Source organism: Eulemur rufifrons, chromosome 1, assembly GCF_041146395.1.
Source record: "Eulemur rufifrons isolate Redbay chromosome 1, OSU_ERuf_1, whole genome shotgun sequence".
Classification (NCBI taxonomy): Eukaryota; Metazoa; Chordata; class Mammalia; order Primates; family Lemuridae; genus Eulemur; species Eulemur rufifrons.
The window spans coordinates 66,987,684-67,059,772 of NC_090983.1; the positions used below are offsets into that span (position 1 = coordinate 66,987,684).

Below are 72,089 nucleotides of genomic sequence, written 5' to 3' on the forward strand. Positions count from 1 at the left end.
TTTTAATATATTCAAGATATCCTTCTCATGATACACACATACACATACACCCCTATCTGTATATCTATTTATAAATATTTTATTTTCTTGCCTAAGGTCCTGCTCTTTGACTCAAAGGAAATGAACTCATTTCAATAAATTATTCCCACATTCAAATGGAAACAGCTCACTTTACTAAAGTCATTTTTTATTAAGTGTGGCTGACAGTAATTCATTTATTCCATGGCTGTTATGGCAGAGTGTGTCTGTCTGTATATGTATGTATATGTAATCTCGATCTTTATGCTTATACTTGATTGGAAATATTCCTAAATATTTTATTAATCACATAACTTTAAAAGAAAAATAGCTACTTTTTTTGGGTAAGATAATTGTCCTCAAGCAAGAAAAATATAAGTGGCCAACCAATCATATCTCTCATAGAGCCTTAATCTTTCTCAGAAAGGCATCTCCCTATTATAGGACAATTCTCTTAGGACACAAATGTTATTGTTCAGTTCAGTTAAACCCTCTCTACCTTTGTCTTAATAAATTCCTGAAAAAATATTATTTCAACAGAGTTTTAGACAAATCCAGGATTAGGGATCCTATACTCATTATACTAGCTACTTTGTGTTTATTTTTAAAGGGAATTTTTACTACTAGGGTTTTATCTCTCCAAAGGGAGCCATGTGTGTGGAAATCAGGGGAACTCATTAGGGGGCTGACACTTTTTTGTAGAGGGATTCAATAGGCTATTGTTCTTCACGTATTATATGTAGACGCTTTTCTCTCTTCTATTTTATTCAGTTTTTAATTTTTAACCTGAGTGAATCATGTGGTATGAATAGGAACCCAATATAAATCAATTAAAAGTCAAACTACCGTAGTTGAAGTCAGGCTGGAATTCTCAGAATCCTGCTCTCGTGCCTTCTTCTTTCTCCTCCCCTTTCCCTCTTTTCCCAGGTAGTACATTTTCACGTGTACCCTTTTAAAACTATTGCATAGACTTCCCCTTAATACTCAGACAATTCCAATGCATTCACAGAGCATTTTGTATATATGCATGGATATGTCCATAGGCACAGCTGCCTTTTAAAACCTGCACGTACCCTATTGTGTCCAAGTGGCCCATATACTACCTTGTACCTTCAACGTGGACCCTCTTAGAGATCTATCTCGGCCATATGCCCACCATGCTTAGTCCCATCCCCAAATCTGAAATAGATAAAGAAGAAAATGGAATTTTTACAAATGCAGTTAATGATGTTTCTATGTGGTAAGTACAAGTGAATGTGTAAAGACATCTACTGTTACATTTAAAAGAAAGCTTGAAATTATCATACTGAGTTGTTTGATGAAAAACTGATCTAGCTAATCCATTTAAAGCCCCAAATGAATTTAGTGGCTTCATCTCTTGGATGATATTGTAATCTACCCATAGCTTCATGATTTGATTGAATTAAACTTGAATATGTCAGAAAAATGGTTTTCTTGTACTTGCATTAAAAACATAATGGATATGATCTTTTGTTAAACTATCATCTGTATTAGGTTTAAAGTTTTTCTTTGTACTGTTTTAAATGCGTCTGTCACAATTCTAAGTGAATATTTGGTTTGTATTCACAATAGAATTTCTAATATAGGGCCTTTATGATCTTTGCTGCTGTTATTTCCTTCTCCTGAGCTGGCTGGTTTTGAGGGCCAGTCCTGATTGTAGAGTTTTAGTTTACCCTTTTCTGAGGAAGGCTATTCCTCTTTGGGGAATGTTGTTCCTAAGCTCAATGAGCCCCACACACTAAGGGTTTGGGGAAGATGGGAACATCTATCTGCCCAGCTCAGTCACTCAAATAAGGCAATAAATAGGACAAAACAGTTGTCACAGTTAGTGGGCACTCATATATGAGCATAGCCTTATTAAATTAAATTTACTTTATATAAAGTCAAACATACAATATTCAAATATAGTCTATGTGACCTTAACCCATCTCCTATTCAGCCCAGGAAGCCAAATAAAGGCTTCCTACCCACATAAAGTCAAAAGGCCAAAACAAAACAAATAAGCAACCCAAACCAACCCAAAACAAAACAAAATCCTATGATATTCCAGGAAGCCAAATAAAAAAGTCTTCTTATGCAAATAAAGGCGAACAGCAAAAATAAAACAAACAAAAAACTCAAAAATTATCTTTAAATCAGGAAATCTCATTTTTAAGCACCCACTTTCTTTTCTCCCATGTTTACCTTAATAAATAGGTGAGTTGGACTAATAGTAATCAAGAAACTTTAGACATCGGCTCTGATGATGCTTTGCAAACACATATTGCTACACTGCAGCCAAGGACTTCACATGTATTCTAGTCTTTAGACTTTCCCAGAGCGGATGAGGGCATTCTTGCTGCACATATGGGCATTTGGTAATTGATGGGGCAGTTCGTATAGAATTAAAGTCACTTCCTTTGAAACTTTTTCTTTTGAATTTTTATTACTTGAAACAAAATTCAATAGTAATAGCTTACTTTGCACCATGTGCTCTGCATGGGCTATTCTATCTATTCCTTCCTACACATTTTTGTTTTAGATATGTGAAAAACTGAGGTTTAGAGAGTGTGTTAATCAGCCCAGGCTGCCATAACAAATACCATAGCATAACAAATACCATAGACTGGGTGGCTTTAAACAACAGAAATTTATATTCTCACAGTTCTGGAGGCTGGGAAGTCCAAGATCAAGGTGCTGGCAGATTCAGTTCCTGGTAAGGGTTCTTTTCCTGGCTTGTAGATGGCTTGTCTTCTTGCTGTGTCCTCACATGGTAGAGAGAGAGAGCTCTTTGCCATCTCTTCCTAAAAAGGCACTCACTGATTCTATCACATTGGGTACCTACCCTTATGACCTCATTTAACCTTAATTACTTAATTAATTAACCTCCTTATAGGCCCTATCTCTAAATACAGTCATATTGGAGTTTAGGGCTTTAATGTAGGAATTCTGGGGAGGGGGGGGAGTACTCAATTCAGTCCATAGCCTCTAAAGCAGCAGAGCAAAGATTTGAATCTGAGATTCAACCCTAAGATTCTAACGGGTGATTGTAAGGCTGGCCCAGTTTGTCTTGTTGCCTTCCTTCCTTTCTTTCCATGTTCCACACTCTAGGCATATCCCTCTTACCCGCCTCTACCAAATCATCTCCATGTTCCAGCCCCTCAGGGTTCATCTCATTGGTACTAAAGATTAATTCCTTCCAAGAGTATTTACATATTTATGAACAAAATTCTCCAAATAAGAACAATGTTCCCCCTTCCAAATATGGAATATTAGTTTTTAGAGCACATGACAGATATATTTGTAAAGAGATTCTGTTCTTATCTCTCAGATCACTCCTAAGGGAAAATTGTAGCCCTTTGGAATATGAGCTCATAGTAAATATATTTCCTACCAGTTTTTTTTTTTTCCTGATGCTTCAGAACAATAGTATTGAATTCACTTTGTTTAACATGTACGACTTCTACCCTTTTCTTTTTATTAACATTCATTGAACAACTTTTATATGTAGGACAAAGTATAAATTTAAAGATAAGAGATGACTCTTGCTCTCAGGTAAACTAGGGGAAATTAGACATTAGCAGAGAAATATATTCGTACACAATTAACTATAATGTGTTAAATCTCAAAAGAAAGATCTGAAAAAGATATGAGATTTCAGAGAATGAAGTCAGATAAGAACGTGGGATTCTTTTTATTTTATTTTATTTTATTTTGTGGACAGTGAGACACTCTTGAAATCTTTGGAGTACATATGTATCTTGATCCGATTCAATTTCAGAATCACCTCTCTGAAATAAAGGGGAGGCTGAAGGGGAAGAGAGTCTAGTCGATTATAATTGTCTTAAGGTCAGTCCTAAAAAAGAGAAGTTGTGAACAGTAGAACATTTTTATAACTCAAGGGTTTGATATTTGGAAGTCATGTTCCCATTAAAAGATTAGTTTCCCTCTTTTTTTTTTATCAAAAAGGACACTTTTGATCAGGATGACATTAAAAATATTTAATAACTGGTATGAGATAGGCCCTGATAATCAGAACATAAAACAGACCAATACAAATAGGCCAAGTCATAAATACATAATTAACAGGTGTGATCACAATGATATGTGTTGGCTGAATGTCAGACCTGCCTTTGACTCTGGTTTTATACCCATGGATTGCATGATTTGAAAGATTCTACTTATTAAAAACATTTCATAAATTAAATAATAAATAATTTGCATCCTGATTTCTTAATTTAATGGTAGATTTCTATAATTTACATCAGCTTAAGATCAGTATAACAATGAATTAATACAATTTTAGTACTCATCTATAAAAGTAGGTGTGTTAGTTGGCCTGTGTGGCCTTATATTAGGCAAATGTATAATTTCCATTTAGTGTTTTAAAATATTAAAATTATTTACCTAACTTTATCAGATTTTTAGGGAACAGTGGATTGCTATCCTCCATTAATAGTGTTAGTTTAAGTTACATGTCTCATAGCCTGGAAATGTTTACAAAATCAATCTCTCTCTTTCTCGCTCTGTTTTTTTATATATATGTAAAATATATATGAACACATATGCATACATGTATCTTTGTATCTATCTATATATAAATATATTTTTCACATTCATGTCTTTATAATTGATGGACTCTTTAGTTACCAAAGTATTTATCACTCTCTTTTGCCTTACACGTTAATGTTACCCCCCTGGCCCCTGAAAACTTGTGTTTGTAATCCCTGATTTAGATAATTATATGTTTTTGGAGATATCATTATGCCCATGTCATAATCCAATCCCAGTATAGTGAATCATGCTGTGATAAGATTTTAAAAACTTCTAAATTGGATCCAACTTTTGAAGCACTGTTAATTCAATTTTATTATTTACATTTGGCAAGTTCTGCTTGAGTTGAATTCACCTTGACTTCCAATATACACACATTCCACTTTAGTTCCAATATTTTCTGACTCTTTTAAATTCTAGTTTTGACTCTCAAAGATTTAAAAAACACATTTGACTTTTTTGTGCCATATAAAACTTCTCTTTTTGACTTTTGTTTTGATTCTTCTTTTTACTTGCCTTCCCTACTCCTCCCCTGAAACCAGTTCTTTCGAAACTACCTGCCCCCATCTCTGCCCTTCTCCTCCCCAAAAGCACCTGTGACCTTGCGTACTTTGTCCTTGACCCACACGCACATGCAGGCACCAACTGGCAACATTCTTGTGCCACCTTGGTTTGTCTGTTATGTTCCTGCCCACTCCGTTCCTCCCAGGGACCTCTTTCTGATGGCTACAGCAGCATGCTGTCTATGGCCACCATCACGCCCTAAATGTGCTGGCTTTTCCTTCCCAGTGTAAAGATGAAGGGCAATTTTAGTAAGGACAAAGAAGTTTGAGGACAAGCAGAAGAATGCTGAATGGTTATAACTCAAGTGGCAGCTACAAAGTCTTTTTGATGAACACTAATGAGCTAGGGTATATTTGGGGAAAGTACATGATAAGGCCTTCGTGAGAAAATGTTATGACCGCACCTGTAATTCTTTCTTACATTCACAAAGAACTGAATGTCCTCATATCCTGACTTTTGCATTGCACCGCCAATGTTAAGTAAGAGAATGGATGGGAAACAAATGGCAGAACTTGGGGAAGTTTTTCTTTCTTCTTTTAAAAAAAACGGCAGATGGTGTTTTGAACACAACTTGCCATAGAATGTGAAAGCATAAAGTTTTGGCTGGGTGAGGGGGGAAAAGAAGTTGATTTTTTAAACTGTAAAAATTAGCTTGAGGTTCTCCCAGGAGTTTAAAGGAAAAAAAAAAAAAAAAACACCACATTGAGAAATGGGAGTGAACTGCAAGATAGGGTTTGTGTAACAAGTACCTCAAACCACAAAAGTCACATGGGCTCTTTCTGCTTTGCTACTTTTGATTACTTGTGAGAGGCTGTACTTTTAGCTTCCCCCATCCTGCAAGGCCACTCAGCCATGTGCTGACTGGAGTAATCTTTATTCACAATGTCTTTACAAAGGCTAGTGCAACAGAGCAGCAATGGCAATTTGTTGGACTACTGCGCTGGTCCGGCGTATAGCTCTTACCCTTCACTCACCGGCAGCATCACGATGGATGATAACAGAAGGCTTCAAATGCTGGCAGACACAGTGGCTACTTTGCCTCGGGGACGAAAGCAGGTATGATTGCTGTTTTGTAACTCTTTGAGTGTTCGTATTCTCCTGAGAGTGGAGTGACACGTTTGTCTGATTCATACGAAAAACATTATTTTAGAGGCTTTGGATTTAGGGACGAAGCATGGGTAAGGATGCAAGATGCCCAGAGAACTAGTGGACCAGTCCAAAGATTTGAGACCACAATCGAACATTTTTTTTCTCAAGGCAAAAATTAAGATTGTTTTTGTCCTTTGGAGAGGTGCTCAGATAAAATGAAAATCATTAATCATAACAAACTTGAAGATGGTTTGTATAGACACAACCAGGATGAGAATTATTTGTTTCCCCTTTATGTCTCCAATGAGTCTTATCCTCCCATCCTCCCTCCTGGTCCTTGATAGTTGGTTCATAATCAAATGAGAAATACTTTTTCTTGAGGACATCTTTTGTTAATGAAGTTAATTATCTTTAGCTCTAGGACACTGGCACATACCTCGTGCTATTAGAGAATAAGGCATTTTTGTATAGGCAAGTGCCAGATGGAACATCACCTCACCGCTTAGGAGCTGTGGGACCTTGAGCAAGTCACTTGCCTCCCTAAGCTTCAGTTTTCTTTTTACTAAATTGGAGATAATAATAGAACTACTCTTATGGGGCTCTGGTGCTGATTAAGTAAGGAAATGTGCAGTGCCTAACACAATGACTGCCTGTAGTATGTGTTCATTAAATGCTGGATTATGCTATGTAAAAATTTTTATTGCAAAGTATTTCTCTAGGGATAAAAACTCATTTGGAAAAATCCATGTCTAACTGAATTTATTTTGATCATTTTGGTTTTTCAATTTTTAATATGTAAAAAAAAAAAAAAAGTTTAACCATAATACCTTTTCAGGTTTTGCTTATATAACTTGCTATAAAACCCCAACTACATGTTTGAATTTACATATAGCACTTGTCCAGAAAATATTTAGAATTGCTTTAGTGTATGAATTTTTTTGCCCTTAAATTTTGCACGTACGTCATGTGCTCCTTTTAAGCCTTGTGTTTTCAGGATTAGAGAATTATCTCATAGTGGGAGAATAACAATCTTTTTTGCGTGATGCATGTAGCTGATTCCTTAGTATTTTTCACAATGAAGTTAAGGGTGTAATTTGCCATGATTTGGATTATTGATCTTTCTCAATCCTAAGCGCTTTTATGACACAAAGTTAAATGGAATAATGAACATTTCTATCAGTCTACACAACCTGTCTGAAAATAAAACAACATGAGAAATACCAACATCTTAATTCAGTTTTTAGATTTACAGCAGTCAGTTTTTCAGTTTTCCATGAAGCTATCACAGTAATTATGGTTCACTTGATTAGGCTATGCTTTCATTCTTTTGGTAGAATGCTTACTGCTTAAAGATAGTTGGTAATATTTGAATCAAGATAGGAACTTTTCATCCTTTATGCCCTCCACACCTGCAGCCTCAGCAATCTCTCTTATCTACTCTTATCTACTCTTCAGCCCAGGCATTTCAATGCAATGGATAGTTTCTGAGCACCTACAAGGGGACAGACATGCTAAGCATAGGAGGTACAAAGACTATAAGAGCATATTTCCTGCCTGTGTGGGGTCTACAATTCAGTAGGCAGAATGCATGGGTGTTACAAAAAGTAAAACAACAGGAATACTCTCATCCAAGTGAAATGTCTTTGAATATGACCTTGAAGGACAGAGGTATTCCAGATATTGAAGGGTGTTCCGGAGCAAGCGAATAATAAATGCTGAGGCACAGGTCTTGGTGCCTTGAGAGCATGTTTGTGTAATAGCACAGTATCAAGGGTGTCGGGAGGACACAGTGAGTGTGTAGGAGGTGAGAAGCGATCTCAGAGCTGGGCTGCTTTGTAGAACAACTTCCCCTGAAAAAGTAGTAATGTTACCAGCAAGGAGAGCCACTGAACATGTTTGAGCAGTAGAGGATTTTAGGAACCTTACTCTACAAATGTGGTGGGTTCATAGGTGAGTAGAAACTAGGGGTGAGTGAGAAACTTTTGCAGGAGTTGGAGAAAGAGGAAATGGGGGAACAGAGAGGAGTCTGAAATACTTTAATATGAAAGGCATTGAAGCTGGAGGAGTCTCATCTGGTTTTAAGCCAGAGTGAAGACAGCATGAACTGAAAGAAGGCAATCAGTAGGAGAGGTGATTATTGGAGGAAGATAATGAGAAGGATTTGGGCATATGAAATGCACATGTGTGTGCCTGCGTGTGTACATACACAGATACCTTCCCATACCAATTAATTTAGGCAGATATTCTATCTTTTCCAGATCTTATCTTCCCCCTTTTTTCATATTCTTTCTCATGGCAGACTCCCCCTATTCAAACAGCTTTTTCTTACTGTTTTGAGAATTGCTTTAAAAAAAAAAAAAAAAGCAAAACAAAACTTTTTGTACATGAGACTTCTGATTCTGTACAATTATCATCAATAAGACTTGATGCAAGTTTATCCCAACATTTCAGAATCTTCCAAATGGATGTTCATTTCCTTTAACTGGTTTTTAGAGAATCATCACCCACTTGGCACCGAATGAATTGCAGGCAACGAGATCCCAGTGAGGCAATCGCTTGAGCAGGTGTTTCTGTGCCTACTGTTATTTTCAACACTTTCAGGCCTGACGTCCACAATTCATACTTCTTGCCGTTGTTGGCTTAGGTTTCTGCAAAGCTGTATCTGGTTGCCTGCAGTTTCAAATTAATCTCAGAATCAATTGGGTGTTTACACTCACAATTATTTAAAAATAGATTTCTGTGTGTGCGTATTATCTCAATACCTGCATTTGTGGGAGGAAGTGTCAGACACCCCATTATGGCTTCTACTTTTGAAGATAGAAGATAGTTTTAGGGGGAAAACAATCCTTGTAATGGAAAACTCTGTAGGAAGGAGACCGGAGGAAATAAGAACAGTCTTTTAGATGCCAGAGGAGTAGTGCTTATGCCTTACCGCCCACTCCAACACGGGTACGACATTGTCTTTGGAAAGCAGTGTTTTAGAAGGCCGTAGTGGGAACCAGGCACCTGGCAACCAGCGAGAAGCTTAACTGCATATGAGTAATACCTCACGCTACCGTTGCCTAATTTTATTTTAGTTTTCAAATTATTACTTCATAGGCAACTTCTGGAAGGATGATTTCTTTTTTTTTTTTTTTTTTTTTTTTTTTTTTTTTTTTAATTTAATTTTACAGAATCAAAGAGTCTAACAGTATATCTTGTTAGATACAGTATGTCCTCATAATGTATACATTATTTCTTGTACAATGATATGAAATAATATGGGAAATATTCATGATAAATTATTAAGTGAACAGTGCAAGTTAAAAAACAATAGTTTCATATTTTTTTCCCCACCCCCCCCTTTCCCGAGTCAGCACCTTCAAGTGTTACCACTCCCCAAACGGTGCGCAATGCACTCATTGTGTAGGCATACCCCCATCCCCTCCCCCACCCCCCACCTCAGTCTGATATCCGATTGGTGTCATTCCCAGATGTGTATTTAGGTGATGATCAAGGAAACCAATTTTCTGGTGAGTACATGTGATGCTTGTGGAAGGATGATTTCACTTACAAGTTCGACAGGGAATTTGTGCTGAACTCTGAGCCCTGTACATTGCTGGGACAGGCTCCGTCCTCAAGGAGCTTCCCCGGGGTTTGTGGCAGCGCACCCATCAGGTGCCTTAACTCTCACTGAACTGTGTTAATATCGCTACAAAAGCACTTGAAGAGGATTCTTTAATCCATATTGTACCATGCTGGAAGTCAATATCCAAAAATTTTTCTTGAAAAAAAGGTCCATGAACCCACAATGAGAACTTCCTCAGAAACTGCTACATTCTGTTTAGGTTCCTTAGGGGCACTTACAAGTTAGGAAATAAGAGTTCAGCTCCATTATTTTGTTGTATCTTTGAATAATCTGTGGAGCCTTGCTATCCTAATCCTCTTGACTTGAAAAGCGGGGTCAGGGGTGGGAGGTGAGGGTGCATGCAGGAATTGAGGAGCCAGGCAGGGGACTGGAAGGGAGCAGAACAGATAATTTGGGGACTTTTGAAACAAACAACAAAAACAAACACCTTACTTGTGAATCAGTATCCTCCCTTTCTCCCCCTGGGCGCCCCCAGCACTTTCAGGAAATGAGTACTGAGAGTGGGGACCAGGAAATAACAGTCTGTCATTTAGCAGAAGTGGCTACAGTGTTGCGTTTTGAGCTTCTCTGAGGAAGGCTGGCTATCTGGCTAGCTGCAGATTATGCCTTTCCCACAAATGGACGGCTGAAGTATTTGGTCTTGGATTTTCCACTAAAGAGGGACATAGGTAATCACTGAATAGCAGAAGAAATTACATTTTGAATGTTAATGCTTGATCTTTGGAGTTGTCTGACTCAAAACAGAAGAAGAGCAATTGTAAATCTAACCCAGATAGTGTTATCTTACGGCTAGCAAGGAGTTAAGGAGCTTTGTCTGTTCAGCAGTCATAATTGAATGTGTAGTTTGCAAGCCTGCCAAATTGCTAAACCTAGATTTCTCATATTAGATAATGTGTAATAAAAGACAGCTGTTGCCAGCATATGCTGTGGATTGCACACCAGTTCCCCATTCATGATTTTTGGTGCCATCCCTACAACCCTGAGCAAAGGCTGTGGCTGAGAGGGCAGCCTGGGAAATGTGAAGCTCCACTGGTCAGATTCTCCAACAGGGCTATTTACCTTAGGGAACGGGGGGGGGGGGGGGGGGGGGGGGGGGGGGGGGGGGGGCAGGGAGAACTTGTTCCAAAATGTAACACCCTTGATAAGACCTAAGACATACTTCATTCCATTTAGGCAGATAGTTTGCTGTGCGAGCCAGACCCTGAGAACATTCCTTTCCACATCACCTCAGTCTGACAGCCCCTATCAAACCCAAGTAGGCTTTGTGTCAAAATGTGGTACGTGTCAGAGAATTTGATGGTGCCTAATGTACTGAAATTGTTTTTTTATTTAAATGTTAGGTGCCTAAAATAGCCTCTTTGCTAATCCAGAATGGAAACTAATTTATAATTTTACTTAATCTGACTTTGTTTGATGTGTCACTGATAACCCAAATCGGTCCACAGGAATCGAACGTCTGCTGTGGTTTGCATGTTGTGTTAGGCAAGTATTTTCATTTTTAACTAGTCAGTTAGCTAGACAGAAAGGTTAGAAGGAAAGAGGTGAGGATATGTCCCGGAGATCTCAAATCTGTCTTGTGGGCTTAAAATAGTTTAGATTTGAATCTATTCAGAATGATTTTTGATTTAGATGGCTCGTTGGACAAAATCTTGAGATTCCTATCGATGCTATGATTATTGGCCTCATGAAAGGGCATTTAAAATTGCCAAGGCTCAGAATTTTAATAATAATTAATTCTTGCCACCCTCCATTCATTTAGCATTAAGGTACACATATCTTTGTTTTCCAGTAGTCCTTTTTCTGTGTTTCTTACTGTTTTGGGATTGAGCTTTTTTCATTCTTGTCTGTTTTCTTTCATTTTTAAATCTTGCTATGTATTTAGGATTTTAAATTTTAAGTTATATTTTTAGTGATTATCCTTGAGCTTTTTCCTATGAATATTTAATTTAATGAGGGACAAAGTTGAAGAAGATCTTAATGTATTCCTCCTGAACTTGAGTACTCTAACTTCAATGTCCCACCACTCTGTTGCTTTTATTGTCATCCAGTAGTTTATTTCTGTTTGTCTATTTCTCTATTTTCAAGTTTCTATGCTATTCCAGGCCCTGTGCTAAGCATTGGGGTAGAAAGTAAAACAAATACATTCCCCAAGAGGCCCAAAGCACATAGATGATTGCATACAGAAGTGAGGTATTTGATCCATTATGCATGTCATATAAATATATACATACATAGCTCCATATATGTGAATATTTGAACAATATAATTACTACTGATAGCAAGAATAGTAATTTTAAAAAATAAGCCCTAGCTATGATTGTAGATGTCCTACCTAAGCCCTTACAATCTGAATTAAGGGCGGAAGACAAGAGATGAAGATTTAACATTGATTAAGAAAATGTGAGTACAATGTAAGAGAGAGATTGAGATGTTTGGAAATATCAAATGTATCACTCTCTTCTGCAAGAAGGCAGCCCACTAACATAGCTGAATGGTCCCCATCCTTGTTAATGGTACAGACGAGGTCCAAAATCAGTTTCTGTAACAAACCATACAGATTGTTGTAGGCATTCCACAGTTAGTCCTCGTAAATTAAAAAGAGATACTTTTTAGTAAGTCTAGGGAATCTTTGTAGGTCTGAGCCATCATATTTCAGTCTTCAGGGTAATATAAATGAATTGAGGTCCAGAACAGACAAAAACTAAAATGTAATTAATTTACATCAAATCAGTGGGAGGAGATTACCTCTCTATTACATTAACTTTACTGACTGGTGACTGAATTCTTAACACTGGACCAGTCCAGAAAATTTGTGAAAATGCTGGCACTTCATACCTGGTAATTCAAATTTCCTACAGAAGTGTAGGCTTCTCTCATAATGAAGCCTTAATGAGCATTTCATTTGTGTAACATGTCACATACACATTGTTTTCTTCTACATATTTTTCTCCTTGATTTTGTTTTCTACTTATTTTATTTTTATATGTCTGGACTGACTATGCATTGATCTGGTATTTTATGTATTCACTTATATATGATGACAATTTTGGGTTGACAGTTAAACACCACGGGTTACCTAGTAGCATAAACTTATGTTTTGGGCCCTTGGACCAACACTTGAGAATAGGGCTCATTAACTTTCCCTCAACAAACAAAACAAAAAACACGCAAAATCCTGCTGCAATCCCCTAAAAACTAAGGTGCCACCTTTTGTTGACTTTTCCTCTGTTTACAATGGTAGAATGTACCCTGAAAGCTTATGTTTATATGGTCTTTTCTAAAATGTACAGAGGAGTGAAAGTGATATTATTTATACCATTCTGAGGTTCCTTTCCTTTCTTGGCTGGAAATTTCATTGCACTCTTCCAAAACTATTGCAAAAATAAATCATAGGCAGAATTGAGGTTTTGAGTCCCTGATTTCACCTCAATTGTGTTTCTATATATGAGTTGGTTCTTTAGAGATTATTTTATCCTGCTAAAAACAGTAACATATTGATCTATATATCTATATCTATATATTTGGAGATGATATATATATATATATATTTGGAGATGTGTATACACAGTCATTTCATCAGCATCTCCAAAAACTACCTAGTATTTGGGTTTTATATGTCATTCTATAGGTGTTATTTTTCTGTGGATTTCAGTGTGATTACAAATTGTTATGGTTAGTCTTTCAGAGGCTGTTTTAAATACAGATCAGAGATGAAGTTCTCTTTGGAAGCTTTGGAGTTTTGCCACATAATATTAACTCTTTTGCCACAATGTGTTACTATCCCAGCCTCTTTTAATCTTTTAAAAAGAAATGCCTCAAAATCCGCTGTCCCAGCTCTCTTTGCTATCATTAGAGAATGGAAGTTACTGCCTTTCTGTAACAATTTCTCAGGAGCTGGGCCAAGGAAGGTGATAAAGAACAAAGTCCTTTCTGATGCAGAACATTTTACAGATGTGTCTTAAAGACCTTGAGATAACTGTGTGCTTTTTGTATTTTTCAGCTTGCTTTGAACAGATCAAGTTCTTTAGGTGACTTTTCCTGGTCTCAAAGGTAAAGAGATTGAATTCTTTTGGGGTCTCTCATGAACATATTTAGGAACACAGCTCTCTAGACTGTTGATAACACACACACACACACACACCCCCACACACACACAGAGTCATACATACTACAATTTACATGTATGTCAGTGATTTTTTATTGTGACAGTTATTTTTAATGGTAAATATGTGCCAAATGTGATGCTTTGATTTTCATAGAGTGCTTTTATGTTTTAATTTTTATTACAGAAAGCTTGTTACTGTGGAAAAGCAGGATAATGGAACATTTGGATTTGAAATTCAGGTGAGCAGTTTTCGAATTTTCTAGACTTCCAAGGAAGAAAGTGGCACTGGTAAATGTCATGATCTGTGCAAAGAAAATAGAATGAAGTTAAGATTACAGAATGATGGAGACTGTGACTTTCATTCCCTGTGTGGTGGTTTTGGGTATTTTTTCAGCATGTTAAGTGCGCGCAAGGAAAGGAAACATTGAAGCTGATAAAATAAAACCCCTGAGATATGCTCAGCAGTTTGTGCTTAGCTGCTTCAACCTTGCCTTAAGTCTGAGACTGATCAGAAATGCTTGATGTCAGCCAGGTCTTAGATAAGAGAGCAAAGTAATTTTTACAGATGTGCATTTTATGCATTTGCATTTTGGATGTGTTTTGCATAATCATGTTGTTATACTGTATATCAGATTTTAAATATTTACTTTGATATTCAAGAAACACTTGAAAGACTATACATCTGTGTATATGGAATGCATATATTCATGTATAGCTCCTGTTACATTTTGATACTAAATATTTCATATTGGATAAATGAGAAATTTGTAGCTTTTTTTTCATATGGGCAACACTTTATAATTATTATTTGAAACACTTAAGAACATTTGGCTCTACTTGCAGATTGCCTCATGCTGTAGGAAATTTTTAACAGTCTTTATAGGTTTTATTGTAATTGCCTGGGAATTTCATTGCTTATTTGCTGTCTGCTTTTTCATGACCCTGTTTGTAAAGAGGGTGAGTTAGGTCAAATGAAGTCTAGTACAATTAAGTGCAACAGTAGTAGCTTAAGTGTTCCTGTTTTTTTCCATAGTACTTTTGCATTTCTTTTGGATGTGTTTTACATAATCATATTCTTACACTATACATCAGATTTTAGATCTTAGCTTTAGTGCTACTTTCAGAAAACTTTGGTGTGATATCAGCCTCACAAATGGAAAGTCAGTGTGTATTTTAAGATTAGGAACAGGAAGCTGCTAAATAAAACATGTCTTATGAGTAAAGAAACAAAATGGAACTCTAGCTGCAATGAAGAGAGAAAAGGCTCTAGGAGAAAAGAAGATACTTCTACTTTCTGAACTCTTTTATTTTAAATTTGGTGAAATCTATAACTCACCACAATAATTGGTGGCATCCATCAAGTTTCAGAAGCACAGTATTCTCTCTTCTTCCCCATTTACATGCAGCACTTCCTAGCACTCCCTATTCTGTTGTAGAGTTACCGTTTTTTTGTGACTGGTTCTTTTTAAAGGAAAATTATCCTCCTCAAGGATGTGCAGCAGTTGCTACTGAAAACAGGATAAATGACTACTCATTTATCTTTATTTTTCTCACTCTACTACCATGTATGTTGCCGCTTCCTTACATTTCTCTCCTATACTGTAAACACTTATTCTACATGGATCAAGAGTTAAAATTATCATTAGTAGACTCTATATCCCAGCACCACTGAACCTTTGTAGATCAACATGAGCTAATGGCTAAAACTCTAAGTGGCAGCATGTTATGTGTTAGCTCAGTGATGCAGAGACCCACACCCCTGTAAATTCCCTCTGACATATGCTTCCCATTACCAGCTCATAATCTATTCCTTAGTACTCATAAGATTTGCAGCAATCAATAAATAGAGGAAATGCTTCTGGAAACTTTTTGAAGACCAGAAAGAACCTCCACGTACACGTATTGAACTCTCAGTGTGAATACGTATTTAGAGTCTGGAAGAATGGCACTTTGAAAGAGACCAGATCCATCCTCCTTTCTGGTTTTCCATGGGTGCAAGTTTTATGCTGTTCCTGAGAATCATGCATCATGATAAAACCACAGATTTTAGACTCATGCCCACCTGAGGTCATATTCTCTCAATTCCTGCCTTATGGAGTCCTTAGGAGTTTTAAACGAAGTAGCACATGTCATGTACCTGGTAATGTGACTGTTACCAATAGAAGACCAACAGATGACAGGTGTTAGCGTGGAGTTCATCGGGCATGATAAAGGGCAAGGCAATGTGATCATTGTCCTAGGAAATGCAAGTGATCATTCTCTCACTGGTCCCTGTAATGGGAGCTAACAGACTAGGTAATAGAGAAGTATCCAATTAATTATTTCTTTCTGTAATTTTGTCTTTCCCTCTCTATTTCTGACCCCCAAATTTTATACCCACTGCAAACATATATGCAAGTGCCAGCTGCACAAATCAACACTTTTCCCTTGCTCTGTTCTCACTTTGATCACTGGGGTGGAGGGTGGGGTCTCACCACTAAGAATTATTAGAACTGTGGTTTCCCAAAGGAGTGTCAGTTATATCTTTTGGTCATGTACCACATGAACTAGACCAGCCTTCCATCTCCAGAAGGGTCCAGTCTGTAGTGAGAAGACTCCCAACAGGAAAGCTATTAAAGGGATGACATAGATGGGAAATGTATTGCATGATCTTTTAAAGTCCTTTCTACCTTTAGATATGGAGGTTCTAAATGCCTTATAGATTGGATAGAAATCCCTTAGAGGCTAACAGACCCAAGTTTCTGGAAGTTGCTTGCACATGACTGATTAGTGGCTTCTCAGGGATTATCAAAGAAGAAGGAATGAACATCAGACATTAATTTATTCACAAGGAAATAGTACAGTAATGTGGCTTAATTTTAGGAATCAGCTGTTTAAAAGACTCAACTCGGAATGCTGATTTTGATTCTAAGTAGAACTAGACTTCATAACTTACATGTGTAAAAGAAAAATATATTTGTTATAAATCATTGGGATACTATATCTAGTAAACATTTATTCAGCGTTTTGCTACAATTAAAAAAAAAAAAACCTCACCACCACCAAACTACTTGTGCCAAATTGAGGCAAGAGGCAAAGATTAACTTTTTCTAATTTAGTTGGGTGACTAATGAACCGGTGAGAATTCAGGGCAGGCATACCAGAGAGTGCTCAGAAATGAAGGTAATTGAGTCAATTATAGTACTTCTGAATAAATGCAGGGCAGATTGTCATTATGTGCAGAACTCTGATTTAAAATAATCATAGTTGGCATGTCTCCCTTGCTGGATGTGTACTGTTTCATACTCTTCTGTAATGAGTGTTTTAGCTTAGAAGAACCACTTAGGGATTTTTCTCTTTGCTCTTGGCCACCATAGTTTTTTTTTCCCATTTGGAAATGAGAAACTCAATTTTTAAAAGCAAATAGGTAATGATGATAGCATCAGGTGATCTCTTAGGCTTGGAAATATAAAATCTTGAGCCACTCTCTTCTCACTTTCTTTCTCATAACAGATGTTTTTTTTATGAATGGGGCTGGCTACAAATTGGTAGAATTGCAAAATTGGTACCTTTGATTCAGTTTATAGTCAGAAAAGCCTTTCCAAATTGTCCTTTGCACTTACCTATCATACTTCTCAATGGTAATTGACATAGTTTTCTTTTTTAACAAATAGATGTTGAGTTTTTTGAATAATAACTATGAATCACTTTAATTTTTACAGACTTACAGGCTCCCAAATCAGAACGCCTGCTTCTCAGAAATGTGCACTCTGATATGCAAAATACAGGAGGACAGCCCAGCTCACTGCGCTGGCCTGCAAGCTGGTAACTTTACAACTTTGCTTTGCTCATGTTAGGAATCATTTAAATAGCAAGAAAAGAAATTTTTTTATAGCAAAGGTCAGGATATGAGTGTTGCTTTGAATTTTCTTAGCTCGTTTATGTTTCTAAAATTTGAAACTTACTTGTTTTGCAAATCAGGAGGGATTATTTAATGAATCAATATAACATTCACTTTTCTTGGTATCTCCCAGGTGATGTCCTTGCAAATATCAACGGCGTGAGCACAGAAGGCTTTACCCACAAACAAGTGGTTGACTTGATCAGATCAGCAGGAAACCTGTTAACGTAACTATTTGTCTAGTTCCCACGGGGCTTCAAAAATGTTATGCTCTCTCTTAATGCCAGCTGAGTGAATGAATAGGCTTTTGTTCAGGGATCACAAGAAAGGGGAAGGCGGTGCACCACAGCTCTGGGATTGGGTACAAACACTGTCAGTTCCTTTTGTTTCTCAAGGTTCCTCAGACTCGAACATATTGTCAACATCTGAAGTCAGAGGACATCGAAAGCACAAACATCTGTGTGGGAGGGATAACTTTTAAAAATGTATTTTTTATGTCAAATTCAATTAAACTGGCACACATTCTCTTTTTTTAAAATTTATTTTAATTTATTATTTTTTTTTACTTCAGCTTATTATGGGGGTACAAAAGTTCAGGTTATATATATTTCCCATGCTCCCCCATCCCCTCAAGCCTGAGCTTCAAGTGTGTCCATTCCCTAGACAGTGGCACACATTCTCTTTAAACCGAGAGGAACTGATCCAATTTCCATGGTTGATACAATCTTGTAGCTAAAACAAATCAAAGTTCATAAGGGCTGAGTTTTTTCCTCATTGCCACAAGCCACTTGTTTTTCTCCTCTAGCGTTCCATTTGCAAGGAACAACAAAGTCTGCTCAGCCCTCCCACCCTGAAACACACATGCTCACACTAAATATTCCAAATATTGCAAATTTATTAATAGGACAGCAGCCTTCCCAATTAGATATTTCACTGCCTTTTCTACCATAACATTCCCAGCACCTAATAAGACCTTAATAACCAGTTAAAAGATGAAATTCACTTGTTCATTAAAATTATATTTATTGAGCAAATACTATATTTCCAGCTCTGTGATAGGCTTGGGAGAGACAAAGATAAAGATTCTCTTAGTGCTTTAATATAATAACTGTGGAAAGAAATGGCTCAGCAAAGCCTGGAAAATAAGTAATTTTTATATTTCAGTTATTGATAACTGCTATGGGGAAGGTAAAATAGGACAATAGGATAGAACATGGGGTAAGGAGGTGGCCAGCTTAGCTTAGATGTTTAAAGTGGTCCTCTTGAGGAGGTGAAATTTGAGTTGAGACCTAAATGAAGAAAGTGGATGGTCATATGAACTCCTGGCAAGAACATTTAAGGTCAAAAGAAGTCTCTGGGTTCTCAAAATGGGCTTGGGCACATCCAGGGGACAGAAAGGGTGAGCAGTTAGTAGTTGATGGATTAGCGAGAGTTTAATAAAAAATGAAACCAGAGTCTGACAGGGGGCAGACCAGGGGCCTCATGTACCATGCCAACAAATTTAGCTTTTATTTTGATTGTGATGGGTTTTATACTACCCCATTCCTTCTTCACAGCCAACTGTGGGGTTAAATTTTGTTCCTATTTATAGATGAAGTGCCTGAGGTTTAAAGAGGCCTAAGTTAAGGTCACACAACTAGTACATGATAGGGCTGGGATTTGACCACCTGCTCTGGACACCAGGATCTGTTCTCTTCAGCTACAGCTGCTCATTGTAAGCTGCCAACAGAAAATTTGCTGGATGCTCTTCCATGATTCTAGTCTACAACTTCAAAGCATGTTTGGGGTGTGTGTATGAGTAGTTTTGAAAGATGGCAGTGGTAGAGGATTGAGTCCAGCCCTACAGGTCCTTTGAGTTCAAGGTAAAGGAAGGGTGCACTCTTGCTCCAGAGGAATCTGGACCCAGAAGGTGGGAACCATATAAAGTTCAAGAGGAAATGCTGGTTGTTAGAGTCAGAAAGTAGGTTCTACATGGGCGAAGTGGGCGGACCACAGGTGAATAGGGGTGATAGGTGGAGATAATTGTTAGAAATTCAGAGATCATGAAAATGGGAGACAGTCTGTACAAATACGGAAGAGAATGGCCAATTGATGCTTGGAGTTTTGCCCATACACGTCTATTGCTTGGGTAGGTCATACTGACACTGAGTCCCAATAAAATAGATTCATAAAGATCCCCACTATTGCCCAGAGAGTCAAGACTGCCTTAATGAGAAAGCAGACAGAGTTTTGGCTTCCTATCACCTCATTGTCTCAGGCATGATCTTGTTAGAAATAGAGGAAAATTGGTGTCCACATTTAATACTTCTACCATGCATTGAAACATTTCTTGCATCTTTATAGAGTTACAGCTTAGTTATAAGAAGGAATTTGAACCAATACTTTAAAAATTGGTATGTGATTCATGAATGAAATTTTTTATCATATTCAGATTGATGGTTTAGTAGTCAAAATACAGGCCTTGAGCACACAAAACAAATCAAATCACTCAGGATAGAACAAGTCTTTTATTTTTAGAAAGGTGTTTGGTGTAGGAAGAAAAGAACACTGTTAGGTTGATAATTCAAGGATTAAAGTTTGCGAAGTAAAGGTTCTGAGATGAAAGAGGTCTTATGAAGGTTGTTATCTAATAGTAGTTCTGGTTCTGTTTGTTATAGTTCCAAAATTGTAAGGCAATTTAAAGAGGTAAAGGCTCCCAGAATCCTAGAGAGGATTTGTTTCAAGAGTCCAGTTCTATGGGTCTTGTGAGTGTTGATTCCACTGTTGTGAAAATCCCTAGCGCCTATTGTTTCTGTTATTGTATCCCTTGTGTTTAGCCTGGTGTCTGGAATCTGGCACATAGTAGATGCCCAGTAAATACTTAACAAATGAATGAGATAATTCAGCCTGTCCCCACAAGAATAGATTCTAGTCGAGAGCAATCATCATTGTAAATAGTGGCTTCTATAAAATAACCTACAGTTTACAAATTGACCAGGTTCTTTTCTTTCAGCCACCCTCTCAAGGGAGTTTTTTTTTCTTTTTCCGATTTTCTTCTGTGAATGTTATCAGAAGATTTGGCCTAGGTCCAGATACTTGAAGTGCCACGAGGACTGTAACATTTATATCGCATTTTTAGTATAGTCTGTGCTCAAAGTGTAGTACTCTGTAAGTATAGTACTTGTTTAAATGAATCACTCATGTTATTTCCTCCCTTTTTTTTTTTCTTAAAACAGGATAGAGACTCTTAATGGAACAATGATTCTCAAACGAACAGAGCTTGAAGCAAAGCTGCAGGTTTTAAAGGTAATTTAATTTAATGCAGTAAGGCACATTTTTCATCCTTGAATGTCTGAGTGGTGGAATAAAGATCTCTTTGAGGAATGGAGATAGCCCTTGAAGATGAAATGTCACGATGAGTCTAAACTGCTGAATTACCAAGAGCCACACAATTACCTTTGGAGGAATATCAAATTCTGTAAACCAATGTAAATCACTTTCTTCCGTCCTCCTTCTGTGTGTCTATGAGGCTCAGAAAAGCAACAGGAAGGCATGCCACTTGAAGAACTCTTCATTTACTGCACCTGTGATCTCTCTTGATTTACATTTTGTTTGGGAAAAAAATAAAAAAGGTCATCATTTCCCCAAGTGTTGCATGAAGGTGCTTGGAATTTTTGCTTTTTCATTGTCCTCTTTTTGTGTCCTTCACTTCTGCCTCATTCTTAAAACAAAGACTTTATCCCTCCTTCCTGTGGCTGTCGTTGAATATGCTTTCATTGGCAAATACACTACCAACTTTGAAGGGGGAAAAAATTAGTTTCCAGGGGATAGTGTGCAATGAAGGATGTTCAGGGAAAACTCCCTGGGATGGCTCTTTGAGGCTCCTCAAAATATCTGTTTTCTGGGCTGGTGAGCCATGAAGTCCAGACCCTCACTCATATGCATCTGAGTCAGAGCCCTGTATACCCCTCTCCTGGTTCCAGGTGACCACTTCATCCCAGTGCTCCCCTCTGAATGGTAATGCAGTAGTATTGATCGTAGCAGAGATTGTATAACTTACTCTAGGCAGGCTATTTACTTGGACTTTGTTTAGAAATAGCTGCCATTTATTAGTTTTCTTCATGAAGTATGCACTTATTAATTATTGAGCCCAAGAGGGTAGATTTTATCTTATGTTCTTCTCTTATATATTTATATTTTATCTTGAATACTTTTCTTTCCCCCCGTCCAATTCATTAACAAGCACTTCTTTCTTCTTCATCAACGTTGGTTTTGATACTCTTGCCACTTCTTTTTGAATCAATTTATAAAATTCCTTGAAAAAACCTCTGCTTAAATTTTGGTAGGGATTGAATTGTATTTATAAAATAAATGAGAGTAATTGAAATCTTTAAGGCTTTAATTTTCCCACTCTGAACACAGGATCTCAGTCTTTTTATTTGGGTCTTTCATGTATTTCAACAATACTTTGTACTTTTCTTCCTACATTTTTACATATCTTCTATTATATTTATTGTTATGTACTTCCTAGGTTTTTTTGCTGTAATAGATATAATCTTTTAAATTTTCATATGCTTATTGTTACTGCTTGTATGTAAAATTTTAAATCTAGTTTTGCTGAACTCCCTTTATTCTAATAATAATTTTGTAGATTCCCTTAGATTTTCTTTATACACATCATATCACCCGCAGGTAATAAAATTTTGCCCTTTTAGTCCAATCATTGAACCAATTTATTTTTCTTCTCTTATAGCATTGGCTAGGATTGTAAGTATATTATAAATAGTGATAGTCTTATTCTTGAATTTAAAGGGAACATTTCTAGATTTTTGTCATTACATTTTTATAAGGAGTAAATAGTGATTCATATTATATTTAGGTTTTTAAAGCTGTCAAAGTTAATTTGTGTTTCCAAAGTAAGATAGCTTTGGTTAACATCTTTTTTGAAAAGTTAAACTAATTTTTTCAGGCTTTTGTAAAGAAAAAGAGAAATATTGAAAATAACCTAGGGGTGTTATTTAAAATGAGTGAAAAAATAGCCTTATATTTCACAGAATAAAGTACTCACTTGCACAAAACATTATTTCATGCTTCTAAGCAATTTCTATCTTTGAATATTTTCTCTATTTTTGGATGTTTTCTCCTTAAGTTTTAATTTACATACTTAAGTATTTTTGTTAGCAATGAATATATATATTTTTCAATATCTGTGTCCTCTTCCAGAACATCATGAGCACCATAACATGCTTTAAATGTCCATTTAAGACATATTCCTTATTATTGCTTACTTTAGAGAATTTCATCAATTTTTAAAAATTACAAAATATAGGTTTTTTTTCTAAATAGCTGTTACTAAACAAATATGCAAACTGTTTCAATTGATACACTTGCTGTTGTTTCTTGCACTCTAGTTCTTATCTCAGGGTTTATTTTCTTTCTTGCTATAGCACCTCCTTCAGTGAGGGTAGGTAGGTCTTTGTTGAAAAATGTCTTTATTTTACTGCTCCTATTGAAAGAGAGTTTTGCTAAGTAATTGAATTATTCTAAGTTGATGTTTTGTTCCATTATTCCTTTAATATTTTTGTTTAGGAGAGAGCTCTTAACAGTTGTTTTTGGCAGATAATCTATATTTTCTGTTAAAAGTTTTAAAATTTTTCCTTTTCACATTTAGTTCCTTAACTCATCCAAAATTAGTTTTTGACATAGTATGAGTATGGGAAAAATTCCAATTTTATGTTTCCCATGTGCAAACCTGATTCTCCTAGTTCTATTTATTTTGTAATCTCTTTTTTCCCTCAACTGACCTTCAGTGAAATCTCTTTTTTTTAAGCAGTTTCCATGTGGATTTGCCGACAGGCTCCCTGTTATGATCTATTGGTCAATTTGTTTATCCCAAACTCAGTTTATAATAAATATTGATATCTAGTTGGGCAAGGTTATTCTTGGTCCTTTTTGGTCATTTGATCATCTATATAAATTATAAAATCAGATTATCAAGTTCCATAAATAAATGCTGGAGTTTTGATTGGTATCACATTTTATATATATTGATCAATTGGAGAAGACTTGACATCCCTATGGTATTGAGTTTTTTTGGTATATGATCTCACCATTTTTACTTGTTTTCTTTAAACACTTTCAATAAAGTCTTATAATTTTATGTTATGGGTCTTATACATATTTTTTAGAGTTGCTCCTTTGTACCTTATGTGTTTGTTCTTATAGTTTCTTTATAAAAACAAAAGTTTTGATTGATGATAATAGATATGTGAAATAAATTTTCCTTTGCTGTTACTGCATTGAAGCACTTTGCTAAACTATATAATTTCTAATAAATTATCTGTAGATAATTCTGAATTTTCTGTAAAGATAACGGAAAACATCTGTTAAGAATGACTTTTGGTTCTTTTTCTTACTTTACTGTACTGCTCAGGACCTACCCTACAATGATGAGTATAAACTGTAATTGTAGGCATCTTTGTTTTATTCTTGATTTTAAAGGGAATTCTTAATCTCTTTCCTATTAGAAATGAGCTATCTTTTAGGTTAAGGAGGTTCCCATCTTTACTGAGTTTGCTGGTAATTTTCATAGGGCTTGTGTATCAAATTTTATCAAATACTTCTTTTCTGCATCTGTTGATATGGTCTTCTCATTTATTTTTAAAACTTTGTCAATATGGTGAATGACATTTAAAGATTTTCTAATGTAAAGCCACCCTTTCATTTCTTAGGATAAACCCAACCTGACTTATCCTTGAAATTTATAGTCATTTTTTATATACTTATAGATTTGATTTGCTAATTTTTTAAAGAATTTTTGAAGATACTTTCATTTTATATGTAGATTAGTCTGTAATCTTCTCCAATTATCTTCTTAAGCTTTGGTATCAAGTTTACTAGATTCGTCAAGACCCAGAGACTGTCTTTCTCTTTTTGTTCTCTGGTAGAATTCTTGTAATACCAGCTGAATCATCTGGACTTGGAGTTCTTTTTTGGGGGGGAAAACATTTAAACTACTGTTTCAATTTCTTTATTAGTTGTAAGACTACTCAAGATTTCTTGGTTTGTTGGGTTTTTCTGGAGCCACTTTTAGTTATGTTTTTATAGTTAATGTTTTTTTAATAAAGTTTTCCAATTTATTGAATGATGTTGATAATAAAAATTTTATTCTGTTTTAAATCTTTATCGTAACTGTTATTATATCCCCATTAACACCCATAAAAAGCTTATTATGCCTTCTCTTTTTCTTGATAATTCTTTTCTATAGGATTTTCTATTTTTGAATCTTAAAAAAAACAAGTATTTGGATTTATGGCAAGCTTCTATTATTTTTCTGGATGCTTTTAACATGTCCTTTTCTCTTTATTGATTTACAGTTTTACCACAGTATAATTAGTTCTGGATTCATTTCTAAATTTAGAACTTATATCTAAAGACTTGTGACTTTTTTCAGTTTTGGAAAACTATCAGATCAATCTCTTTGAATATACCTTCCTCATTACTCCCTGAATTATTTTCTATTAGACATATTTTAGAGTTTCTTTTTTTTTTTTTTTTTGAGATAGAGTCTCACTCTCTTGCCCAGGCTGGAGTGCCATGGAGTCAGCCTAGCTCACAGCAACCTCAAACTCCTGGCTCAAGCAATCCTCCTGCCTCAGCCTCCGGAGTAGCTGGGACTACAGGTGCATGCCACCATGCCCGGCTAATTTTTTCTATTTTTAATAGAGATGGAGTCTCACTCTCGCTCAGGCTGATCTTGAACTCCTGACCTCAAGTGATCCTCCTGCCTCAGCCTCCCAGAGTGCTAGGATTACAGGTGTGAGCCACCATGCCTGGCTTAGAGTTTCTTGATTTATCTTCTGTGCTTCCTAACCACTCTTTCATATCTTATACCCCTTTATTTCTTGTGTTACATACTCTTTGAATTATTTAGTAATATCTTCACTAATGTCCATGTTATCTATGCTCTGTATAGAGTATGTTCTTTTTATTGAGTTTTTAAAATTAGCTTATTTTTTATTGTCTAATAGTTTCTTTCATGTCTATTCTTGTTTTATTTCTTTGTTTCAAATTTCTTGTTCTTATAAATATTGATCTCATTTATCTCTGAAAGATTACAGATGTTCTTATTTAAAGTCGTCTTTGGACACTTCTATATTTTCATTTTGTTTGGACAGAATCCAGGTACCAATAATCAATTTTATTGTCTTTCTTATCATTAAATATCTGTGAGTATTTTTGAGTTTAGTTTGCCTGCTTCCCTGGAGTGACGTATCAGCCTCTCCCTTCAGCTCCCGTGATAGAGATAATTAGACAATTGCCTCCACTCAGCACTTCAAGGATCCCAATTCCATCTGGAGGCGTAGATGCCTTTCCGGAAGAGTCAGTGTGCTGCTTGGCTCAGGTTGTGAGTCTGTGCTCAGGTACTCCTGCCTCTCTAGGTACAAGCTCCACCTGAGCTGCAGCCAGCAGCAGCAGTTGCTTCTCTCAGCCTCCTTTGTCCAGTGGGGCAGCTTCACCCAAGGTCCTTTTCTCAAGCAGAAACCTTGGTTCAGTCCTTACTTCCGATAGGTGCATTTAAACTACATACTGCCATAAGATCCAAATTCTTAGCTTACCTTCTTTCATTTCTGAACCATTTCTAATCTCAGAATCATGAGATTTCCAGTTTATCTCTTGATTCAGAAATGTCTGGATCTGACCCACAACCAAGGTCAAGCAGGCTTCCCCGCCGCACAGTGACATTTACTTTGTGAGTGAGCACTCTGTGCCTCAAAGACTTCATGGGGCCAGAAGCTTTTCTCAGAACCAGTGGTCCTTTTTGAGCCACTTCCCTTTCTCTTGACCTATGATTCAAATGTTTAACATTGAAGACAGCACATCCAATGGGCTGGCTGGGAGAGCTAGTTTTTAATCTAGTTCTGCTATTTACTGGATTTGTAGCCCTTGGGAAACATTTTGCCACATTGAATCTTTATTTACTAATCTGTAACTTTTTAGAGAAGTTAGGAAAATTAAATAGCATATTGTCTGTGAAAGCACAGTGAAAGCAATAAAGTGCCATGGAAATGTTTAACTGTATGTCTCGTGTCGATTGAAAGCATTGGAAATGTATTTGGAACTGGTTCAATGGGTGATAGTGGAGGGTTGTTTCAGGAAGCCATTCTTTTATGTATTCATTCAACCACTATTTACTGAGCAGCTGCTATGTACCAGGCACGGAGCTAGGCGCGGTGAGGTGACGCAGCCCAGTATGGTGAGATGTCACATATGCTTTAATTTTCACCTAATGATAAGAGTTTAGATTTGTCTAAATATACACTTGGGATATTAGTAACAGAGGCAGAAACAGATGCTGAAGAAAACAGGGAAGTTTAGTTACAGACTAAAAACTCCTAGTCATTTTGATACATCTGCTCTTTACACTGGTGTTTTCTTGGTTTAAGTGACGACATACTTAAATCACTGGGCCAGATCAACAAATAAGATATTTTAAAACCTTTATTTTTATAAAAATTAACTACTTGGCAAGCTGTGACTTTGTATTTTTGGATATAAGTGAAGAAATGTAACTTCCTCTTCTTTCTATATTTAGTTTTGACTGTCAACCTAGCCTTATGCTCTTCCACAGGACTCTATTCTCTTGTAGGAGATAAATGTTTATGCAAAAGATGAAGGAGGTTGGTGTATATGCCAGATTCTTGCTAGTCTATGATCCCTGGGTCCCTATTTTTGACCTTCACATAGCCACAGGTTTATACAGATAACAAGAGCTACGAATAAGGGAGCAATGCAGTCTTGTAGCCATTCTGGACTGTGGTATAGTATAGAAAGAACAAAAAATTGACTGAGCCACACATTACTTTGATTTATTGCAACCATAAGGAGTGCTGTTAAATGTTACTATTATCAAGGCTTGGAAAATGCTTCCCAGTTGTTGTTCAGTCTTTGAAGACTGAGGAATGAGCTACATTTCTCTTAAGCATTTAATAATGTTCTTATAATTTTCTTATTTTCTTTCCCATAGGCTTTCTCCTCCCAAATATACATTTTTTTTTTCTCTTCCTTCTTATCCTTCATCTACTCCTTCCAGATTGCTTTGTACAAAAGACTGCTTGTTTCCAACTAGGCTATCTTCCCTTTAGGACAAATGTCTACAGGCAAACCTGAGCTGTGTGCGCTTGCTGGGCTTGGTGTAGGGACCTAGAATGGCAAAAGAGAGGGTGGAGTAGAGCACAAGGAACAGGAGGGAGAGTGAGCCAGTGACTGTCTCTTGCCAGATGTCTTCTGTCTGGTTTGCTTTCGATGTCCATTGCCTCAGCCTTCCCTGAGGGCCAGGCCAGGCTTTGTGTGCTGTCTTGACCAATACAGTAGCCACTTCGTTCCCACCACAGGCCGCTGCTCTCATGTGCTGTTAAGGAGCACTTGCAAAGTCAGGGTGCTTAACTAACAGGGTTCTAAGTTCAGCCCTCTAAGGAAGCATTTCAGATCAGGTCTGTTCTCCTTTTTGGTGTGGACCATAAATAGACGTCCAGCAGCAGCAAAGGCTGTGTTAGTGCCCCAGGCTTATAGGTTGACAATGATATTCATAGAGGATTTATTAAGTTCTAGTCACAGTAACATTCAAAATATCAACTGAAAAACATAAAAAAAGACAAGAAACTTGTTTATAAGTTTTAAACACTTCTATTTAAAAACAAACAAACTGCAACTCAAACATTAAAGAGGTACCTTTGCCTCCACTCTGGTGCGTTCGAATGGCTCAGTGAATGTAGCAAGTCCTGGGTTCTAAACCATTTACATCTATTAACTCATTTGATCTTCATAACATTTCTAGGGTTTAGGTTCTATTGTCTTCATCTGCAGATGGGGAAATCGTAGAGTGTAAATCCTTTCCTAAACAGCAAGTAAGTTTTTACAAACACAATCTGGTTCTAAACTATTTTTTTTTAATTAAAAAATATATATTTCATTGTTTCTCCTTATTTTTAAAAGAAAACTTGTTGGTGCTACCAGATTATTTCTTCAGAAAGTAGTATTCCCAGTGTCTTCCTTTTATACAGTAAAAATCTTTCAAATGAATGGGAGGGATTGATTGATAGTGTTAGAAAGAAAGGAAAAAATATTAATGACAAATCTCAACTCATAGAATTAAATTACCAGCTTTACTGGGGTTTCCTAATAATTAGCACTTTTCTTCTTCTATCTCACAGCAAACCTTGAAGAAAAAATGGGTGGAGTTCAGATCTCTGCAGTTACAGGAACAGCGCCTGCTTCACGGTAAATGCAGTTTCCTGTTCAGAAACCACACTAACATTTCAGCCTTTCAGTATTTTTGCCCCTAAGTTGCTTAAGATTATCATCATTACAAGAAAAGTTTGTCTGTCACCAATCAAGGATATTAGCCTGTGTTTCTTTGGTGTGCACGTTGGAGTGACTGTATATTTGGAGGAGGGGTAAATCAAGTCAGACCTCCTTCTCCATACACACGTGGCACATATGCGTGTGAAAACATGCACACACATGCATGCACACGCTCACAAGAGGCACCTGGAAATGTTAGAAGAGCAGTAGGAAAGATTGCCTGACTTTCCTACTACTCTAGCAAATGAATTAAATTCCTGAAAATGAGCATGGCTCAGGGGCTCATTCCTAGAAGTTCCTAGAAGTTACTGAGGCTGGAATGGTTGCACATTTCTTGGGTAGAGCTCCTATCATTTGTTCAAATTGTGCAGGTTATGTTTAAGCAGAGAAATCTTTTTTCATGCTCCCCGCAAAGAGAGATGTGTAATATTATCATAACAGAGAATGCATAGCTCTTGCCATTGTGTGCATTTTGAAGGGAAGGAATGAGTTTAAAATATGTTGATTTGCCATTTGCTGTGTTACTGGTGTAACCTGAGGAATGAACTTTTATGGACAAGTAATTTCCTGAAACCACTAGTATGTGGGTTGAAATATAGGTTATGCCTTCTTTAGATAACACCAAGCTTAAATCTCCATTTATAACCTAGAATATCTGTTAAAGGTAATACTCCATTTGTTTACAGAAAAATATGCAATTTAATTCTTAGGCATTAATTTACAACCTGGAGGTTTGAGTTGCAGTTTAGTTTTTTTTTTTTTTAAATAGAAGTGTTTAAAACTTATGTGCAAGTTTCTTGTCTTTGTCATGTTTTTCAGTTAATATTTTTAAAAATTCATAATAGATTTTTTCTAGGTCTCAAGTTTGTTAGAGAGACGGAGATATGAAAACTCTGTGGCTTTTTTAATTCAGCCACCTCCTGGTTTTCTGCAGACGTGAGGGTTTTTGAGAAAGCTTTGCTTCCACTTCTGGAGCATCCGGAATAGCTCAGTGAATGCTGTAAGTCGGAAGTTCTATAGGAATGGCCTTGTATAGACAAGATCCTTAGGTCAGGAACTTCATAAGGTCATTGTTGTACATATTTTTTGAGAGATTGTGGAAATTCTTTCATCTGCTTTTTCCAGATTTAGAGTAAACATTCAGTGCCTGAGATTCTACAAAGCAATTGCTCTTCAAAAGAAATTCATCAGCTCTTTGCAGGATGAAATAAAGTAGGCTGTATTAGCAAAAAGGAAAGCATTATGACTAGTCATTGCAGGGCTGGCCACACTCATCCTTGCAAACCAAATGGAAAAACAGTCTCTTTTTATATTATCAAACAACGACAAAGGAGAGCAGCAGTAAAGATAATCACCACAAAATAAAACCATTTCTGAGCATGCAGTATTCTGCTACTTTTTCTGAAGCAGAGTCACCTTCTATTTATGTTTTTCTCATGCCAATATCTTTAATTTTATTTAGCAACATACTAACCAACTCAAGTAGTGAGGAAGCAGGTGGAGTACGGACAGGATGTTGATGTGGTATTAACATGTGAGTTTGGAGAGCCAGGTGGAGGTTATTAAGGGTTGATGAAAAAAATCCAGCCAAGCAGATAAAATTCAATTTCTTCAAATAAATTATTTCTTATCTGAGGATAGAAATGCTTTCTGGGTACAGTATCCTTCTAGAGCATTTAAGCATTCCAAATTGAAACTTGGAATATTGAGGCTGGAAGATATAGTTGCTTTAATAAACACCTGTCATAAACACCTTTAAATTTTCTGTTTTATAAGTGTGTTTCCCATATACTTCAAATAATTTTATAATAATTTTACAATTATTTTAAAAAGACAGTAACCAAGAATCAGAGGGACTAAATGGAGACAGTCCATCAGACAGCATTTCCCCCAAGTGTATTCCTTCGAACCCCACATGTGTGAGAATTTTAATAAAAAGGTTTCAGAGTCATTTAAGTTTCAGAAACAATTTTTTCATAGATTCAGAAGTCACACTGTCATACTGTCAGTTGGGTTGACTGTTCTCATATGAAGTATCTTGTTTAAATGTAGTCTAACATCATAATTTTTGTGACCATGGAATCTTTTCCTTGGAACTTAGTCCATGAACAAAAGTTTGGGAAACTGCACTGTGAGGTTTATCAGATGGCCTCATAAACGGTCACTAATTCACGCAAGTAAAAGCTTGGTGAAAAATATTTTCCAACCTCATTCTTTCTTGTGTTCTTGAAAGAGAAATTCTGGTGTACTGTATTTATTTGTCGGGAGTGATGCTCAGATCCGTTCCACAGTAGACTTTGTTCTCTGTACTCCAGGTGATGCAGCTAACTGCCTGAGTTTGGAAAACATGGACATGGAGGAATTGTCTTTCTTTGGAACCCTGCCTGGTCCAGGCCCGGTACTTGTGGACCGGAATCGATTATCCAGTGAGAGCAGTTGTAAGAGCTGGCTGAGCTCCGTGACGATGGACAGCGAAGATGGTTACCAGACGTGCATGTCTGAGGACTCCAACAGGGGCGCCTTCAGCCGGCAGACGAGCACAGATGACGAGTGTTTCGTCCCCAAGGATGGGGATGATTTTCTGAGGAGGTCTTCGTCAAGGAGAGACCGCAGCATCAGCACCACCAGCAGCGGATCTATGTCTCCCCTGTGGGAAGGCAACTTCTCAAGCATGTTTGGGACCCTGCCTCGGAAGGGCAGAAAAGGAAGTGTCCGGAAGCAACTCTTGAAATTCATCCCTGGCCTTCACCGTGCTGTGGAAGAGGAAGAGAGTCGTTTTTGAGGGATTGTGGTGTCCTTTCGAATTAGCTTATTTCACAAATATCTCTAGACTCATCTAGATCAACTCCACCCAGCTTAGTGGGAAAGTAAGATGGATTGCTTAACTGACATCCCGTTTCACGACAATAATGACCTTTATTTAAGTTTTTGCATCATTGTTTTTGCTTCTTAAGTCATTTTTCAACCAGAACAGCTGTTCTCAGCAAACGTTAGGGAAATCAAGTAATAAGTTAGATAATATAACAAATTAATGCAATGGCCTGCTCATTCTAATGCTGCCTGTGAAAGCAAGAGTAATATTTATTTTCTAGATTATTCATGTGAAAAATGGAGAACTTGTTGGAATCAAGTGTAAATAAAGGAGTGACAAAATATAATAACTTGGACTATCTTACATAGGATAATTGGTAGGTTACAAAATCTTATGTTTGCTTAAGCTTAGTAGCTATTGGGAAGGCTTAATAATAGGCAATTTTGAATGTTTCTGTTCAAATCTATGAATGGATTATAAACAAAGATGACCATCAGCCTTTTCTCACTCCCATAGTGATGATAAAGCAGGAAGTAGAAGATTTATTAATATGAGGGGTTAAACTTCCTTAGAACCATGGAAAGATGTGGTCTGAGATGGGTGCTAATGAAGATTATAATAAGGACTCTTTAATAGGCAGTCTAAACAAAGTCAATGGAAATCTCATTCATTTTCCTAATTTGACTTTTGTTTTGCCTAAACATTGATGACAAGTCTAGAACTCTCAGGATCCTACAGCCTTGTGATGATCATGATGACTACTATTATTATCTTGCTACAAATGTCTAAAAACCAAAAAGAGAGTTGGGAAAAGATTTTCTTCCTGTAGATTTTTTCACATTACTTCCTACTGTATACTATATATTCCAAATAGTTACCACCTCAGCAGTATTTTGTCTTGTCTGTTGGTTATGTTAGTATCACATTACTTCTAGCCTTTAAATCACTCTATATTTTATTCAATATCTATTAAAGTCCATGATTTTTCTGTTATGGTGACACAGATGTTCATCAACTATATTCTAGAGTAGATGATTTGGACTATGTAATAAATGGTCCTTACTGATTTTAAGCTCTGTGTGTGTGTGTGTTTGTGTGTCTGTGTGTTTGTGTGTATGCGTGTGTGTGTGTGTGTGTGTGTGTGTGAGAAATAGAAACAAGTTGACTCTGAGTAGAACTGGTACACTTAAGTAAATTTCTGATTAATCTAAAGAATGAGTTATTTTGAGGAAAAAAGAGGGCAGGATAAGGAAGGTTATAGGATAAGAAATAAATAATAAAAATGAAATATAAAAAGATTTCTGGTTGGGATCTGCTTTCTGTCAATTCTTTGAATCCAGTGGACTTTGCATGAGGGTTGCTCAGATGAAAGGCAGCATGTAGCACCTTTCACAGAAACAACAGTAATCCTGTCTACCATTTCTGAATGCCTAGCAGGCTAAAGGTACTTTACATTGTGATCCCCACGGTAACCCTATAGTAGGTGTTAGGCATACCGATAAGAAGGCGGGAATTTGGAGACGTTCCCATGGTCACATGGCTAGTCAGTGGCAGGGCTGAAATTGGAAGCCAGTTCTTCCTGGCTCTAGCCTATTCTTGTCTCTCTAGATATCATTTACTCTTGTGATCACCACAGTACTTTTTATTCCACCCAGCAGGAATACTTAAAATTTATAATTGTAGATACTGCATTGTCTTTGGTAAATAGGAAGACAAACATTTAGGGTGACTCTCTTGGCCTCCACAAGCAAGTTTTCAGATATATTCACATTAATACCTGCATGGTTAGCAACACATTTATTTTCAAAAAGAGCTTGCAAACCAGTTATGATTCAATTGGTATTGCTTATTTCTCATCATAGTCTAGAATTGTCATGTTAAAGATCTGCTTGTGTGAATGCAGCATTTCCTATTAGTTCTATTGCACAAAGCTCAGGGGAAAGAAATACTATATTTGAAAAAAGATGACTTTTAGTCTTCTACAGTGTGAAAAAATGCTTTAAGAATGACCACAGGTCCTATGGGAAAGCAGACCATAGATCGTTTGCTTTTCTTGTGGCTTTAGCACAGAAGTGTAATACTAGCTCTATGATAATAGACATCGAATGCAAAAAAGAGGCAAGGAAGGGACAGAGTAAGTATTACTTTAGTTTGTGATGAGAAATTAAGTCAAGATTTAAGTATGTTCTGGGAAAAAAGAAAAGCACTGGTTAACCAAGGTACAGGAAAGAAGGTCATGTTGATGTGTTCACAAGCTGTGAGAAAACTAGCATTTGTTTAGTGGAAATGTGGGTAAATTTCTCACAGCATAGCTTTTCAGACTAAGTCTGACCTCAGCAGATCTTTAGAAGAACCTTATGGTGCATAGTGACTCATTTTGATATAATTTACTGGGAAAAAATTGAAAAGTATTTTTTTTTTACCTGAAGTTGCCAAGTATGTAATATTGGTGAATTACATTAATTCACAATTTGTTACAAAAATGCATTTTTTAAAATGGTATTTGATAAATCAAATTTGAATCAGACATATTGGGAATTAGTTTATTATGTGGCTGAAGAGATGAAACCATGTCAAACTTATTTTTTCAAAAATATATTTTTTGAAACAAATTTTTATCCATTACTTTATACTTTGCAATTCTTTTATATCTTAGGTGCGTGATACAAACAGTATTTAAAATCCCAGTTTGAACTGAAGAAATCAAACTTGGACACAGTTTGTATATATTGATCACAAAGTATAAGTATTTATGAATGTATAGAGACTAAATGTATTAAATAATACATAACTATGTTGAGCCCTTTGGCTCATAAAACTATTGTTACTTTTAACTGTCCCTTATAGAACTATGAGCTATAAAATCAAATCTGGTATCTTTCTTAAATAAAGAATGCTATTCTTCAGTGTCCAAGCTTTCTCTCTCTCTCCTTCCCTTCCTACCTCTCTACCTTAAAAGAAATGATTGTTTTACAATCAGGTGTTTTTTAATCCTGAGTGACCTCTTGACACTTACTTTTTTGAGGCCCTTAAAAGGTACTACCTACTTAATACTTAACTAGTATTAGTTTTCTATTGCTGTTTAACAAATTATTACAAACTGAGAAGCTTAAAACATATTTATTATCTCAAAGTTTCTGTGGGCCAGGAGTCTGGGCACAGGTTAGCTGGGTCTGTTCAGGGTCTCACAAAGCTGCACTGAAGGTGTTGCCCAGGGTTGCATTTTTACCTGGAGGCTTGATTGAAAAAGGAACCACTTTTAAGCTCCCTTAGGTGGTTGTGATTTCCTTGCAGCCATACAATTCATGGCAGCTTGCTTCTTCATAGCCAGCTATGGAGAGAAAAAGGGAGTAAAGCCATAACAAGAGTCTTAAATTATGTAATGTAATCACTGGAGTGACTTCCCATCAGCTTTGCCATATTCTGTTTGCTAGAAACAAGTCACAGGTCCCACCCATACTAAAGATGCAGGGATTACATGAAGGCATGGACATTAGGAGGGGAGGGTTAGGGGACCATCTTAGAGTGTGTTTGTAACACCATTGAAGGATTTTGCAAACCAGATAATATATAAAGATACTGAGTTGTTTCTAAACCCCTTTGAGTAAAAATAAGTGGTGAATGTTACCACCTTAATTTTTGTATAAAGAAATGGCAGCATGAAAGAATTTTGGGATTAGAGAACCTGGCCAAGGTTGTATATCTAGCCAAAAGTTGAGTGAGAAACTGAATCCAAGTCTATTATTGACCTCCCAATTTTGTCTCCAAGGTGCATGGAATGATAAAAGAAGATTTGAAAAGAATATTAGAGAATGAGCTAGTTACTTGCTTTTAAATTCTACTCAGGGAATCTGAATGTACTTAAGTGAATTTGGTGACTTTGCCATTTCTAGGCAGCTACATCTTTATAAGAAGAAGAAAGGAGGAATTTCACAGTAAAAGAAACAGAACACTGATTATCAAAACTACAAAGCACAAAAGTCAGGAGATATCAGAACAAAATTATCAGAACTTAAAGAAAATAAGAAGTTTGAAAGAATATAAAACATATATATCTCAGGAATAGAGGACAAATCCCCCAACTTGATAAAGATCATCTACAAAAAACCTACAGCTAGTATCATGATGTGAAACTGGATGCTATCCCCCTAATAGCAGTCACAAAAGCAAAGATGTCTTCTCTCACTACTCCTATTCAACATTGTACTGAACATCTTAGAGCAAATAAGACAAGGAAAAAGAAAGGTATACAAATAGGTAAGGAAGAAAAGAAACTGGATGGTATGTTTTCTATGTGGAAAATCCCTAAGAATCAACAACACAACAAAAAATCCTGGAGCTATTAAGTGACTATTACAAGGCCACAGGATGCATATAAGCAAGGATGACTATAGCAAGGCCACAGGATGCAAAGTAAATATACAAAAGTCAATTGCTTTCCTATACAGCAGCAATGGACATTTGGAATTTGAAATTTAAAAAATATGATAGCACAAAGAAATGAAATATGTAGGTATAAATCTAATATATTGTGGGACCTCTATGTGGGAAACTATAAAAATCCAGTAAAAAAATCAAGGAATATCCAAATAAATAGATACACTGTGTTCAAGAATTGGAAGATTCAATAGTGTTAAGATGTCAGTTCTTCCTAACTTAATCTATAGATTCAGTGCAATCCCAATTAAAATTCCAACAAGCTATTTTATAGACATTAACAAATTGATTTTAAAGTTTATACGGAAAGTCACAAGACTTAACATAGCCAACATAATACTGAAGAAGTTGAAAGAACAAAGTTGGAGGAATTGTAATACACTATTTCCAGACTTACTATAAAACTACAATAATCAATACAGCATGGTATTGGCAAAGCAATAAACATATAAAATCATTGAAACAGAATAGAGTACCTAGACATAGACACACACAAATATAATCAATCTAATTTGGCAATGGAATAAAGTCAATTAAATGGAAAAGGATAAAATTTTCAACAAATATTAATAATTTTGGAACTTATGCAAGATCTTATATGTTTCAGAAAAGTTAATTCAAAATGGATCATAGACAAAGATGTAAAACAAAAAACAATAAAACTTCTCTAAGACAACATAGGGGAAAGTCTAGATTTCCTCAGGGTTGGTAATGAGTTTTTATTTATTTTATTTCTATATTTTTTCCTTTTTTTATAAATAATTTTTACAAATTTTAAATTTTTCTTTCTATTTTTAGGAGAGACAGGGTCTCGTTTTTGCTCAGGCTGGTCTCAAACTCCTGACCTTGAGTGATCCTCCTGCCTTGACCTCCCAAAGTGCTAGGATTACAGGCGTGACCCATCGTGCCTGCCCCATGATGAGTTTTTTGATAGATCAAAAGGTTGATCTATGAAAGAAAAGTTGATAAATTTGACTTTATTAAAATTAAAAATGTCTGCTTTCCAAAAGACACTGTTAAGAGAATCAAAAGGCAAGACATAGACTGTGAGAAAATATGGATAAACAAACTGTGGTACATTCATACAATGCACTATTAATCAGCTATAAAAAACAAGCTATTCAGTCATGAAACATAGGAATATTAAATGCATATTGCTAAGTGAAAGAAGCTAATCTGAAAACGCCACATACTGTATGATTCCAATCTGTATGATATTATGGAAGAGGCAATACTATGGCAATAGTAAAGATATCAGTGGTTACCAGGGGTTAGGGGTGGGAGGAGGGCACAGAGAGGGTTGAATAGGTGGAGCACTAATGAGTTTTATATAGTGATGAAACTATCCTGTGACATTGTAATTGTGAATATATGACTTTATGCATTTGTCAAAACCCATAGAACATTACAACACAAGGTGTTATCCTTAATAGATTCAAATCAACAAAAACCCACTTAGGAAGTTGAGGGATCCCAGAATGGAATGAAGAATGTAACAAAAGCAATCTAATTGTATTAAAAATGTATGAAATAACCTATTTAAGAGGGTAGAAAAAAAACTGCTGACCTAATGGAACTAATTGGAGTCTGTAAAACCAAAGGCAATATAAATCATGCAGAAACATTGTACTCTAGTGGAAAAACATGTTTTCCACATGAGTAGAAATTAACAATTCTGATACAGGTATGTATGTATATAGGAATTGAAGAATTAATAAGTAAGTGGCTGATGATGGGAGCCATATTTCTCACTGTTGGATTGGGAGTTTACAAATAAGCAAGAAAGGATGCATGTGGTACTGGGTTAGAGTTGGAGATGTTTGTATGTACTCAATATTAGCTTAATAAGGGTACAGATGATTACAATATATATTAAGAAATATAGATATGTGTATATACATAAGTTGGTTTACACACATATATTTCCTTGCTGTGTCAGTTGAGAGGTCTGAGAAGTAATAACACCCTAGTAGCAATGAGCACACCTATCACCAAGATTTTGGCTTCTAATCCCATTCTTCAATAAAAGACATCATGGGCCCTTGGAGAAATGGCTTATTCTAAGACCAGAAAAGGAAATGTACATGAATAGCCTCCAGCATCTTGTAGTGCCAGAATGTAAGAAAGCATTAAAAAAAGGAAGCTCATAAGGATGGGAATGTGTTAAAGGGACACAGAAGCTAAATGAAAGAGCTCCCAATGGCCAGAGATGGAACAGTTTGAGCAACAGATAAAATAGCATTAGGCTATAACCCCAAATATAAAATAAATATACATTCAGGAGTCCACACTGATATAAATAAATGATGGATTATATAATAAATGGGGGTGAAGAGACAAATCTACTGTGCAGAAAAATCCCAAGTTATTTATGTAAATACTGAACCCTCAAGGAGGTGGAACACAATGCCCATGCCTTGCGTGTGGTCTGAGCATGGTGACCTCTTTCCAAAGAGTACAGTGCAATAGCTTTCAGAAGACAGAGCAGAGGAAATATTTCCTAATTCATTCTATGAGGTGAGAATTACTCTAATTCCAGAACCAGGCAAAAATACTATAAGAAAACTATAGACCTATATCTCTCATTAACATAATGAAAAAAATCCTCAAAAAAATTAGCAAATTGAATTGAACAATGTATAAAAAGAATTACACACCACAACCAAGTGGGATTTACCCCATGTATGCAAAGCCTGTTCAACATTTGAAAATCTATTAACGTAATCTATCACAGTGGCAGGCTAAAGAAGAAAAATTATAGGATCCTATCAATAGATGCAGAAAAAGCATTTGACAAAATCCAATGCCCATTTGCGATAAAAACTCTCAGCAAACTAGAAATAGAGAGGAACTTCCTCAACTTGATAAAGAACATCTACACAACAATCCTATAGTAAACATCATATTTAAATGGTGAGAAACTAGCAGCTTTTCTGCTCAGATCAGGAACAAGGCAAGGATGTCCCCTCTCACCATTCCTTTGTAACATCATACTGGAATTCCTAGCTATTGTGATAAGACACAAAAGGAAGCAAATTTATAGAGATTGGGAAGGAAGAAAAAAACTGTCTTTGTTCACAGATGACATGATTTTCATATCATCTAAAAGAATCAACAGAATAAAACCCCAAACCTCCTGGAATTAATAAGCGATTATAGCAAGGTTCAAACATACAAGGATAATATAGAAGTCAATCACTTTCCTATATATTATTAGTGAACAAGTGGAATTTGAAATTAAAAACACAATGTCATTTACATTAGCATATAATAAAAGTGAAATATCTGGGTATAAATCTAACAAAATATGTATAAGATTTATATATTTATATGAAAAACACTATAAAACTCTTGTAATGGAAATCAAAAAACTAAATAAATGGAGAGATGTTCCATATTCATAGATAGGAAAACTCAATATTGTCAAAATATCAGTTATTCCCAACTTGATCTATAGATACAATGCAATTCCAATCAAAATACCAATAATTTATTTGTGAATATTGATGAATTGATTCTAAAGTTTATATGGAGAGGCCAAAGACCTAGAATAGCTAACACAATACTGAAGGAGAAGAACAAATTCAGAGGACTTACACTACCTGGCTTCAAGACTTATTATCAAATTGCAGTAATCAAGACAGTGTGGTATTGGTAAAAGAATATATATATATTCCATATATATATAAATATATATGGAATAGAATAGAGAGCCCAGAAAAAATAATTAGAATCATAACTAGTCAGCTGATCTTTGACAAAGGAGGAATAGAAATGAAATGGAGAAACATGCAAAAAAATGAATCTAGACACAGACCTTACATTCTTCACAAAAATTAATTCAATATGGTTCATATGCCTAAATGTAATACCAAACTATAATACTCCTAAAAGACAAAAATCTAAATGACCTTGAGTTCAGTGACAATTTTTCAGATACAACATCAAAGGGACAATCCACGAAAAAAATAATTGATAAGCCAGATTTTATTAAAATTAAAACTTCTGCCCTGCAAAAGACACTTTGAGAATGAGAAGATAAATGACAGACTGAGAGAAAATAACTGCAAAATACATATTTGATATGACTGTTATCCAAAATATACAAAGAACTCTTAAAATTCAATAAGAAAATGAGCAACCTGATTTTAAAAAAGGCAAAATACCTGAACAGACAACCCACCAAGGAAGAACTTCAGATGGAAAATAAGAATATGAAAAGATGTGTCACCCCATATGTCATTAGGGAAATGCAAGTTAAAACAATGAGATACCACTGCACACCTATTAGAATGACGAAAATCCAGAACACTGACAAGGCCAAATGGGAGGATGCAGAGTAATAGGAACTCTCATTTATTATTAGTGGGAACGCAAAATGGTCCAGCCACTTTGGAAGATAGTTTGTCAGTTTCTTACAAAAGTAAACATACTCTTACAATGGGATACAGTAATCACACTCCTTGGCATTTATTGAAAGGAATTAAAAACTTATGTTCACAAAAAACCTGCACATGGATGTTTCTAGCAGCTTCACTCACAAATGCCAAAACCTGGAAGCAACCAAGATATCCTTCAGTAGGTGAATGGATAAACTGTGCTACATCAGACACTGGAATATCATTCAGTGCTAAAAAGAAATGATCTATCAAGTATGAAAACACATGGAGGAAACTTAAATGCATATTACTAACTGAAAGAAGCCAATAGGAAAAGGCTACATACTGGATGATTCTAGCTATATGTCATCCTGGAAAAGGCAAAACTATGGAGACAGTAAAAGGATCAGTATTTGCCAGTGTTTAGCAGGGAGGGAGGGAGGAAGGAAGGGATGAATACACGGAGCACGGAGGATTTTTAGGGCAGTGAAACTATTCTAAATGATATTTTAAATTTGGACACATGTCATTATACTTTTGTTCAAACTCACAGAATATAAAATACCAGGAGTGAATCCTAGCATAAACTATGAACTTTGGGTGATAGAGATACATCAATGTAGGTTCATCAAATGTACCACTGTGGTGGGATATGTTGACAATGAGAAGGCTATGCATGTGTGGGGGTAGGGGACATATGGGAAATCCCTGTACCTTCAACTCAATTGTGTTCTGAACCTAAAACTGCTCTAAGAAATACAGTTTATTTTTTTAAAAAGAATTGTTATTGAAATCCAATCCTTATGGTGGGTGGAACAGCATATCACATGTAGATAGAATTTGTGAACTGAAAGATTGGGAAAAATTACCATAAAGTATTTACTAAGCGGCCTTAAACAGGTTTGTGGAAAAATGGAATTAAAAGATAAAAATATAAACTTTAATTTCTTAACATAAGCTCCATCAAGTTCAAAACACTTTTGTAGGCAATGATATCAGTCATTTACTCCAACCCTAAAGAACTGAGGGTCCTGGGAATTTAACCATATCAATGCAGTCTTTTTTATATTATTAACTGAAGAAAAATAGGTGCCCTTTACCGATTTCTTAAGAGCAGGAAATTTAAACAGTCAGAAAGAGCCAAATAAAAACTGTAAGGTGGATGCATAATGATTTCCCATTAAAACTTTCAAAATTGCCCTTGTTTGATAACAGGAATGAGCAGGAGCATTGTCATGGTGTCTTCCACAATTGAGCGGAAGGTACAGGGATTCCCATATGTCCCCTGTGCCCACACATGCGTAGCCTCCTCATTATCAACATACCCCACCAGAAGAGTACATTTGTTACAACTGATAAACCCATACCATATCTTTATCACCCAAAATCCATGGTGGACTCTTTGGTGAAGCTTTCTTGGGCATTTTTCTGCTAAAGATTTGGCTTTCTTAAAACACTCTCATAATAAGAGATGTTATCATTCTTTGGCCCTCCAGAATGTCAACAGGCAAAATGCCCTGAGCACCTCAAAAAACTGTTGCCATGACCTTTGTTCTTGACCACCCAGCTTTTGCTTTGACTTGGACCACTTCCATCACTTGGTGGCCATTGTTTTGTTTATGCTTTGTCATCAGGATCATATTGGTAAGGCCACACTTCATATCCTGTTTCTTTGAAGAAAGGCTTCAGGATCTTGATGCCATTTTTTAAAATTTCCACTGAATGCTCTGTTCTTGTCTGCAGCTGATCTGAGTGCATTGGTTTTGGCACCCACTAAGTGGAAAATTCACACACCTTTTAATTTTTCAGTCAGAATTGTGTAAGCTGAACCAATGAAGATGTCTATGGTGTTGGCTATTGTTTCTGCTGTTAATAGTCCTCTTCAATTAGGGCATGAACAAGATTATTTTTTTCCTTGCAAATTGATGTGGGTGGGCTGTCACTGTGGGCTTCATCTTCAACATCATCTAGTCCTTTATTTATTTATTTATTTATTTGTGAGACAGGATCTTACTTTGTCACCCAGACGGGAATGCAGTGGCATGATCACAGCTCACTGCAACCTCCAACTCTCAGGCTCAAGCCATTCTTCTGGCTCAGCCTCCCAAGTAGCTAGAACTACAGACACATGCCACACCAGGCTAATTTTTTATTTTTTTGCAGAGAAAGAGTCTCGCTGTGTTGCCAGGCTGGTCTCAAATTTCTGGGCTCAAGCAATCCTCCCATCTTGGCCTCCCAAAGTACTGGGACTACAGGTGTGAGCCACCACATTTGGCCTATCTTATATCTTCTTAACATAAGTTATCCAGTTATAAACTATTGATTTACTTGGGGCATACCTTCCACATAAATTTGATGTTTGTTCTTGTTTTAATTTTAGCAGAATTCATGTTGCTCTGGTAGGAGCTCTTTTCAAACTGATATCTTATCCTTCTTAGTGCATCAAACTAGATCTTGTTTAAATATGTTATAATAAGTTAGTAAGAGTTTGTTTAGGTGCAAAACTTATTGAAATCCGTGCATTTTTTATAAACTTTTTGAAGTCCCCATATATATAAAGTGATTGAGAGAGTGGAAGTATTAAAAATAAGTTAAAAATAGGGAAGAGAGAATGAAAAGTTCCAATATACATCCAGTGGAAATTCTGGAAGGATAAAATGGAGAAAACAGGAGGGAGGCCATCTTTGAAGAGTTGGTGATTGAGAATTTAGTAGAATTGATTAAAAAAAAAAGAAATCCATGAATTATTAGAGTCAGAAAAGGCTACCTCTTGAGCAGGGTATACAAGAACAAACCCACATTGAAATACTGTAGTTATAGTGGAATCATGGAACACACCAAAGTCAATCTTTGGTAAAAATGTTAAAAAGAACCAAAGAGAAAATACAGATTACAAGGAACAATAACTATGTTGACAGAATCAAATCCCTAAAGCTATAACACTGAAGGGGAGACGTAGGCTCCCGAAATTACTCATCATAAAGAATGCCACTTTATGATACCCTTTGTGAAATTGTCTAACAGCTTTTCTATGTATACAATTTAACTCACTGTTGGTGGCATGTAAAATTTTCCTATTTTATTATATTTTTATAGTTGTGTACAACTTAACTCACTCTTGGTGGCATGTACAATTTTCCTGTTTTCTTACATTTCCGTAGTAACTAGATGAAGAAAATATTTATCAAAGAGATAAGATTTTTAATTAGTAGAATTATACAGTTTCAATTTTCATTTGTTTATTCAATCATCCAAAAAGTCAATGAACAATTTCTGAGCCTATTCTAATTAGTGGGATCTGTGTCTGTTAGAAACTCAAGAGAAATAAAAGTTCTACATGTTAATACTTAAAGTAATGTCAGAAGACAAATATTTATATTATAATATAACCAATTCTAAGGTAAAGATATGCAATATACTATAAGAGCCTATACAAAGACCACCTAACTCATACTAATGTCAGAAATGTGATCACTATCACTTCTGGGGAGGAGTGCAAAGAACTTCAGTTATGTTGTGACATTGAATCTGCCATATGATAAGGGAAATTAGAAAATTATTAATCTAAACAAATCACTTGGATTTGAAATGAACTTTTCTTTCCTTTATGACAATGCTGATTTGGTGATTGTGATCTGAGATCATTCTGGGCATGTGACAAACTCATTACAAAAGAAACTGCACATGCCCAGATTAAAGAGCAGAGAAGTTTGGATGGGACCCACTTTCCTTTCCAATGGCTATTTGAAGAGGTCTTCTATTTTTTTTTTCATTTATTTCCTTCCTGATTCAAACACTAATGGATGGAGAATAAATGAGAAGAGGAATGGTATTTGCACCATTAGGGGGCTGAAATTCTATAATTACATTGACTTCAAATTTGCAGGATTAAGCTAATGGATCAGTGTATCTCTAAACTTTATCATTGCTTCACAAATAGTAGAGAAAATGAGAAAGACAAAGTTTTAGACATGCAGTTTACTATTATAAAAATTGCTTAATTATAGTAATTCTAACATTTTTTGCCATCAATAAATGATGTATAAGTGAATTTTTAAAATTTTTTTAAATAAAAAATAGGGAAAATCATAGAAGATGATAATGGGTAAGGATCTGATTCCAACTAGCTGTGTTTGAAGACACAGTTGTTATTTCCTCACCACAGTATGTGACACTTTTATTCTGAGTTTTAGAACTATAGACAGAACCGCTAATTAAAAACAGGATGTGGGTGAACAGTCACGAACAAGACTCTCTGGACGAGACATGAGCTAAGCTAGTGGTTCTGAAACAACCGTCTTCAGTCAAGGGCTGGCTTGCTGCCCAGCAGTCACCTGAGAAACTGATTAAAATGCAGATTCCCAGGTATCAGGCCCCAGGGATTCTGTCCAATAGGCCTAGGTGGGGTTCCGAAATCTTTGTTTTAAACAAAATCCCCGGAGGATTCTCACATGGATAATTATGAAACCATGTTTTGGGGGACGCTGCTCTAGAGGTTTGTAATTTCTCTATTAGCTCTGCTATTGGTAAAGGATTGGAACTGTGAGTAATTAGGAAACGAGTATAAGAAAAATGTAAACACAATTAAAAGTGTCTTTAGAAGAAAGCTACCTTCTAAAAACTTCCTGTTAGATTTGTCATCATGACTGTGAGAAAGCTCCACTCTTTCCAACCTCAATCACTCTCATTTTGTGCACATAACCCTGACCCCTCGTCCACTCAAGTGGAAGTCATTTGAAAGGAATTCCTGCAATTCCCTCACCCCTGGTGATTTCTATCTCTCTTTCCCTTTCCCACTACTTCTGAGAAAAAGTCCTGACTGAAGTGAATACATGTTTTTCCCACTTCCCAAATCTTCTTTACTTAACCACAGATTTCTTCCCTCAGGCCTATAAATGATTTCCATTTTTCTCTATTCCAAATTTAACACATAAGACCTGCTTAACCAGCATAATCAGAAGAGCATATCTTTTCAATATTTAAATTAATCTCATAAGTCTCTGATTTGCTCAATTTAGTCATTGGAGACTAGCATTCATTGATTTTGCTTGCATCCTTTGTCCTAAATTTCCTAAAACCCTGGGGCCTTACTTGCTTGTACTTCCATACCTCTGAAAAGAGAAATGGGAATTTGAAAAGCCACGAGTGGGCCCAAGTTCAGCTTCTGTTGCTGTCACGAAGTGTCATTACTAAAATCCTGCCTTGGAGCATTCAAGGCACTGACACTTTTCTTGGTCTAGAGCTTTCCATATCATTGTATTTTCTTGGGAAAAAAGGCAGGCTAGGTCATCTTGTATTTAATTCAGTCACGAGAATGTGAGTTCCCAAGATGGCAGTTCTTTCAGTTTCCATGCACATGCTTAGTCTTTTGTTCTCAAGTCCCCTTCCATATGGCATGGCTGAATTGGAAGGAGCTGTGGCCTTCAGTCTTCAGTGTTTCTCCCCTTAGTCACAAAATCATACTCCAAGATAACTTGCTGTGTTCACTTCTAGACCTAGAGAAATTTGTCATAACTTTACATGCCTTAAATATGTGTGCATATCTACAGATATACATATATTACATACATGTATGTATATGTATACATATGTATTATGCATCTTCTCTTGATGATTTCCTCTGGAATCTGTTGCTGTATCTTTTCCCTTCTCTTATCAACCAATCTTCTTGAAAAACTGCTCTACCCATTCACTGTCTCCAGTTTCTTCTAACCCAGTTACTCCTTGGTTTATCCTCTGTGATCTAGTTTTTGGATCATCACTCAATCATAAAGCAATCTTGTCATTAACAACCATCTAAAGAACATTGCTGTGGCTATATACTAACCTTGTCCTCTTCAGCCTCGTCGTAGACTTTGATATCCGTGATTAGACTGTTTCTTTATGAGATATGCCACTGTCTGTTCTCAATGCTCCATTTTCTAATTCTCTTTCTGCCACATAAATGGAGCCATTCTTTAAGTTTTATCCTCTGCTCTCTACTTTTCCCTCTGTATGTTCCTTTCCTTGTGATTTTTATATTCAGTCTCAACTTCAAGTATCACTTCCAAATACCTCAACCATTTTCCCAGAATTTCTTGCTTCTAATGTGACTCTCTGATCCTGTCTCTCTCTCTCTCTCTCTCTCTCTCTCTGTCTCCTCTACATATCCTGTATTTCAGTTGTGTTGAACACATTCATTTTTTTCTGTTTCCATGACTACAAAGATTAGGGAGAATGCACAAATGAGTGATGTGGGCCAGGTAAAGACAAATCATTTTGTAATAAACACTGAACCTCGTGTCAGGACCACAGGGAGAGGTGGGGACTGTGGGACACTGACCAGCTCATACCCAGGTAGTGAGTGGTTACTCAGCTACAGTGAGTTGTTTTCCAGATTTTCTCGTTTTTTTGAAAAATTGATTTTTACATGATCGGTGGCTTCTAAATGTTGATAACTAAATTTTAAGTTTTAGAAAATATAGGCAGGCAAAGGACAACATATTTGCCAGGCATATTTAGCTAGATGACCATTAGTTTGCAACTTCTGATCAAAATCTAGATTATTGAAGAAACTCCCTACACAATCCATACTCTTACTCCAGATGCTGCCTTTTCTCACTCATGCTACACAATTGCTAGATTAATCTTCGTAAGGCTAAGATGAACCACAGATCATACCATTTTCCAAGTAAAATATTCCGTTATTGATCAAATTAAGCACAAAACCTTGGCAGAGCTGTAAACACTCCTCACCATGGTCATAGTTTTCCCTTATCTTTCCTGCTTTCCTAAATGTATTTCGTGCCACTGGACTGTAGTAGAGACTTTCTTAACAGACCTCTGCTTACCTGTCCATGAGCCTAACTCACGTTCCCCGTTCCCTTGTTAATTCACATTTGATGTGCTCATGTTTCTGCTCTATCTAGTTGAGTTGTATATTATTCAAGGTTTGGTTGTTTTTTGTCCCCAGTTGTATTTGTGGTTTAAAAATTGCTTCTGAAATTGGGTAGGACAACATAAAAGACTAGAAGAAAATAGCACAAATCCAAAATTCTGCACTTACGTTGTTTCATAAGAGTCTTTTAATTCCCCTTTCACTTTAAGGAAGCTGGGATGTTCTGGAAAATGCTCTATACAGGAAGGATGACGTTGGAATTCCAATGAGTGAATCCATACTCAAAGAAGAGAAGTTGGCTCTAGGGCAAAATGTTGGTAAATGAATCTACACCTACATATTAATATTTTAGATTAAAATAAAACGTTTTCAGGTATATACACTATTTTATGATTACCTGCTTTAACCGACTTTGCAGATTATCCACTATGTGTCAAAATGATCTTGGGTTGTATTAGATATTTTGCATCCTCACTCCACTCCCATGCTTCCTTGACATTAGTGTTTTGTTTATGTTCTATCAGTCTATAGGTCCCCCTCTCTTCATTTCTAATTTTTTGAAATCCAACCCATCATTTTCACATTGGCTCAAATGCCACCCTCAACATCACATGTGCAAATATATATATGCATACACACTCTTACTCACACTCACAATTTTCCCCTTGATTTCTCCACTTTAATATGAGCTCTCCATCCTTTTTTACACATCCTTGTTCTTTATGCTTTTCTTTCCTAATAGGGCTGATTATATTCCTCTTTTCTGTAATGCATAGCCATTAGTGTTCTTATCTTATGCTTCTGAAAATGCCACATTCTTTGAAGGCAGATTTGTGTACTTATTCATATCTGTGCTTCCCACAATACTGAGCATTGAAAATGGCACCTAGGAAGTATTGAGACCAGCTTGATTCCTTTACCCCTAAATTCTTCTCTCTCCTCTTACTTGAGATCAAATAATGCTGAGGCTCATCTAGGCCTCTGACTCAGTGCTCAAACCTACTGGTAATCAGAGGGTTTTGAATGGATTATATTTAAATACTTCGAAGACTTGGAATCTGTCTCAGAACTTGCAGGCCAATTATAATAAATGAGTTTCTCCCCTCTCTTTGTCATTGGAGATGGCACATTACCCAGCCCTTGGTAAAAAGATACACTGAAATTAGAAGTGCTATATTGCCAGGCCAGTGCAATGTGATGATGTTCATGGTGATGTTCATTGCTTTTAGCAAAATCTTTGGATTTAACGTGTGATCATGTTTGTGGTATCTACGCTGATTTTACATTCTAGGGATTATAAGAAAATCCATTTGCTTTATCTTTGTGTAATTGGAGATTCTTGACTGTTGTTATTTTAGGGGAAAGAATATCACAGTCAAAATGGTCCAAAAGATATATATTGGCATTTTTGTCCCAGGACCCCAACATTTAAAAATGCTGTGTATGCATCACTAAGCATGAAATAGACAAAAAATTGGCAGTCATTGTAGAAAGCAATAGAAATACGTGTGCCCTTTGGGCTTATTTTGGAAAGAAAACATAATTTGAAAACGTCAGGTTTATAAGAGCAAAATCCCCTTGTGAGGTGCCAGAACAGGGAACACGCTTAACAGGAGTCAAGCATGGATTACCAAATGTCCTCAAATGAGAACGTTCATGAGCATAGTTGCCTGGCAGTGACAAAACAATTTTAATGTATTTATTAAATCAAACTAAAAATGTTCTCATTTAACTCCTATTCACTTCCTCAGAAGTATTGTTGTTAACACTTTAGTGAGTTTTCTTATTGTCCTTTGGGCATTTATATATGTGTATAAGCCAATTATTTAGTATAATATATTTACATAAACTGAATTATATGCAATGTTGTACAACTTAATACTTTAAATTTCATCATAATTATATTTCCTGAGTCTTTGGTATATGAAAATATCTCTTTGCTTTCTCATGTAAATGCTAAACTAGTAGGATAGTACATTTTAGGATCACAGTCCTTTCTCAAGATAGTAATAAATATTAGTTGCTATTTTGGCTTCTAGTTTTGCAGGTAGACAATTCAAAGCCACTTTGTTTCTCTTGTAAAGTGTTTTTTAACCTATTTATTCCTGGAATCAAAAATTTCACCTATCTATCCGACTAGGAGTGTGAATTGTATGTGTTTTTATTAAATAAATCTAGATTGATCTGAAAAATTAATCTTCTTTTTCATATTAATGATGGTTTATTTCTATTTTTGTTTTAGTGATTATTACTTTTTTTGCATCTCTTTTTTCTCTTTTTCTTGAATCCTCACTTTTTATAATTTAAAAATATGAGTATTCTATTCTCCAGGATTTTTTTTTGTCTTTTTTTCTCCTGATTTTCATTTTTTTCTTCATTTTTACTTTGTTTATGATCTTCACAATCAAGATCTATTTTCCTATTCAGTACATCTGCTTGTTTTTAGCAGAATTCAGAATTAAATTTTTAATATTCAAGCTTTTTTAAATTTAAATTACATATCACATTTTCACCTTACATTATTTATTTCATTTTTGAAAATCTCTTCTAATTAGTATATTGACTCTATCTTAATAGTAGTCCCCTGTTCATGTGATCACCCACATTCTTTCTGATTTTCTGATTTTCTTATTCCTTGCCTAGGTTAGTTGCTGATATCCAATTTCCCCTCCCCCCATTCTCTCTATTTCATTTGAGGTTTAAGATTATTCACAACTTTCTAGTACTGGTTATGGTTCTTACTCTTTTCTTATCTGAATTATTCCCATTTTTATCATTATAGCCCTAGAGGCCATCAAGATAATATTAGCCTTATGGATTGAATTGAGGAGTATTTGCTCTTTTTCTATTCTCTTGGAGAGTTTGTGAAAGATTAGAACAATCTTGACATTTCTTGGCAGCTTCATAGAACTCTGTTTCATGAAAGCTCGGTAGAACTGTAAATTTATCTGGGTCTATTTACCTTGTAGAAGAATTTTTAAAATTTGCTTTGCTTTGTTTATTAGTTATAGGATTGTTTAAGAATTCTTTTTCTTCCTGAGATGGTTTTAGTAATTTATACATTACTAGGACTCTTCATACTGTATAAGTTTTTAAAACTTTTAGCATAATACTCTTCGTGGTATCATTCTGTGTTTTTAAGTCTGCTGAGTATTTAATTATGTTATCTTTTAAAAATCCTATTTTTTGTTGCAGCTATTGCAAATGGTATCTAGTTTTTTATTTGATTTTCAGCTTGCCTATTAATAGTATATAGAAACACTACTTATTTGTGTACATTGATTTTGTAACCTGAGACTTTACTGAATTCATTTATCAATTCTAGGAGTCTTTTGAAGGAGTCTTTGGGATTTTCTAGATACAGGCATACCATCAGCAAAAAGCAATTATTTGACCTCCTATTTCCCAATTTGGATACATACCCTTTTTATCTTTCTCCTGTCTGATAGCCCTGGCTAGGACTGCCAATACTATGTTGAATAAAAGTGGTGACAGTGATCATCCTTGTCTTGCTCCACTTCTTAGACGAAACACTTTCAATGTTTCTCCATTTACAGTATTATGTTGGCTGTGGGTTTGTCATATGTGGCTTTTATTATTTTGAAGCATGTTCCTTCTATGCCTAGTGTGTTAAGGGTTTTTATCATGAAGGGGTGATGCATTTTATTGAATGCTTCTTCTGCATTTATTGAGATGATCATATGATTTTAAATTCTGTTCATGTGGTGAGTAACATTTATTAATTTGTGTATGTTGAACCATCCTTGCTTCCCTCAGATGAAATCCTTGGTCATGGTGAATTATTTTTTTGATGTGCTGTTGGATTTTGTCTGCTAGTGTTTTGTTGAGGATTTTTGCATCTATCTTCATGAGAGATATTTTCTTTTTTTATGTCCTTTCCTGGCTTCGATATCAGGGTGATATTGGCTTTATAAAATGAGTTATGGAGGATTCCCTACTTCTCCATATTATGGAACAGTTTTAGTAGAAGAAAAGCCAATTCATGTTTGTAGTTCTGGTAGAATTTGGCTGTGAATCCATCTAGTCCTGGGCTATTTTTTGCTGGGAGATTTTTAATTAGTGATTCAGTCTTGCTACTCCTTATTGGTCTGCTCAGGATTTCTGTTTCTTCCAGATTCAGCTTGGAAGTTGTGTATTTTCAAAAATTTATTCATTTCCTCCAGATTATCTAGTTTATGTGTTTAGTGGTGTTCATAGTAGTCTTGGGTGATCTTTTGTATTTCTGTGGTATTGGTTATAATGTCTCTTTTTTCATTTATGATTGACTTTATTTCTTTTCTTGTGTGATCCACTGCTAAGAGTTGGTGATTGAGTTTATCTCTTCTTTTCTTAGTTCATCTAGGAAATGGTCTATCAATTTTATTTGTCTTTTCAAAAAACTAACTTTTTGTTTCATTGAAACTGTATTTTTTTGTTTAAATTTCATTTAGTTTTTGCTCTGATCTTTGCTATTTCTTGTCTTCTGCTACTTTTAGGTTTGGTTTGTTCTTTGTTTTCTATTTCTTTAAGGTATGACAGTAGGTTGTTAATTTGTGATCTGTCTATTTGATGTAGGCAATTTAAGGCTATGAACTTTCCTCTTAGCAGTACTTTTATTGTGTCCCAGATATTTAGGTAGCTAGTGTTGCTATTGTCATTCAATTCAAAAAATTTTTTGGTTTCCATCTTGATTTTCCCATTGACACAAAGGTGGTTCATCAGGAAGTTATTTAATGTCCATGTATTCATATGGTTTTGAGAGTTCCCGTTGGAATTGATTTCTAGTTTTATTCTACTGTGGTCTGAGAAGACACGTGGTATGATTTTGATGTTTTTAAATTTGTTAAGACTTGTTTTTTGGCCTACCATATGATCTAAATTGGAAAATATTCCATGTGCTGATGAGAAGAATGTATATTCTGCAGTTTGGGGTAGAATGTCCTGTAAATGTCTGTTAGGTCCATTTGTTCTAGAGTCCCATTTAAGTCCATTGTTGCTCTATTGATTTTCTGCCTTGATGATATACATAAACAAGGAGGTGAAAGATCTCTACAAAGAACTACAAAACACTGATTAAAGAAATTATAGATAACAGAAACAAATAGAAAAACATCCCATGAGTTTGGAAGAATCAATATTGTTAAAGTGTCCATACTACTCAAAGTAATTTACAGATTCAGTGCAATTCCCATCAAAATCCCAACATCATTTTCACAGAATTAGAAAAAAAAATTCCAAATATTACATGGAATCAAAAAAGAACTTGAATATCCAAAGAAATCCTAAGAAAAAAGATCAAATCTGGCTGAATCACATTATATAATACAACTTCAAGTTACACTGTAAGGCCATACTAACCACAACAGCATAGTATATAAAAGCAGACACATAGATCAGTGGAATAGACTAGATAACTTAGAAATAAAACCATATACCTACAATCAATTAATCTTTGAAAAAGCAGACAAAAGCATACACAGGAGAAAGGATGTCCTATGCGATAAATTGTGCTGAGAAAATTGGATAGCCATATTCAGAAGAATGAAATTGGATCCAAAAATTAACTCTCAAGATTTATTAAAGACTTAAATGTAAGAACTGAAATTTTGGGAGAAACCCGGGAAGAACTCTTCTGAACATTGGCCTAGGCAAAAAAACTATGACTAAGACCCAAAAAGAAAATACAATAAAAACAAAAATAAATAAATGGGACTTAAAATAAAAAGCTCTTCACAGCAAAAGAAATAATCAACAGAGTAAATAGACAACCTAAATAATTGGAGAAACTATTCACAAACTATATATCTAACACAGGACTATTATCTAGACTGTACAAGGAACTCAAACAACACAGCAACAAAAATAAAAAAACCCCATTAAAAAGTGGGCAAAAGGTATGAACACACATTTTTCAAAAGAAGAAATACAAATGGCCAAGAAACACATGAAAATGTGCTTAGATGTCTAGATTCCCCCAGTACTCACTGGATCCCTGTGGCTTCCACAGTCTGGGCTGGAGTTGGTAAATATTTGTGTGGGGATAAGCAAAATGAAACCTGAGGAGTTAAAGCCCCCTGGGAAGGACAAAGATGCATAGTGGGTAGAGAAGCAATATGGTGCCTGCCATCCCTGCTCAGGTCTGTGGTGATGGGAGCGCCACATGGGGGCTGGGATCCTAGTGCTTTGTACATAAGAAGCTCCCAGTTCATTGGCGGCAACACCTTTTGGGCTCAGGGGGGTAGAAATTCTCTCCAGTAGCTTGGAAAGTTGCTGAGTGTCAGAGGTGGGAGGGTGGGAGAAACAAACTGCTCCATCCAAAATTTTTGCTAGACTCCAAGCCTCTGGGGGGTTGATCTCTGCCAATATTTTGTTCCTTCTTGCTCTGCTCTGCAACTTCTTCCTGTGGAGTCTCTTGTAGGTTCTGGCACCCTTCCCGCAGAATTACACTTGATCTTTTTTTGTTTGTTTGTTTGTTTTTGCTCTTTCATTTAAAACTTTCCCTTCTTACTGAGATGCTCTGGCAGCTAGTGTCTGTGGTCAGCCATCTTACCCCTCTATTTCTGGTCTTTCAATGGATGTCCTTGAACTTGTACCATGGACACATAATGATTTAGCAAAGTCTGAAGTTGATAAAAACAATTAACCTCCTCTTTTGAAGGAGGTGAGGATGTTACCTCTGATCGTTTTCTTGACTTACATGTTATTGTTTTCCAGTATTTCAATTCTGTCTTTTCAACCATACAAATTAAATATAATAATAGTTGTTATTTTAAAAGGACAACATTTATTACCTTATCTTTATTAATGTCTCACTACTTATTGTATTTCATTCCTTCTAAGATCATTTTCTTTCTTCCTAATATTGATCTTTTAAAAGATCCTTCACTGAAAATCTAGTGGTAAACTCTTTCTTTAATATAAAAAAATCTTTATTTCTACTTTTCAGAAGAGCCCAGGCTTAGTGTCGTGATTACAGAGCTTTTATTAGCATTTCCTACAGGAAGTGCTACCTTTATTTATAGCTCACTATTCTTTTTCTGGTTCACTTTTTTTATTTTGTTGTTTTTTTGTTTGTTTGTTTATTTTGATTTTGACTTTGCCTTTTTGCAAGACTAGTTGTGCTATAAAAGTTACTGTTGTTATGATTTATCCATAATCTAGTTGTATCGTAGTTTGAGGGACCATCATAGTTTCTTGTTTGCCATCCTGCTAGAAGTTTCTGGCTCTGTTTTTACCAGTATCTGTTATTTTTCCTTTTTTCTAACATAGCATTTCTTTCTCCAGTAGGTTGGTATTTTCATATAATTTTATAAGCTGTGCCAGCTTACTTTTCATTTACTTCTTGATATCTATCTATTCATATATATGTGTGTTTGTATATATATAAATATACATATATATATTTCTTGATCATCTGTAGCTCCTCATCAAATCCCTTGTCAGAGCTCATAATCCCTTTAATTTTACAACCGGATGAAGTAGTGTAACTTTATTTTCATCTATTTCTTAGTGTACTATTTTATTTGACCTTTTGCTTGTTCTTGTTTATTTGTTCATTTTTAAAATTTTTGTAGCTTCTGGTTGAGAGTCTCAAGTTGCAATCTTTATGTTTATTGCTCTTGTTGAATGGGAAATTAATATGCTCCTGACCTTTGATTAAAAGCAGAGTGGAAAAGCACCATTGGCCTGAGCTGAGGCCAAGGGAAGCTTCAGTTCAGGAATGCTACCTCACCAATCCTCTTCATCAATTCAACATTGTTTTCTGGCACATTTCCTTTCAGGGTGAGCAGGTGAACAAGTGAGAGGCCATCTTGGGTTTCAGTAGAGCCTCTTAGCTTACCAGAGTTTTAGAAGCAATCGTTCTGGATTTACTTCTGCTCAGCTGCATTTGTTTTTAACTGCAAATCTAGTCTTTGTTTCTCTTTTATTTTTCTCCTGCTCGGGTTACCTCCAGATACTTTCTGAGGTCAGGTATCCCAGCCTCAGAGCAGTTTCTCTTATGCTATTTGTGGTGTTGACTTTGACATTTTAGGGCTATCCCCTGAGTCTTTTGTGGACTGTGCATGCCCTTCTTCCTCCTTATTTCATAAAAAACGTCATTGGAAGGGTCTTTAGAGATCTTCTGTCTTACTTTGAGGTGTAATAGTTTGTTGCTTTTTCCCTAATTTTGTTCACACAGTTGGTGGATTGTGTGTGTGTTCTCATGATTTTTTGTTTGTTTTGTAGCTTGTTCCTGAACTTGTAGATGTAATGTCTTCCCCGGTAGATTTCAAGAAAGAGTGTAGAATAAATATGCCCTTAACCTGACATATTTTTCTTCAATTCAAAACCAGACATTTTATAAAGGTAAGTCTAGATTTAAGGCTTTCTTCTTTTTCAATGTAAAACTAAAGGATAGTCCTCTGATGTGGTATGAGACGAGAAGCTAGCTGCAAGGTGGCCAACCTCAATGGCAGAAAAGAGGAAGAGTGTGTACACTCTTTCTTCTGGGAAATAACTTCTTTCCAGAAAAACATTTTTAGGAGAATCCCTTTCCCCCATGTTATCTCAGTCATAAAGAAGTGACACCTTGCATTCCCATTTCTATCCACCAAATCTTATAGATATTTTGGGGCACAAAAACACTAGGTGAGCTTTTACTTATGGCCACCCCTCTCTATAGAACTCAGACACTAGTTCACACTGGGAGTAAAGTTTAAGCCAAAGGACAAACTCAGGCAAGAGTAACCACCACCAACAGAAGCTTTGTAACAAAATGTGATCAGATTCAGGTCTTTTAAAGAAGCTTCTCTGTCTTGTCATTATTGAAACTTGATGCTCCAGGAGACCCAAGATACCCAAACATGTTTGTATAGGTTTATCATTTCTATTGGAAGAACATTGTTGGGTAGAATTGAAAATTTAATTAGTATTTATTTAGTGCTTACTATGTATGCTCCAGCACTCTCAAACTCTTATGCATACATTATCTCATTTCTGCTTATTTTACTCTGAGAGTCAGTTATAGTAGTATGTCCATTTTTCATAGAGGAGACTGTGGCTTGTTGAGGTTGTATGTCTTGCCCAAGGTACCCATAACTGGTAAAATGTGATGATAATCTAATTTTACAATGATTAGGAGCTTGAGTTTATAGTCACACGGCTTCAGAATCAAATCTTCTCCCTACTTTTTGCTGCATTTCTGCTGTTGGGCAGGACTCTTCTCTAAGCCTCAGTTTCCTTGCCTGTAACATGGAGATAATAGTAGCACCTACCTGTAGGGATCGGTGAGGAGGATGAAATGGGATAAGTTATGTTTAGAAATTAGCACAATGCCTGGCATCTAGTAAGTATTCAGTAAATGGTAGCTATAAAAACGGTAAATAATTCATTTCTCCATTGAAAGCAGGAGGTTAGAGGAGGGAATTCTTGTAAGTCAGGCTGACAGAGTTTACTGGAATTGGTACCTAATGATACTTTGGGAGAGGAAAAGAAAACGGAATAGTTTTATTTATAAATTCTCTTGAGAAAAAAACCCAGAAAGCCCAATCTGATACTTTCACGGGTTCTTTAAGAAAATGACAACAAATTGTCAGATTACATCCCATACTGTTCCTTTTGAAGAATTCAACTCCTTAAGGTATGACTAAACACCAGGCGGGTATAACTGGTAAGTGGAAATGTTCAAGCAGAAGCTCATTGTTGAGCTGTTGTTAGAGAGTGCAGTGAAGTAGTTGAGAACTTGGACGAGTACAATTCTCTAATGGCTGTGTAAACTCGGCCTATTTCCTCACGTTTAAAATGGAGATAAAAAGTTGTCTAAGTCACAGAGTTGTTGAATGATTAAATAAGCTCATTAATGTAAGCTTTCAATACAGTACCTGATCCATAATAAAGGTTCAGTAAATGTTAATTATGTTTAAAAACTGCCACACTTTGGCGACTGTCTTCCCAACTCTTTAAAGAGGATGCAAGTCAAGAAATTCTTTCACTGGTTCTGGAATTTCTACTTATTTATAGGTAATCCTACTTGAGTTCTTATAACTTAGGTCATTACTTTCAACTAATAAAGTTCACCTTAGATAAATCTACATTTGCTGCTCTTCTCTAGGAACTCTGATACCTTCTCTAGAAATGCCTTAAAGAGAGAAGAAATTGCCCGCTTTTGTTAGCCTCTTACCTTAAGTTATTCTCGATCTCTCTAAGCCTGTAAACAGGGCAAGTTTCCCATTATTCTCTGTCTTGAGCTTCTAAGATAACAGAAAGAAGTGTACTTGTGCAGAGAGGTGGTTAATGCCTTGGCACTAATAAAATGCTCCAGGTGTAATTACAGAGGAAGGAGAATACAGTATTTTAAAGGAAAATGAAAAGGTAGAGTTCTTATAGTTTTTAAAATTTCTCGAATTGATTCTGGTGTTCTTGAAATACAAATTAGTATCCTTTGGCTATCTATATCAGTGAAGACCCAGTGAAGTAGATGTGAAGGTGTTCTAGATATTATCTACCGTGGGTCATGTGCTTCTAAGGTGGTATTTCATTTCTTTCTTCCAACAGCCCCGTGATTGATTTTTCAATCTTTATTTTACAGTTAGGCATGTTGAGGCTCAGAAAGGTGAAATCACTTGGCTGGTGAGTGATGGAGATTAGACACAAACATCTGTTTCTTACTAGATACTCTGTGCTCTTTTTGCAATGTCATATTTCTTTCTAATCAAATAGCATAAATATATGGATTAAGCTATAGTGCATGATCTTGCTTTTGATTTTATTTCTTTTCAGAGTCTCCTTAATGACCCATACATACCATTTCTTTTTCCTTCATTGATGGAAAATATTGTTTCCAGAGTGGCATGCTGGTACTTACTGATGACCAATGAAAAGGAAAACTTTTTCTCTATTTTTATACTGCAAAAAATAATGTGCCCATCTTCACCTCCACCCCCAACCACATTATCCAATTTACTTTGGTCATTTTACCATGAAAATTCTATACAAATACTTATTTAGTGAAGCAATACCTGCAATTTTAGCTCAGGCACCACTTTTATTTATTCATGTAGACAAAATATCTTCCATAACCATTTTAAAAAATGAGTTAAAAGAGTTTAGAGCTCTGAAGCTTTACATTTCTTCCACTCTTTTTATGTTGTGGCTAAAAGGAGCTGAATATTTCCCAGATGAAATGAGCTGATAACATTGGATGTTTACAGTTATATTGAGACTTAAAAAAGTAAAGCTTCGTAAAATTTTCTACAACCCAAGTCTGCTTTCATGATGTTTTTATTGAATATCTCTTGCATCATTTAAAAGGCTATAAAACTAGGCTTACCAAAATACCGAGGGCCATGAAATTCAAGGTAGAAGCTTTCCATGGAAAGACTTATACAATCGTCTTTGTGCTTCAAGGACTTAGCCTGAGGTCTCATGCTATTCGTCCACTAAGTACAAAGAATCCTGGGCATTATCCCTGTGATACAAACACAGATTGCAGACTTCTTGTTTGTTACTGTTCACCTCCGCAAATACAAAGCTTTGACAAATATAATGTGATTATTTCAAATTCTCTTCACAGAGAGGTCAGACCTTTGCCTTGCCTGGCAGCCCGGTAAACGGTTCCTAGATTAGTCAACAAAGAAGATGAAACAAACACAGGAGAAAGGCCTGAAATGCAGTGGTTCAGAGCTCCAATTCTCTGCAGAGTTTTTTGTTCTGTGTTCATAAAGGTTGGCTCACTCGACTCCTCTTTCACTAAGAGAATTAACTTATTGAACCAAAAGATTAGGTTCAGATTTTTTTTCCCCACTGAGAAGCTCATTAGAGGGCTTCTAAATATGTCTCTCTTGGGTAGACTCAGTTTAAATTTTTCTATTAACAGAGACACCTCATCAGTCTTGGCCACCTTTTGAACTCATTCAGTTCAAAACTTCCTCAGTTCAAAAGTACACAGGAGCTGATAATTAGAAATGAACTTGTTTTTTTTTTTTTACATTTTCTAGACATGTTTCAGCCTCTTCCCCTTTATTTCTTTAATCCTCTTTCCCTTTACACTTGCTTTTTCACTTTTATTTTTTCTCTTTGCATTGTCCACTTCAGTACTGACCACATTTTATTGAAATTAAGTAATACGGTGGTGAAACACTGTGCAAAATGTGTAAAATGTAAAGATAGAGCAAGAATAACCTGTTATGCTGTAGAAAAGAGATGGAAAAGTTCATAAACCCAGGATCCAATGTCTTCCTACAATGATCACAAAAACTAGAGACAATGTTTTCTTTTGTTCCTATAGGGGGCTCACAATGCACTGCTCTGTAATTCTTTAATATCTGGCCAAGTCTTCCCTCATTCTCAAACCTTCTGTTATGTGGATAGTCTTTATTTTTAATATTGATTTTGAACTCCTACCATGCAAGGCAGTGACCAGCATATAATGAACTGAGAAATAAAGTATAGAAGCTGCTGCTTTGATTCCTCTTTGTTATTTCACATGTCACATCAATCAAACATATTGGCTTGCTCTCCAAAATGTATCCTGAATCTGACCACCTCTTAAAGTCACTATTTCTGTTCCTCACTTGCTTGCAATGGTAGTCTAAGCCATCAGTTTTTTTTTCCTCTGTATTACAGAATGTTTCACATGCCCAAATGATTTTCCTTCTTCCCTTCCTATCCCCACCCCAACATAACCAGAGTAAGATTTTAAAATTGTAAATTAGATCATATCACTTCCATTGCTTATAACTCTCCAATTGCTTCCCATTGAATTTGGATTCAATCCAAACTCCTTATCATGATGCAGATGTCCTTGAAGGATCTGGCTCTTGCCTACCACACTGATTATATCTCCAACCACACTCTGATTTCTGCGCTTCAGCCACGCTGGACTCTCTTTTCTAAATGTGACGTGCTTACCATCGTGGTTCCCTTTGCTTTAACCATTCTTCCTGCCAGTGTTCGATTGGCAGGCTTCTTTTCTTTTCTTTTTTTTTTATTTCAGAATATTATGGCGTTACAAATATTTTGGTTACATATAATGCCTTTGCCTCGCCCGAGTGAGGATTGCAAGTATACCCTTCCCCCATACATTGTGCTCTGCATCCATTAGTTGGGAGTTTAGCCACCCCTAACACCCCCTCCCACCTGACCAGCACCCAGTGAATATTAATACCACGTAAGCATCTTAATGTTGATCAGTTAGTACCAATTTGATGGTGAGTACATGTGGTGCTTGTTTTTCCCTTCTTCCGATACCTCACTTCGAAGGATGGGCTCAAGCTATACCCAGGATAATATAAGCGGTGCTAGTTCACCATTGTTTTTTGTAGCTGAGTAGTATTCCAGGGTATACATATACCACAGCTTATTAATACACTCATATATTGATGGGCACTTGGGTTATTTCCACATCTTTGCAGTTGTGAATTGTGCTGCCATAAACATTCGAGTGCAGATGTCTTTATTATGAAATGTCTTTTTTTCCTTTGGGTAGATGGATTGGCAGGCTTCTTATTACCCCATTCTTCACTTCTCAGGGAGCCTGCCTTAGAATCTAAATATGCTCTTCCTTGTCCCCATCTCTGCTGCTTTTCCTTATTCTATTACTCAGTCTATTTTCTTTTTAACACTCATGTCCATCTGGAATTATCTATTAATTTATATCCTTGTTTATTGTCTACTTCCTAAAACAGAACTGTGAGTTTATGAGAGCAGGATACCCATCTGTCTTGTTGACTGTAGTATCCTCAGCCCTGGGGGCAGTGCCTGATACATTGTAGATGCTCAATAAATGTTGAATAAATGATATTTGGGTAAAGAGAATCATGCACTGAGGGAAAAAAAAGATGTATGGCATCTCCTACTTAGATCATGAGTTCTTTATGAGTTAGCCACAGCAGAAAGATTTGTCTCAAACAATTCTATTGTTATGAACATAAAGATATTTAAATAACTCATCCACATGTCATTTTAGTAACCAAGAATTTACTGCAGCTTCTCAGCTACTCGGTGAAATGATTCCCATAGGCTACATGTGTAGCATATTAAAATAAACATTGAAAAAAAAACCTTAGATATGTATTTGACAAAAACCATACAGGACATCTATTTTTAGAGTGATATGTCATGTGATTCTTAATTATTATCTCTGCTTATGCCAGAGAATAAGAAATGTGTCATGACAGTCTCTTGGGTATTTCCCCTAGGATTTATTGTCTAAGTTGTAACTCAATTTGGCTTGCAGGGCTTAATGTGAAATATAAAATAATTGGTAGTTCTATACTTATGAATCATTCAGGGAAATCAAATGGTAGAAGAGTGGGGGAGGAAACAAGGAGAACCGAGGGAGAAGAGATGGCTGGTAGTAGATTAGTCACCTAGGAGGATGCCTGAATCTTTTTCTTGCCCCTTTGAAAATTCCAAATGTCTAATTTTCTTCTGTGCACCAAACAGCATGCTATATTTGCTTGAAAGGAACTATTTGGTAACTGGGGATACTGAGGGAAACAAATTCCATGATTTTAACCATTTTTAGATTGTTGGTTAAGGGTGTTACAGAGATTTTGCAATTTATAAGGAATTATCTTACTTATAAAATTTAATTCCCATACCCTGAAAGTCAGGTGATAGTTTCTCCATTTTTCAAATTGGGAAGCTGAATCTCAGAAAGATAAAGAGATTGCTTAAATTGAGCAAATAAGAGCCACAGTGGAATAGGTTAAATACATGCCTGTGTCTGTATATATTTACATCTTATTATTTCTCTTCTGTCTCACTTTTTAAGAAATGGTCTGGATTAGAAGCTTCTGTTGGAGGAAGTAATGTTAATTCAGTTAGGCTTTGTATTAAATACGGTTCCAGTAAACCTATTATTTCCATATGACCTAACATTTAGTTTTTCAATATCAAGAAAAAATAATGTCTTAGAGTTATACATTAATGTAATAGAATATTAATATTGGAAGGGACTATTGAGGAGATTCTATTTAACCTCTAATACAAAACAAAAGGATCTTCTAAAGTGTTCCTATGAGATATGGTACTGGATAGGCCATTTAAAGCATTTAAAGTGTCTGCTATATCTCTTCTTAAGAACTTCCTTCGTATAGGTTGCAATGCTTGCTATCATGTGACCCCAACATCCTGGTCACAGATGAGAGGATTATGGCTGTGTGGCTGCCCCAAAGGCAGCTATTTGGGGAAAGCAGTCTGTGAGATGGCCTGGTAAGAGAAATCCAACACTGATGTACTGTACTGGATGTTGACAGGACAATCCAATAATTGTCTACTAGGACGCTCTAAAGTAAGTCACGGAGAAAAATCACCAGATAGCAGAGATGCCAGGAGCCAAACAACATAGAAAAAAACTAGTGAGGAGAAGTCCTGGGGAAGGAGAAGCCTCGAGTAGAAGAAGCCATGAGAAGCAAAGACATCAGGAAAATCAGTCAGAGCAGAAAAGAGGAGAAGTGAGGTCGCAAGCATAGTCGATGCTATTGAGACAACAGAACAGTTCTTTGATGACCAAAGATGCTATTGAATTATGGATATCGATACATAAAGTTCCATTTCTTCTTTAAACATGGCTATGAGATATCTGAGACTTCCTTTATCACTAATAAATTTCTAGAGTGAACCTCTATTAACTAAGGTAACCAGACACTGCTCCTATTCTGTGTTAAGTTCTAAGAGACTATCTAATTTGTTTGGATTTTCACTAATTTTTCGTCAGCCCATTTTATTCTGAGACAGCTTATTGAAGCATTTTATTTATGTTAAATTTAAACTTAATTCCTTATAACTATAATTTGTTAGTCCTAGTCGGACTGTAGAAAAACACCAATTAAGTCTACATCATTATATTTATGACAATCTATTAACTAAGGGAACATTACATCTAAGCAACTCTAAACCTCCAGCCATATATTCACATCAATCAAAATGTTCCCAAATTCTCCACTAATGTCCTGTGACATAGTCCCAGAACTTTCAACTTCATTGTCAATGTCTGGTTCTCCTTTAGCTTGTCAACCCTCTATTTAAGGTTCCATTCAGAGCTAGGCATACACCTAGCCTCCCTTGATGTAGACAGTACATTTCTATTAATGCAGCCTAAGATTTCATGAACTTCAGCTTTGTCTTTATCTTTTGTTTCATGGTAGCCCTCTGCCAGGGCATTTTAAAAGGCACTGTTTATTGGCCTGAATTTCATTCTTGTATAATGGGACTTTTAAAATATCAATGCTAGATTTAAATTTATCTCTATTAATCTTAATGATTTACCTCCATTCCAGCCTTTTGCTGCCTTTTCCAAACTGTGTTCTGTGGAACATTCATGTTCACAAATGTAGCAATAACACACACATTTATACAACACACAAACACATTTCTCATCATGTTATAAGTTTGAGAAGTTTTGGGCTAAAGAAAGGTTAAAAGATTTATCTCTGCATGACCCTCAGAGCCTAATCTCTAGAAGAGAGAAAACATACAAGCTATTTCTCAAAAAGTATTTACCATGAAACTCTTTTTGTAGTACACCTACCAACATTTGCAGGAACACAAGTATATTTGTGACCTCAGGCATGTTATTAATCTTTCTGAATCACAGCCTCCCAATTCACAGCATGGAAATAATATTTGTCTCATAAGGTTACTCTGGATAGTAAAGGCGTATTTGAAGCACTACTCTTAGTGCTTGACCCATAGAAGGGGCTTAAGAGCTCAAACAATGTTTCCTCTTATTATTCTCTTTTAAAATTTTTAGTTCACTGTGTCATTTTTCTTGATATATCATTATACTAATATTTAATCATTTAAATCTGTAAAGCCCCTCATTTGTCTTCATTTTTTCCGTGGAATTAACCAGGCATCTTCTTTCCTATGGTTCTTTATTCTTCCCAGTATGTACTTTTACCTAGAATTATTTTAATCTTATATTCACATATCAAATTTAAATTCCACTTTGCCAGCTGGTTTTGATTAAGTTCAGTTCAACAGCTGTTCCTGGAGACTTGCTGGTCAGCACATTGACCTGGGCCACCTTTGCCATGCATCAAAAATCACTTCCCTCTTCCATCCCTTTGCTCACTTCTCTGAGTGCCCTCGGGTCCAGGGTTTTCAGACTTGCTTTGACTATCTCAACCCATCTATAAATCAGACTCACAGCTCTTGCTTACTGAGATGAACAGCTGCTTCTAATACAGTAATTATTAACAAATGAGAACTCAATCTCAAAGTGATCTTGGCTGATATTTGCAAAAGTTTTTTTTTTTTTCCTGTCTCTTGCAATTTTGCCCATGGTAGAAATTGAAAAAAGAGCTAAAGAAACACATGAAAATGAGAGAGGGATTAGGACCATATTGGCAACTTCTCTGTTTTGGTGGACCCTCTCTTCATACAAAAGTAGCACTGCCTCCCTTGTGCCTCCCCACCCAGGTGTCTGAGGGTAGTCCCGGAGACGGCCCCAGCTGCCTCTTTCAGCTGTCATGTGCAGTGACCCAGAAACGAGCAAAGCGGAAAAGGAAGGAAGCTAGTGGGGTGAGAAGACGTGCCCAAGATAGCACCTTTTTTTTTTTTTTCTTTTTTTTTTCTTTTTGAGACAGAGTCTCACTCCATTGCCTGGCTCAAGTGCAGTGACATCATCATAGTTCACTGCAACCTCAAACTCCTGGGCTGAAGCGATCTTCCTGCCTCAGCCTCCCTGGGAACTGGGACTACAGGCACACACCACAGCACCCTGCTAATTTTTCTACCTTTTGTAGAGATGGGGTCTCCATCTTGTTCAGACTGGTCTTGAACTACTTGCCTCAAGCAATCCTCTCATCTTGGCCTCCCAAAGTTGGAGGATTACAGGCATGAGCCACCATGCCTGACCAGCACATTTTTAAAAAAATAATAACTCCTAACCATTTGGAGTATTATAACCTATTCCAATTTATATTCTCATTGCCTCCCCCAGTAATAAGTAGTCTACAGAAAATGCTATGTTAGGAACTCATGAGTAGCGGTAGAACTTTTGAAATAACTCTGAGTCCACCCTTTTCTCTTCTTTGGGAATCTGTGGTCCCCAGCCTGGGTATGTTCCTTAGAGACAGGTAGGTAGTGCCTACAGGTTAGTTATCCTGATACTACTCAGACATGGGTGGGAAATCAATACCCTTTCATGCCCCTAAGTGTCCTTTATGACTTCAAAGTGAAATTGTTTTCTTGATCTTAAAGAAGGAAGCTGTGTTAGACCTATAATTTCATTCTCATAAATGACATTGTTTTGATAAATAACTTGTGTGTATGTGTATGTGAGTGTGTGAATTATATGGTCAAATTTTGAAGGAGCAGCATTAATCTTTAACACTCCCATCTGCTCCTAATTTCTTTCATAAAGTACAGGCTTGTCCAGATTTTTCTGGAGATATTGTGGATTTGGTTCCAGACCACTGCAATAAAGTGAATATCACAATAAAGTGAGTCACACGATTTTTTGGTTTCCCAGTGCTCCTAAAAGTTATGTTTACACAATACTGTAGCCTATTAACTGTGCGATGGCATTATGTCTAAAAAAGTGTACATGCTTTAATTTAAAAAATACTTCATTGCTAAAACTGTTAATGAGCATCTGAGCCTTCAGCAAGTCATAGTCTTTCTGCGAGTAGAGTCTTGCCTCAGTGTTTATGGATGCTGACTGATGAGGGGTGGGGAGGGGGTTGCAGAAGGCTGAAGTAACTGTGGCAATTTCCTAAAATAAGATAACCATGAAATTTACTGCATCAATTGACTCTTCCTTTCATAAGAGACTTCTCTGTAGCATGCAGTGCTATTTAATAGCATTTTACCCACAGTAGAACTTTTTTCAAAATTGAAATCAATCTGCGACTCTTTTCAGGCCCTGCCACTCTTTATCAATTAAGTTTATGGAATATCCTAAATCCTTTGTTATTATTTTAACAACATTCACAGCATCTTCTCTAGGAGCAGTTTCCATTTCAAGAAACCACTTTCTTTGTTCATTCATAAAATGCAACTTTTCATCTGCTCAAGTGTTATCAGGAGATTGCAGCAATTCATCTTAAGGCTCCACTTCTAATTCTAGTTCTCTTGCCATTTCTACCATACCCGAAGTTACTTCCTTTACTGAAGTCTTGAACCCCTAAAAGTAACCTGTGAGAGTTGGAATCAACTTTTTCCTAACTCCTGTTCATGTTGATATTTTGGCCTCCTCCCACGAGTCACAAATGTTCTTAATAACATCCAGAAGGTTTTCAGTTTGCTTTTCACAGATCCATCAGAGAAATCACTATCTATGGCAGCTTTGGTCTACAAAATGTGTTTCTTAAACAATTAGACTTGAAAGTCAAAATTACTCCTTAATGTATGGGGCTGCAGAATGGACATCGTGTTAGCAAATATAAAAACATTAATCTTCTTGTACACGTCTATCAGGGTTCTTGGGCAACCAGGTTCATTGTTAATGAACAGTAATATTTTGAAACAAATCTTTTTTTTCTGAGCAGTTCTCAATAGTGTGTTTAAAATATTCAGTAAACCATGCTGTAAACAGATGTGGTGTCATCCAGGCTTTGTTGTTCCATTTATAGAGCACAGGCAGGGTAGATTTAACAGCATTCTGAATGGCCCTAGGATTTTCAGAATGATAAATGAACATTGGCTTTAACTTGAAGTCACCAGCTGCATTAGCCCTCGATAGGAGAGTCAGCTCCTGTCCTTTGAAGCTTTGAAGCCATTGACTTCTCTGTAGCTATGAAAGTCCTGGATGGCACCTTCTTCCAATAAGACCATTTCATCTACATTGAAAACCAGTCTTTTAGTGTAGCCCCCTTCTTCAATGATCTCAGCTAGATCGTCTGGATAACCTGCTACAGCTACTACATCAGCACTTGCTGTTTCAATGTGCACTTTTATGTTATGGAGATAGCTTCTTTCCTTGAACCTTATGAACCAACTTCTGCTAGGTTCAACTTTTTCTTCTGCAGTTTCTTTACCTCTTTCAACCTTTGCAGAATTGAAGAGAGTTCTGGCCTTTCTCTGGATTAGACTGTGTCTTGAGGGAATGGAATGCTGTGATTGGTTTGACCTATCCAGATCACTCATTTTCCGTATCAGCAATAAGGCTGTTGCACTTTCTTACTATTTATGTATTCACTGGAGCAGCACTTTTAATTTCCTTCAAGAACTTTTTCTTTGCAGTCACAACTTGGCTAACTGGCATAAGAGGCCTAGCTTTTAGCCTATTCTGGCTTTTGACATGTCTTCCTCACTAAGCTTAATCATTTCTAGCTTTTGATTTAAAGTGGGAGACGTGATTCTTCCTTTCACTTGGTTACATAGAAGCCATTGTAGGGTTATGAAATTAGATGCCTAATTTCAATATTGTTGCATCTCAGGGAATTGGGAGGCCTGAGGATTGGGAGAGAGGTGGGAGGCATCCAGTCAGTGGAACAGTCAGAAGTCACACAACATTGATTAAGTTCACCATCTCATATAGGTGTGGTTCATGGTGCCCCAAAACAATTGCAATAGTAACATCAGAGATCACTGATCACAGATCACCACGATAGATATAACAATTATGAAAAAGTTTGAAACATTGTGACATGAAGTGAGTACATGCTGTTGGAAAAATGGTGCCGATAGACTTGCTCAATGCAGGGTTGCCACAAACCTGCAATTTGTAAAAAATGTAGTATCTTTGAAGTGCAATAAAGTGAAGTGCACTAAAATGAGGTATGCCTATGCGAAGTAACAGTAACAGCATTTGAACACGAGAGTTGTTTTACCATCAAAAGTTGTCAGGGAAGATACTAAATATCTGAGAGTTGAATTTCTGATTGGACGGTTGAAAAAGAATAGTTGCTTCTTAAAGCAAGTGATAAGCTATATTAGATGCAAGTCAATTGAAATATTTCTTTTAATATTCTAAAACATTCTTATGATTAGCTTTATGAATAACACTATTATAGAGCTGGCTGGTGTAATCGAAAGAGAATGGATTTTGTCATCCTACAGACCTGAATTTTAACCACCCTCTGCCTTTCACTAGTTCCATAACCTTGAACAACTTATTTAACTTTCTAAGCTCAGGTTTCCTACTCCATTTAATACAGATACAACTACCTCATTGGGCTGTTGGGAGAATGATGGAAGAAATCATATATAAAGGAAAAAACAGGGCTTGGCTTTTCCCAGGTTTCTTCTTGAGGACAGATGGAAGATTGGTTGAATGCTTGATAGCAGTCAGCCAGCTCCATTTTCAGAAGGTTCAGAAATGTAGGCTCCAATCAACAACCTAGTAAGCTAGACAAATGTCAGAATTTTGGGTTCAAGCCAGGTTTTTTTTTTTGACAGTCATGCATGTCATATTTTTTTAGGACCCTAACACCAGAAGTCAGAGATAGAGGAAAAGCATAGTACTAGTTGAGAGGATTACGTAGGCTTATAGAAGAAGCTAATCAAATGGAATTGGTGTGAGCTCTACTAACACAGCTTCAAGGGCAGAGGATTTTAAATCTACTGTTAACATGCCTACCTCTGTAGCCTTCGGTTTTCCTTTTAGGTATTTTAATGGTAAATAATGCTTCTCATGAATATTGAAACATCCCAGCCAAGTGAGGCTTCTGGAAACATTTATCATTCTTTTTCTGGGTTAGGACTTTGAACAACTTTCTTTGTGATTAGATGTAAAGGCGTTATTTTCTTTTCTCTATTGATTATATAGGATGTAAGTCTTTCAGACATTAAAATGTCAAGAACCTACATGGATGTGGATGAGATCCCTGAAGAGAAATGTCAAAATGTCTCACCTTTTGACTCTGTTAATGAAGGCTCTCTTTATATGATGTGTGTTGTCATGGTGATGGGGAACAGGGACAGAATTTGGAAGGGATTAGAGAAGACATTATAGCGTGGTAAAGAGGCTTAGCGTATATAAGCTATGGAGAAAATTGCATCACACAGTCTCGGACATCACACAGCCTGCTTACAGGGTACTAGCAGACATTATAAAAACGACAAATAGCTCAAGATTCTGTGAGCTGGACTGGTGTCTATATTATCGAAGCTATAACTTAAAGGCTGAGAGTAGGAGTTGGGTGTGAAAATTGTCCTGGGAGTTTCAACACCTGGAGGTAATTTGAGATGGACTGGGGGGTTGACACAGATATATCAAACACTTATTGACACACCTAAAATGTCAATTGAACACATTTGAAACTTTCCTTAACACTTGTGCACTCAACACTCTGATGGTTGCTGTAGGATGTCTGAAAGAGGTAGGATGTTATCCCTTACTTAAAGGAGGTAAAAATCAAATATCAAATGCAAATTTAATTTTATTATTTACTAATGAATTGTTTAAAAATCTTGTGTAAGAAGCTTTGAGAATCAGCCTTAGAAACCTGTACCAAGCACCAATTTTTCAAAAACTTATTTTTTCTTAGTAATAACTAATAAAAATATAACTGCATTGATAATACCTGTATAATACATTTAAAAATGTGTACATTGCACTATAGAATGTTTCATCAATCTTTCATATACTAACTTCATTATTTTTTTGTCAAACCTCAAACCACCTGTAACAGATTTACTTGTTATTTAAAACAAATCAAGTTTCTTTTAATTTAAAATTTATTTGAAAAAGAAATGGAAACTTGAAAACAAATATTGCTTTCCATTTTAGAATGTAATTGTAAAATTAAGTGTGATTAGAACAAAATAATGCAATTAAATTATAGAGAAATACTGTTGCCTGCTGAAGGGAGGCCTATGACCTACTATTCCTTTGCTTAAAAGAGAGAATGACAAGTGCTAGAAAGGTGTGAAACCATACCGGCACCAAACAGAGATTTTCTTCTTTATATAATTAGGAGGATTAAAAAAAATTGAAGAAAGAAATTTCATACTATGTGATTTAATATTATTTAATGCAAGTCCACTAGTCATCTAAAGTCATCTTGTTTCACACTTTGGAATTCACTGCCTAAAGGCTTGCAAGGTCAAGTTTATGTACTGAATTTTGTTTAGCCTTACAACACTAACAAGTTACTTATTTATTAACTCCAATTTTACAGATGAGAAAACAAAGACACAAAGAGGTTAAGAGATCCTCTTCTGTTTAGTCAGTATTAGACATAGACACAAACCCAGATTTCTAAGAAACAAAAGCCATTTCCCATTGTATGATCATTATATTATTATGCTACACATTATGATGTATTATATACTATATGACTATTGTTGCAAGCTCTCTTATTATTAAATATCTCAAATAGTTACGTAGCAATAGAAATTATCAAATATTCTTATATCAAGATATAAGAAGCTGATTTTTCTTATGTTAATACCCCAATGATAAGCATTTTATTAATTACAGAAATAGAGACTCTGCTAATGATTTGTTTCAACAGGGATACAAGTTAGTAAGTAAATGTTATTAATTTGTTTTTTTTTTCTTTGAAGGAACATCATCTCCATGAAATTTATTAATTTTATTTTTTCAAGAAAATATTTAGCCTCTAGCATATTAGAATATAAACATTAAATATTTAATAATATAAATGTATTCCCAATTGTGCCATTTACCTGCATTTGAAATAGAGATGTATATTTTTTTTCCAATTTATACAAACTTAGATAAAAAAAATATTTCTTGTTACTCCCATGACAGGTGGGAATAAAACACTGGACAAAGAACAATGCTGTTGACAAAATTCTTTTTTTTTAAAGAAGTATTTTGGTAGGCTCATCAGATCATTTGAATATTCTTCTATGATGCTGCATCAAAAACTCAAGTTGTAATTTCACAAATACTAGATGCAAGTGGAATCTGAAACCATATCAATAGACTTTTAATAATCTGTTACATTAAAATCCATTATCTTGCACTTTGCATGGATCTTTTATTCTTTTTTCAATTTAAAAATATTAAGGGGGTACAAATATATTTGTTATATAGATAGCTTTTATAATGCTTAAGTCAGGGCTATAAGTGCCCCCATCACCCGGATAGTGTTCATTGCACCTGTTATTTTAATAGGTGGGTTTTTACCCTTCCCACTCACCCCCCTCCCCACTTCTTGATTTCCGATGACTTTTACTTCTCTCTGTGCCCATGTGTGCCCATCGATTAGTTCCAAATTATTAGAGAATACATGTAGTGTTTGTTCTTCCATTCCTGGATACTTCACTTAGGATCATTGTCTCTAGTTCCAATCAAATTGCTGCTAAAGACATTAATTCATTTCTTTTTGTGACTGAGTAGTACTTCATAGTATCACAGTATGTATGTATGTGTGTGTATAAATGTATGTATATATACATATACACACACACACACATATACCACATTTTCTTAATCCACTCATGAATTGATGGGCACTTAGGTTGGTTCCACATCTTTGCGATTGTGAATTGTGCTACA

General features: G+C 36.0%; 1 protein-coding gene across 1 annotated transcript; it reads left to right on the plus strand.

The window, feature by feature from the left end:
* The first annotated feature begins 5,949 nt into the window (after window positions 1-5,949).
* CYTIP (cytohesin 1 interacting protein) lies at window positions 5,950-33,065 on the plus strand. The gene is made up of 8 exons (XM_069472419.1): window positions 5,950-6,192; window positions 13,854-13,903; window positions 14,143-14,197; window positions 17,660-17,762; window positions 17,972-18,065; window positions 21,054-21,123; window positions 29,031-29,097; window positions 31,497-33,065. Exons 1-8 carry the CDS (start codon window positions 6,019-6,021, stop codon window positions 31,961-31,963), a joined length of 1,080 nt encoding a protein of 359 aa, XP_069328520.1. The 5' UTR covers window positions 5,950-6,018; the 3' UTR covers window positions 31,964-33,065.
* Window positions 33,066-72,089: the final 39,024 nt, after the last annotated feature.

Coding starts and splice junctions, on each gene's coding strand:
- CYTIP (XM_069472419.1), top strand. CDS start 6,019: ATGTCTTTACAAAGGCTAGTGCAACAGAGCAGCAATGGCAATTTGTTG. Junction 6,193..13,853: donor TGCCTCGGGGACGAAAGCAG/GTATGATTGCTG, acceptor TGTATTTTTCAG/CTTGCTTTGAACAGATCAAG. Junction 17,763..17,971: donor CTGCGCTGGCCTGCAAGCTG/GTAACTTTACAA, acceptor GGTATCTCCCAG/GTGATGTCCTTGCAAATATC.